This window comes from Pristiophorus japonicus, unplaced genomic scaffold (genome assembly GCF_044704955.1).
Source record: "Pristiophorus japonicus isolate sPriJap1 unplaced genomic scaffold, sPriJap1.hap1 HAP1_SCAFFOLD_61, whole genome shotgun sequence".
NCBI lineage: Eukaryota > Metazoa > Chordata > Chondrichthyes > Pristiophoridae > Pristiophorus > Pristiophorus japonicus.
Window position 1 is genome coordinate 1,359,770 of NW_027254520.1, and position 72,089 is coordinate 1,431,858.

Below are 72,089 nucleotides of genomic sequence, written 5' to 3' on the forward strand. Positions count from 1 at the left end.
ATATTAAGGAAGAACATTAGCTGGGACAATGTGGAATCTTTATGGGTAGAGCTGCGAAACTTGAAAGGGCAGAAAACTTAGTCGGGGTTGTGTACAGAATACCAAACTGTAGTAGGGAGGTTGCGGATGGCATTAAACAGGAAATTAAGGACGCGTGCAATAAGGGTACAGCAGTTATCATGGGTGACTTTATCCTACATATTGATTGGGCTAACCAAAATACTGTGGTGGAAGATTTCCTAGAGTATATAAGTGATTGTTTTCTAGACCAATATGTCGAGGAACCTACAGGAGAGCATGCCATCCTAGACTGGGTTTTATGTAACGAGTGAGGATTCATTAGCAATCTGGTCTTGCATGGCTCCTTGGGGAAGAGTGACCATAACATGGTAGAATTCTTCAAAGATGGAGAGCAACCCAGTTAACTCAGAGACTAGGGTCCGGAACTTAAAGGAAACTTCGATGGTATGAGACATCATTTGGCTGGGACAAACTAGCGAGTGATACTTAAAGGGTTCATGGTGGATAGGCAATGGAAGACATTTAAAGATCACATGGATGAATTACAACTATTGAACATCCCTGTCTGGCGTAAAAATACAACAGGAAAGGTGGCTCAATCGTGGCTAACAAGGGAAATAAGAGACATTGTTAAATCCAAGGAAGAGGCATATAAATTGGCCACAAAAAGAAGCAAACCTGAGGACTGGGAGAAATTTAGAATTCAGCAGAGGAGGACTAAGGGTGTAATTACGAAGGGAAAATAGAATATGAGAGTAAGCTTGCAGTGAACATAAAAACTGACTGCAAAAGCTTCTGTAGATATGTGAAGAGAAAAAGATTGGTGAAGTCTAAAGTAGGCCCCTTGCAGTCAGAATCAGGTGAAATCATAATGGGGAACAAGGAAATGGCAGACCAACTGAACAAATACTTTGGTTCTGTCTTCAATAAGGAAGACACGAATAACCTCCCAAAATATGAGGGGACCGAGGGTCTAGCGGGAAGGAGGAACTGAGGGAAATCCTTATGAGTCAGGAAATGTTGTTAGGGAAACTGAAGGCCGATAAATCCCCAGGGTCTGATAGTCTGCATCCCAGAGTAGTTAAAGAAGAAACCCTAGAAATAGTAGATGCATTGGTGGTCCTTTTTCAAAATTCCTTGGACTCTGGATCATTACCGATGGATTGGAGGGTAGCTAATGAAACCACACATTTTAAATAAGGAGGGAGAGAGAAAACAGGGAATTATAGACCGCTTAGCCAGACATCGGTGGCTGGGAAATTGCTAGGAGCAGGGAGGTCTTACTGCAGTTGTACAGGGCCTTGGTGAGACCACACCTTGAGTATGGTGTGCAGTTTTGGTCTCTTAATCTGAGCAATGACGTGCTTGCTATTGAGGGAGTGCAGTGAAGGTTCACCAGACTGATTCCCGGGATGGCAGGACTGACATATGAAGAAAGACTGGATCGGCTAGGCTTACACTCACTGGAATTTAGAAGAATGAGAGGGAATCTCATAGAAACATACAACATTATGAAAGGACTGGACAGGCTAGATGCAGGAAGCCATATCGGATTGAAATGAGGAGAAACTTTTTCACCCAGAGAGTGGTAAACCTGTGCAATTCTCTACCACAGAAAGTCGTGGAGTCCAGTTCGTTGGATATATTCAAGAGGGAGTTAGATGTGGCCCTTACGGCTAAGGGTATCAAGGGATAGGGAGAGTAGTGTGAGTGGGGTATTGAAGTTGCATGATCAACCATGATCATATTGAATGGCGGTGCAGGCTCGAAGGGCCAAATGGCCTACTCCTGCACCTATTTTGTATGTTTCTTTCCATTCTTGATGTGTGATGTGTATTTTGCGCTGTATCTGTCCATCTTTTATGTGAATGTGAGCCTACTCTCTACCCGTCATTCTCCACTATGTTAGTATTGTTTTACTGTGTACCATCAATTCCTGATTGAGTATTCGTTTTACTTTCTAACTCTCAATTTGTGTTATGGAGGTGAGTGTTTATGCTGACTCGGTCGGTCTCTGGTAAATGAGTCTGAGTTTCACTCTGCATCTATCTGTCTCTGCTATGAGTGTGGGCCTTTCTCTGTATCTCTCCATTTCTGTTAAGGTGTCTAAATTTTATTCTGTACCTGTCACGTTCTGACATGTGATTGTGGGCATTACTCGATACCTGCCAGTTTCTGCTTAATTGTGAGTGGGCTTTCCTTTGTCCCTGTCAGTTTCTGGAATGAAAGAGAGGTCTTTACCCTGTACCTGTCAATTACTGGTTTGTGAGTCTGGGCATGTCACTGTATGTCAATTTATGTTATGGGAATATGGATTGTAATATGTCAGCCTGTGATATGTGAGTGTGGGTTTTATACTGTATCACTCAGTCTATGATAGGCAAGTGTGCGTATCTTTCTGTAACTGTCAGGTTTTGGTGTGTGTTGAGGTTTAATCTGTGCCTCTCAGTTTCTGCTATGTTAGCTTGTACCTATTTGTTCCTGCTACCTGATTGTGTGTTTTAGATTGTACCTGTCAGTTCCTGCTATGCGAGTGTGAAATTTACTCTGTATTTGCCAGTCTCTGCTATGTGAACGTGAGAATCAATTTTACTTTTAACGTGTATTTCTCTGATATGTGAGTGAAGATTTTGCCTTCTCCGTGTAATTTTTTCTGATGTGTGTGTGTGGGTTTTACTCTGCCCCTATCAGTTTCTGCAATGCAAGTAACAATTTTACTTACATTCTTTCAGTTTTCCGATATGTGCACATGGGATTTACCCTTTACCTGTCACTCTCTGGTATGCAAGATAAGATTTTATTCTGTTCCTGTCACTTTCATATCTGTGGGTGTGTGTTGTCTCCTGTATCTATCAGTCTGTGGTACAGGAATGTGGGTTTTATTCTGCACCTGTCATCTTCTGGTATGTTCAGTGGTTAAATACTGAATCCGTCAAATTCTGAAACATGAATATGGCTTTTGCTCTGTAACCATCAGCTTCTGATATGCGAGTGTGGTTGATACGTTCTATTGGACATTTTTTCTGATAGATGATTGCCTTTTATTCTCTACCTGCCAGTTTCTGGCAAGTGAGTGTGGGTGTTTAATGTACCGTCAGTGTGATCTGTTTCAATGGTGAAATAGCATCTGATTCTACTGCTCCATGTGGCTGTAAGATTCACAATATAACACTGCCACTTCGGATCATTGTCGGACTGACAGCTTCTGCTGCCTGTGATAATAGGATTGAGGCCAGTTCTATGTCTCTGCGCTCTGTGAGTGCAAATCTACTTACTGTGTGTGAGTTGGAGCTCTCTGCACTGTTCCTTGTGTTCTGGCTGAAGAATTTTGCTCTGAGAATAATAATAAGAGAACATTATTAGTTCGAAGGGATGGATGCGGGGGAGAATATGAGGGAGCCACAATGTATCTCTCGATCACCAGCAACATGGTTCTGGAGAACTCAGCTCACCGAAACAATATAACTGGTCTTTAAAATATCACACTGCTCGAGAACACTCGAGTCAAAGGCAGAGTCTCCATTGAGGAGATCTTCCAGCGGGCCCTGATTGCCTTGGTGTCCTTGATGAGTGTTTTCCCGTTCTTGGCCAGGAGTCGGGTGGGGCATTAGGAGTTTGGACCATAAGTGACCTTGACTGCAATGAAGGATCCTCGCATATCGTGTTTGTCGGCCAGTTGTTGTATCTGCTGTGCTTTCTCTACCCACCACCTGTTCTTTAGGTGACGGTTTTTTTGTTGGACCTCAGCCTTGATCCGTCTGTAATGGTACTTTGCAACTCCAGAGTTGGGTTGTTGCTTGAGGCTAAGAAATGCTCTGCGCTTACAAGCTATTAGTTCTTGGATCTCCTGATCACTTTCATCAAAGCAGTCCTAGTGGTTTCTGGTTGAGAAATAAAGTATCTCTTCAAAGGCACTGGTTATAGTGACCTGGAGGGCAGAACAAGCGCTGTGGGCATTCAGCATGTCAGGGTCATCCAAGCATGCCAGATTAGCTGTCTGTCGATAGCTGTATAGGGCTCTCTTAGCTGGGTCTTTAAGTGCCCCAGCAATAACTTTTTTGCAGCACTGCTTCTGCTGTCCCCTCTGCTTTGGGGCTATGTTAATATGTTAATATCGATAATGGATCCGATTAGGCAAAGGTCCATCCAACAGTCATCAGCTCCTGTCATGGCGTGGGTGATGTGCACATCCTTGAGATCCCTCGCTCACAGGATGATGTAGTCGAGCCAGTGTTTGGAGTGAGGATATTGCCACGATGCCTTGTGTTTGTCCCTCTGAAAGAACAGAGTGTTGCTGATGAGTTCGTATTTCAGATATTTTGTCAGAAGTAGGGTTCTACCGATGTTGGCTTTCCCAAGGCCCTCTCTGCTAATTGTGCCTCCCCAGACTGCTGTTTCGTTTCCGACCCTGGCAAAAAAGTCAACTCTGAGGATCTATTTGGCCCATGGGGACATGGGGCAGTGAAGTCTCGTGGTTGGATGAAAAACCCTCTTTAGCCTCAACTGTTGCATCGAGTGTTGGGGTTTACACACTGACGACTATGGTGCATTAGTTCTGGGATAGGGTAAGGCGAAGCATTATGAGGTGTTCGTTAACCCCGCAGGGGATGTCTTTGACGCAGTCGACTAGTTCATTTTTGATGGCAAATCCAAATCCATGAAGGCGGTGTTTTCCACTGGATTTCCTTTCCAGAAAAAGCTGTAACCTACACCATGCACTTTGAGCTGGCAGTCCCATGCCCGCCGGCTCTCGCTTAGGTTGGCGATTTCAATGTCAAAACTTCTAAGTTCCCGGGCAATTATGATGGTGCGGCGTTCCGGCCTGTTGCTGTTTGAATTGTCCACGAGAGTCCAGACGGTTTAGGTCCCAAACGTCATAGTAGCGAAGTTAAATTGTCTGTGTGCGAGTTGTTTTCACGTAGGGTGGCAGCTGCACACCGCCAACCGCACAGACTTAGCTGAGCAAGGTTTTCGTCCAGTGGCAAAGGGGTCCAAGACGACTGGAGACCAGGCACTGCTGTATCGGCCTTATTATCCACAGCAAGTTGTTGACCGCAAGCTCGGCGCTGAGAAGCGCCACTGAATGTTTGTGGCCTGAGGATTTGTTGGGTGGCATGCATTGGCAAGTTCAGCTGTCCGCAGGGGTAGTTGTTTAAGAGTTTGAAAGTATTCTATTTTTTTTTTAAGTCACTCAAATTGATTGAAGATTTATTAAATAGATTAATAGTTGATTAAAAGTTATCGAAAAAAATGTTCTCCAAGATGATTAAAATTTAAAAGTATCCAGAATTGTCTAAGAAGTTGAAAAGTTTCAAAATTGAATCTCTTCGGCCGGTTCGATGCCAGCCCTGGAGTCCCTTCAAACGGTTCAGCGCCAAACCCATAGTCAGAATGATGGAGATGGATGGGCAGTGACAATATGAAAAAAGTCAGTGTTGTGTATGGAGGGGTTGTGACAATATGAGTGAGGATAGCGATGTATTTGGATGGGTAGTGATAATATGAGTGAGAAAGTAATGTAACTTGATTGGTAGTGACAGTATGTGTGAGATCAGTGATGTGTCTGGAAGTGTAGTGAAAATATGAGTGAGGACAGAGATGTATCTGGATGGGTAGTGACAGTTTGAGTGAGGTCAGTGATGTATCTGGATGGGTAGTGACAGTATGAGTGAGATCAGTAATGTATCTGGATGGGCAGTGACAGTATGAGTGAGGTCAGTGATGTATCTGGATGGGTAGTCACTGTATGAGTGAGGTCAGTGATGTATCTGGATGGGTGTTGACAGTAACAGTGAGGTCAGTGATGTACCTGGATGGGTAGTGACAGTATGAGTGAGGTCAGTGATGTACCTGGATGGGTAGTGACAGTATGAGTGAGCTCAGTGATGTATCTGGATGGGTAGTGACAGTGAGAGTGAGGTCAGTGATGTATCTGGATGGGTAGTGACAGTATGAGTGAGTTCAGTGATGTATCTGGAAGGGTAGTGACAGTATGAGTGAGGTCAGTGATGTATCTGGATGGGTAGTGATAGTATGAGTTAGTTCAGTGATGTACCTGGGTGGGCAGTGAGAGTATGAGTGAGTTCAGTGATGTACCTGGGTGGGCAGTGAGAGTATGAGTGAGTTCAGTGATGTACCTGGATGGGTAGTGACAGTATGAGTGGGATCCGTGATGTACCTAGATGGGTAGTGAGAGTATGAGTGAGGTAAATGATGTATCTGGATGGATAGTGACAGTATGAGTGAGGTAAGTAACGTAACTGGATTGGTAGTGACAATATGTTTGAGGTCAGTGATGTGTCTGGATGTGTAATGAAATTATGAGTCAGTTCGGTGATGTAGCTGGATGGGTAGTGACGATATGAGTGAGGTCAGTGATGTATCTGGATGGCTAGTGAGTGTTTGAGTGATATCAGTGATATACCTGGATTGTCAGTGAGAGTATGACTGAGATCAGTGATGTATCTGGATGGATAGTGACAGTAGGAGTGAGATCAGTGCTATACATGGATTGGCAGTGAGAGTATGAGTGAGGTCAGTGATGTATCTGGATTGGCAGTGACAGTATCAGTTTGGTCAGTGATGTATCTGGATGTGTAGTGACAGTATGAGTGAGGTCAGTGATGTACCTCAATGGGTAGCGATAGTATGAGTGAGTTCAGTGATGTATCTGGATGGGTAGTGACAGTATGAGTGAGGCCAGTAATGTATCTGGATGTGTAGTGACAGTCTGAGTGAGGAGAGTGATGTATATGGATGGGTATTACCCACTGTTGCACCAACATTGTGCAATTGTGTGTTGATCTCGATGTTTCCTCAGACCAAGATTTGCATGTTGCACAGTCTGCCTGGCACAGGCTTCAACGCGTAGGGACTCGTTACAATCATAATCCAAAGGCTCGTTCCTCAGACCTGCTGGCGTTAACTTAGATGCGAGCGGGCTGTGTCCATTTCGGAGCCTGTTACCTGGAAACTGCAACAGGGCGGATCCCTGAGCCACTGAGTATGTGGAAAGCACCCGAATGCAGATAGTGTGCAGCGAATTGTAGCTTGAAAGATCTCGATCTTATAAAGTGCGTTGTTACACTGAATGCTTTAATTCTTAGAACATCAGGTCCAGAGGTGGAGAGGGAGGATGGGAGAGAGAAAATGCTGGATATTGAGGCTGAGGCAATTCGAGAGAGGGGAGAGAGATAGCGTGGGAGAGAATGATATTGAGGAGCGAAAGTGGGAGAGATTGAGAGAAAATGTCTGGGGAAAGAGAGATACTGGAGTGAGCATGGCTGAGGGAAATCGAGCGAGGGGCTGGAGAGTGTGGGGGAAAGAGGGGAGACAGAGAGAGCGGGGTACAGAGAGATAGTTGTGTGAGTGAGAGAGAGAGACAGAGAGAAACAGTGAGAGAGACACAGACCGACATACAGTGACAGAGAGAGAGAGGGAGATGGACAGACAGAGCGAGGGAGACTGCGAGACAGTGTCAAACGGAATTGGAGAGCGAAAAATAGACATCAAAAGAGGGGGAAAGAGAGAGAGAGAGAATGTTGAGACTGAGGTTTATCTAGTCAATTCCCGGGGACTGCACAGCGGTCGCATTTTGAACCTACAACAAGACCTTATATTTATATAGCGCCTTTAATGCAGCGAAACATCACAAGGTGCTCCATCGGTGTATTATGAGATAAAACAAACTTGACACCGAACTGCACAAGTAGAAATTGAAGCAAGTGATCAAAAAGTTGATGCAACAGGAAGGTTATAAGGAACACCTTTCAGGGGAAAAAAGAGGTAGGGAGATGGAGGGGATTCGGGACAAATTCCAGAGCTTGGGGTCTAGGCAACAGAAGGCATGGCCACCAATGATGGAGCGATTATAATCAGGGATGCTCAATGGGCAGCATTTGCTGATTGCAGACATCTCTAGGGTTGTGTGATGGAGGAGGCTACATAGAGAGCGAGGGGTTAAGGGCAATGGAGGAATTTTAAAACAAGGATGAGGATTTTGAAATCGAGGCGTTGTTTAACCGAGAGGCAATGGAGTTCAACGAGCAGAGGGGAGATGGGTGACAGGAATTTGTTGCGAGTTAGGTCATGGGCAGCTGAGTTTAGGATCACCTCTAGTGTACGTTGGTCAGAATGTGGGATGCAACCAGGAGTGTGTTTGAATAGTACTGTCTAGAAGTAACGGAGGAATGGACGAGAGTTTCAGCAGTGGACGAGCTGAGGCAATGGGCGGAGACAGGCGATGTTATGGAGATCGAAATAGATGGTCTTAGTTATGCTGCAGACATGTGGTGTAAAGCTAATTTCAGGCTCACATGTAACAGGAAGGTTGCGTACAGCCTGGTTCAGTCTCAGACAATAGATGGGTAAAGGTATGGAGTAAGTAGCCAGGGAACGGAGTTTGTGGCGGGGACCGAAAACAATGGCTTTGGCCTTCCCGATATTCAATTGGAGAACATTGCTGCTCATCCGGAACACAGGTGGAGGTGCAGCACATGCTCTGTGGCTGCTGGGAGGAGGCTAAAGACAACGATCGTGAGTCTCCAGTTCAGTCCCGGTTAAATTTTGTGAGGTTTTGTTCTCTTTTTGAAAGTGTTTCTCCGGGTTATTCAATCATGTAATGAGAGTCAGGATAAGGTTCATGGACCCGTTTGTACCTCAGAGTCTGTGAGAGACGGAGGGAACGGCAGCAGACAAAGAGAAAACAACTTCTCCAAAACTGATACGAACTTCTCGTCTATTCTGAGGGTAGATAAACTCACCGCTTTCTTTGGAAGTTCACCACATTATTCACCTTCTTATTTGAGCTCCGTTTGGAATTCGTTTATTGTATTATTCTTGTAGAGTGTTTAACGACATGATTGAAGCGGTTCAGAGAAACTTGGAGAAAATTATTCTCACAGTGCTACAACGAGACGAGAAAAAGTTTAAATATTTTTTATGAACATTTCACAAAAAACGTGCGTTGAAAGCACGTTTCCCCCTAAGTTTCGAAGATGATTTCGGAAGAAATAGGCACAAATCAGTTTTCGCCTCCTCTAAACAAGTCCCAACAGGGTCATGAAATCCAAACGCGTTTAAGGAGGCTCTGAATTGCTGAACATGTTTAAAATTGAAGGTGTTCAATATTTGATGTTGAGCGATTGACTAAAGCCATCAGCTTTACACAAACACGCACCCCATTCTGTTGGGGAGGGGAGGGCAGGGGAGGATGTGTAGGAGTTACACTTTACTATTTATTGACATTAAAAAATATCATTAAGCCGTTTAGGAAGAGAAGCAAAAAGAGGTAAAAACACAAACCATTTTATTTTAAATAACATAAAAACAGAAATTGCAGGAAATACTCAGCAGGTCAGCCAGCAACTGTGGAGAGAGAAAAGGAGTTAATGTTTCAGATCTGTCAACTTTCATCACAACTGGAAAATTATGAAGAAGTAACAGATTTAAACCAGGTGCAGAGGCAGAGAAAGTTGGGAGGGGAGGAATGAATAAAAGGAAAGGTCTGTGTTACGGAGGTAGACAGGAGAAGTTAAATCCTGCCTCTGCACCTGGTTAAATTCTGTTACATCTCTAACTTCTTCCAGTTCTGACCGAAAGTTGACAGACCAAAATGGTTACCTTAGTTTCTCTCTCCAGAGAATCTGCCTGATCTGCTGAGCCGTTCCAGCATATTCTGTTTTTGTTTCAGATTCCAGCAGCCGCTGTTTATTGCTGTTGTGAACTATTTTATTTTGTCTCACGTTCTACAGTCCAAACAAGTCTCAGGAAAAAAGTAAATATAGATTTCCTCCGAAACGTTTTATGGAATGTTAATAGAACAAGTGTTATGTAATGGTGTATAAAATAGCAGGAAGCGATGTTAGAAGAAACCACTATTTGTTTTTTGAGAACGACATAGAAAATACTTTTATTAAAGTGACAATGTACAATGTCCATTTGGTATATATGTGTGAAATTGGTGGAATAAAATTGAGAGTACAATGAAGTTTGTTTCCCACTATTTAATTGGGAAATACCTAAACTAATTCAAGAATTTTGGAAATAAGAGCAGGGATTAATATAGTGCCAAATGTTTGAGAGAAAAACATTGGAAGCAACATTTGTATTTTAATATCTTTTATTCACCATATTAGTAAACATTTCCAAGTCAGACTGATTGGTTCTCCTGTCCAGGAAGAAAGATGAATGTTTATTTATTTTAAATCATAGCTCTTTCTGCATTTGGTTTTTAATTCAGTATTGTGATTAAGTGCCTCATTTCTGACATGTTACATGACGTGGTGATGGTTCAAGAAAGACACCTTTATTAATGGATGTGATTGCAGTTGGAAATTACGGTCCATTTTGTTCATTCTCTTTTATACATTGAACTAAAGAATTGCAGTAATTTTATGTGCTGGTTGTTTGTTTGTATTACGATTCATATTCTAATTACTTATGTGGACGTGCAGGATATCAGCATCCTAGGAAAGTCACTATTCCTGCTGCTTTTGCTGCTATTACTATGGTCACATGAGAGATGCAGCTAAAAGGTTGACAAATTTAAAATTAATACAAATTGCACGAATATATATGGCTCTTTCAGCTCACCTTGGGTTTTTGGATTGTTTGTCGATGTATAACTGTGTAACTGAGTGATGGTTATGTAGTTTTAATGCATTATGATGCAGTTCATTTATATCCCTCCCTTTTGTGATCAGTTATCTTTTTTAATATATTTTCTACATGACGAACTAAAAACTATTAATTAATTCTATCGTAAACAAACGTGCATAATGATGATGTAAGTATCAAACGATTTTCAATAAAGGTAAGTGTGAGTTGGAGCATTTTGGTCGGAGAGATACGGACCGAACCTACCCTTGGAAACAGAGAAAACAAATGGGATAGAAGTGCAAAGGGATCTCTGGGAACAGATAAACAAATCACTAAATGAAGCAATAGAGGATAATAAGGCCACACAAGTGCAAATGAAGCACTTGCGATCATCTATGGAGGATTAAAATTAAACAGCAGATAAGTTGTGTGAACCCTGTATCGAAGCGTGTCTGATTGTCTCATGATCTGAAACGGTGGGCTGCCAATATGACATAACTCTATATATGATTCCAAGTGGTTGCTGCTGCTGTCGTTGTTGTAAAAGTTGTTGCAAATAATGTTGTTGTAAATGTTGCCCAGAGGTGAAAAGGTCGCGCTAAAAGGAATTTCTGGCCAACTCAGTACAAACAATTAGAGGCAACATTGGTGGGGAGGAGAGGATGATATTGGCTTTGGGAGGGAGGCGCGGAGGATATTGGGGGGGTGTGTGGGGTTGGTGAGGATATTGGGGGGGTGTGTGGGGTTGGTGAGGATATTGGGGGGGTGTGTGGGGTTGGTGAGGATATTGGCTGGGGTGGGGAGGAGCTCAGTATATCGGATGGGGTGGGGAGGGTCTGAGGATATTGGGTGGGATGGGGAGGCTCTGAGGATATTTGGTGGACTGGGGAGGAGCTGACGATATCGGGTAAGGTGGCGAGGAGCTGAGAATATTGGGTAGGATGGGGAGGGTCTGACGATATTGGGTGGGTTGTGGAGAATGTGAAGATATTGGATGGATTGTGGATGAGCTGAGGATATTGGGTGGGGTGGGGAGGGACTGAGGACATTGGGTGTAGTGGGGAGGGTCTGAGGACATTGGGTGGCGTGGAGAGGAGCTGACGATATTGGGTGGGGTGGGGAGGAGCTGAGGACATTGCTGCGATGGGGAGCAGCTGAGGATATTGGGTGGTTTGGGGAGAGCGGAGGATATTGTGTGCATAATTAGATATGTAAAGACAAAACGTGAGGTTTATGTAATCACGGCCGTGACTCTGTTTGATGAAATAAGGAACATCTTCATCGAATAGCCATAACCTTATGGATTCCTTATCAATTTTAAAATCTCACACAGTTGTAAATGTTTGCTTTATTGCATTAAATCAGTAAACTGACGCTTTGCTTCAAATATTAAAGAGGCAATTCTCTAAAGATCCGCTCACAATACACATTAGGAAACATGTAGGCTGTGCAGTTAAGTTGGAATTGAATTTAAAGAAGAATTCGAGATGATACAATTTTGTAGGAATCTAGATATATCTAGAAATATTAAGTTTTTGATGATGATAAGGACTGTTGAAAGGCGTTTGACAAATTGGCACTAAATAGACGTGTTGCTAAAATTCTAACGCATGGGATTAAAGGGACAGGGCAATATGGTCATGTCTTTGGCTGAGTGACAAATAACAGACAAAATTGGGTACTGGTTGTTGTTGAGAGTGGAGTGAGCTATACTGTTGTCTCTGCCAGCGGTCGGTATTAGGAGTACTTGTCTGTTTGATATATATTCATGAACGAGAATTGGGTATAAACTGCATCATATTGACCTTTGTAGATGATACGAGACTTGGAAATGTAATACACAATGAGGACGATAGTACTAGACTTCAGGAGGATCAGACTGACCGGTGAACATTAGAAATTATAAAATTGGAGCTGGAGTAGGCCGTTCGGCCCTTCGAGCTTGCTCCGCTATTCACTAAGATCGTGGCTCATCATCGGTAAAAATGGACAATCAAATGATCACTTTCGAACTGACACTCATTCCTGCATATAAAGTTAAGTCGTAACTCTGTTAACTGATATATAATTTGCATTAAAAGAAAACAATATCAGTGTCGCCTAAAACAGGACCTAAATCACCAGCAGATTTGATTGGGTCTTGAATCTCATGAAAATTATTCAGGCTGGAGAGGCAGAGGACTTCAGAGAAGCCTCTGACCTGATCCTACAATTCCCGGATTGAGTTGCAGTCCAGATTGAATCCCAGCGCTTACAGCAATACTCTAATCCTGATTGAAACGAACAGACAGATGGCATGTTAATTTTAACACATAAAATTGTGAAGTGTGGTCGTTGGCAGGAACATAAGAACATAAGCCATTTCGGACCGAGATGAGGAGGAATTTCTTCACCCAGAGAGTGGTGAACCAGTGGAATTCTCTACCACAGAAAGTTGTTGAGGCCAATTCACTAAATATATTCAAAAACGAGTTAGATGAAGTCCTTACTACTAGGGGAATCAAGGGGTATGGTGAGAAAGCATGAATGGGGTACTGAAGATGCGTGTTTAGCCATGAACTCACTGAATGGCGGTGCAGGCTTGAAGGGACGAATGGCCTACTCCTGCACCTATTTTCTATATTTCTATGTTTCTATAAGAAATAGGAGCAGGAGTACGCCACCTTGCCACTCGAGCCTGCTCCAGCATTCAATAAGAGCATGTCTGATCTGGTCATCGACTCAGCTCTACTTTCCTGCCCGCTCTCCATAACCCGTTATTCCCTTATCGCTAAAGAAATCTGTCAATCTCCACGTTAAATAAATTCTATGACCCAACCTCCAGAGCTCTCTGAGGCAGAGAATATCACAGATTTAAAACCCACTGAGAGAAGAACTTCCTCATCATCTCAGTTATAAATGTGTCCCCATTTTTCTGAGACTATGGGCTAGATTTTCTGCTTTTATGCAGATCACCCAAAAATGGGCGTTATTTCCGACGAGGGTGGTAAAAATGTGTTTTCAGATCGCTGGCTTGTCGCCCATTTTCAAAGCCGTAGACTCCATTTAAAAAATTGGTCGTTACTGCGAGCGATATGAAATGGGCCTTAGCGTTAAATCTTTCCGAATTCTGCCATTACGTGTAGCCATCCTGAGCAACAGCATGGCAACGCTAGATTCCCGCGATTCAGGGAGTCAGAGGTCATCATTACATGCGCATCAGAGGAGACAGAGAGAGAGGGAGCTGAGTGCGAGCGAAAGTGTGTGTGGGTGTGGTGTGGCTGCTTTTGGAGGAAGGAGGGATTGTTTCGAGCATTACAACAAATTGGGGAAAAGAATTAGCTGTTACCAGCCAGATATTTGCAAGAATTTCGTGACTATAATGAAGTGAGTGGAGGACGGAAGCCAGCACGCTGTGGAAACTGACAATGGTGAGAGTAGTGAGCTTGGAAAGGAGCACATTGGACGATGCAAAAGAGCGAGGAGGTTCGCAGAAGTGGCAAATGCCTCCCTCATGCAGTAAGTCGAGGGCGCGGGAAACCACCCCAACCAACGACCAGAATAGATTCACCGAGATAGCAGAGGTGGTCTCGTCGGTGATCAATGAGGTGCCTGAGTGCCATCAATGCCGCAAGCAATGGAATGACGTTGGTGGATCAGCAAGAGTAATTATGACATTTATTTACATGTACATATGTGTTTGTATAATTTGATTTGTAAGTGTCATGAGTGACTATCATCAGATGTGGCGTCTTTCAGTTTTACTACGAATGTTATACTCAAAGCTACGGTCATGGTGCATGTCTTTAAGTCAAGAATAATAATTCTCATAATAATGGTGATCACACCTGTCGGTTATGTGTTGTATCAGTCTCTGTGATATTACCTAGCAATGATATCACGCAATGATTTCATGCCATGTCGTTTTACAGAAGATGCTATCGACGGTTAGATCTGAGGAGAAGCAAACGGGTGGGGGCCACCAGTCACCAGCGACTTCACGAAGATAGAGGAGCGGATGCTGAAGGCATCCCCGGACGGCGATGGAAGCAGCTGCACACTATGAAGTGATGCCACGTGATGTAAGATCAATTGATGCCACACCCAATCATATCTGAACAATAATATATGATAGCTGGTATCTAAAATTGTCCTATAAATAATGCAAGCCTCGTGAGAATCATTGCAATGCAGAATGTGTTGATGGGCCTGGAATGTGATGTCTGTGATGAAGTTGATATTATTGGTGGTTTTGTCGTGCACATGCAGTGTGTATCGCTGGAATGACCTTGTGACCCTAGCACCTCCTTCTCCTCTAATAACCGCGTTTGTATTTTGCAGCTCAGCCAGCAGCATGTCCCAGGGCAAGACCACAGAGGCCAGAAGTTGTGGGTGCGGGGCCGGAATAGCCGGACGATCCGACATCGGATGCTGAGGAGCACTGATTCTCGCCTGTCAATCAGCTGGGACTATTCTCCATGGATGAGAGTGCCGAGTTTGTGGAGTCTGCATCGCCACGCTCCAGAAGGCATTCCACCCCATGGCCATCAAGTGCTCCTCTGGCCATTCCTACCTTCACTATGGAGGTTCTGTGCCCAGGCACCTTACCTCAGACCACCCCGGGTGTCCCCAGGACAGCGCCGACTCCGCGGACTTTATTTGGACACGCAGGTCTGCTCCACAATCGCCAGCTTAGAGCGGAGAGATGGTAGTTATTCAGGAAGATTGTGGAGGTAGGTGACCCGATCCTACAGGCATTGTGGGGCATATACCGAAAGCTGGCCAGCATCTACAGCACATTGATGGAGTACGTTCCATGGATGGTGTAGACCCTGGAGGTGGTAGCCAGGAACATTCGTGACATTGGCCTCCCAGTAGCGCAAGAGCATGGCACTCCATCCCTAGCCTCGGTAACCCCAGTGCCATTGACACATGAGTTGCTGGAGCAAGATCCTGCTTCTGGATCCGAGAATATTGTCACCTCTGTACCCCACACTCCCGGATACGTGCGACCACCAGCTCTGCCTTCATCCCCCCAAGTGAGGCACCGTCAGAGGAGTGCTTCGGCCAGGCTGCGTGGATTATGGAGGGGAAGGGGTAGAGGTGGGGAGAATAGTGGGAGGGGGAAATAAAGTGAAGTGCATGTCCACAGTTGATGGCTTTGATATATCTCCATCTCAGTGTATGCAATTCGTTGTAATCTATGCGGGGAGTGGTCCCACCTGTTGGTTTGCATTTGTGTTCTGTGTTGCTGGAGATGTTGACTATTTGATTGATGTCAGTGTTCGAAAAATGGCGGTGTGGTGCGGTGACGTATTTTTGCCAGTGACACTTATGATTTCAGACCAATGGTCGTGTTAAATGTTTTTTATTTTCCAAAACCGTGTTGCACATTGTCTCAGGTAGCTGGACAATTATGCACTAGTGATTCCTTAACCTAAAAGTTTATAATTATACTTATCGTGAATCAACATAAACATTAACTGGCACAAATGTGATCCCCACCATTAATGTCTGAGCTGCACACAGAGCAGTATGTCTGCTTCATCATTAAGAGCATCGTTCTTTCAGGGAAAACCCTCATCTATGAGCTGCTGATGTAAGAATCTTGCAGCTGTGTAGCCACGTGCGGTCTGGAGGGGGACATGGTTGCATAGTCAACCTGATTGTCTGGTCAGAAGTCACCATCCTCTTCCTCGTCCTGCTCTTCCTCACTTTCCTGAAGTGGACCATCGGTCTGTTTTGGCAACTCTTGCTTTCTCCTGATAGTCAGGTTGTGCAGCGTGTAGCACACGAACAGGAATTGAGCTATCTGATCAGGGTTGTAGATAGCTGCTCAAGCACACTAATGATTTTCTGGAACACATTGCGTATGGCTCTGTGGCCGGCTGTATCTATTCTCGGCCTTGGTGTGGGTGTCACGAAGCTGAGTCATCAGCCAGGTGGCTTGGCCACATCGATTGTCACAAGCATCCCGCATTGCCCTTGTGTCTGCCTGGTAAATATGTCAGCGACAGCTGTCTCACGGAGGATATGAGCGACAACGAAGCTGCCCGGATATTTGGCATTCACTGCTATAATTATAGGGTTGTGGTCCACAACTAGTTGCACCTTCAGGGAGTGAAATGTTTTTCTGTTGCGTAAAACCTCTGGGCCGTGAGAAGGTGCTCGCATGGTTATATGCGTACCTTGTATTGTTCACAGAACGTTGGTGAACTTAGCAATGTTGTAGCATGCTCCAGCCCTGTCAATCTGAGCCTCCTTTTTTCTAGTGAAGCTGATAAATTCCATCCTACACACGTACAGGGCTTCTGTGACCGTTCTAACGCAGCAATGTGTGGCACGGTGAGACAGATGGAAAATGTCGACCGTGGAAGCATGAAAGCCACCGGACGTCTAGAACGACATTGCTGTGGTGACATTGACCTCGACGGGCAGTGATGTGATGAAGAAGCTCGCAGGCTTCATATCTGCCCTGATGATATGGCATATTTCAGTGATAACCACCTTGTGGAAGCGCAGTTTCTAAAGGCAGGTGCTTGGTAAGTCGAGGTAAGACCTCCATTCCATGAATGTGCGGGGTGTGTATGGTCTGGACCTCCTCCTCAGTCTGGCACGTCCTACCACATTCAGTTTCTTACTTTCGAGTCTAGTGCTGAGCATACACACCAACAAAGATGAGTTGGGCCGAATAGCCTGATTCTCTGCTCTATGTTCTATATCATATAATCCTCTGAACTGGATCCTAGCCCTGCCTGCCGACCTATTATCGAATCTGTCACTCTGGAAGATGCAATGTATAGCTGCACTAAATAGCTGTAGTGATCCTTTACAGAAGAGCTCAAACTGAATGCAACAATCTGTTGGTGCTGTTCCAAAAGATCATGTGGGGAATATCAATCAGAAATAGTGCTTTGTCCGCAAAACAGTACTTGCCCCGTCGCTCGTTGTATTTTCAGATCACCAGTCTTTCCTGGTGTAGTTCAGTGGATGGAAGTCTGGGGCTAAATATTACATTCCTGTAATGCAAACACTGCGAGCCGCCTCTGGGCTGTGCTCAGTTATTCTGACCATTAAATAATTGTATAATTGAGGTAACCGGATATGTCATCGCGCTCTTCAACTGCTCTCTGAACTTGGACTGGGTCACCCCGTAAATAAATGTGTTTGTGCAGCAACTGAAATTCTGCAGTATATATCCGATTTGTTGAAAGGTGTATAAAGAATCATTATAATCACCGGGATATGTTCCTGTAATGCTATAATATAAGGAATCTATAACATATATCAGCCACAGCAGTATGAAGCTGCCGGATATGGTGAAGAGTAAAATTACAGACTTCCTCCTGCTCTCCATCTCTGGGTCACTGCCATTCTCCCCCTTGCTCTCACTCCTCACTCCCTTCCGGACTCGACTAGCCACTAAAATATGTCTGACTGTCATAGCGTTGAGCAACAAAATTACAGCGAATGGGAGCAGTGGGGTTAAAACCGTATCAAACCAGTTAAATCCCATCCATCCGGGTTCAGTATAATAGGCTGGGATTGGTATACATTCCCACGGCACATTGTCGACTAACTCCGCAGGTCCAAGTGTAAAATAGTGAGGAACGTCTTTTGAACAGTGCAGAATGCAGCTTGTTGCCAGAACCACAGCCGCAGTTCTCCCGGTGCAATATTTGGTTTTCAGCTTCTGGCAACAAACGGCCACAAATCGATCAAAGGTGAAAATTACGGTGAACCAGACAGAACAGTCTGTGGAAACACGGGTCAGGAAAAAAGTAACACTACACACAGGGGTGATATCCAGGAAAGATCCCGTGAAATAATACCAACTGATCCGCCAAAGTATTACCTCAGTGATAACAACCAGTAGATCCGCCGCTGCCATGGCCACCAGGTAACGAGTAGTGCAGTTGGACAGCCCGCACTTTCCCCGGGACAGGATCACAATCGCCACTAAATTCACTGTAATAAGCAGAAGGGAAAAGAGAGGGTCAATTATTGGTCACACATTATCGGTGACTGCGCAATGCCTGTGATTTAGAACAAAAACGGCCGAGTGGACGCCGGGTCAGGGGTTAACACGTAAAGTATATCATCCCAACCCAACCTACCTCCAACTGGCCGCTTCCATGTTTAGCACAGACCGGGCAGTGGGAGGGAAGCCGAGCCATCCCAGCGGGCGTGTTTGCAAGATTAATGTATTAATGCAGCTGGCATCTTCTGGTTTAACCTGTTTTATGGATTTAACTGTGGCCGGCTGTGTTTCCCAGGCCTTGGGATAACCGGCAGATATAGTGAGACGAGGACAACTTCCGGGATAACGCAACTGCCTTCACGGCCCTGCTTGTGGGCCAGGAGTTACAGGTGTACTTCCCCAAGGCCCCACGTGCTCTCCCTCTCTCGCCCTCTGCTAAAACTATCCCCCTTACAAACGGTTATACATCTGATAATATACAGATAAAGCTTCAAACACTCAGTAAAAGGCAGCATCTGTGGAGTGAGAAACTGAGTTAACTTTTCAGGTGATAACCTTTCATCAATACTGGAATCCGTGAGCGATGAACAGTTTTAAGACAATGTTAGAGGCAGAGTAAGTTGTGGTAGGAGGAGGGAAGAACAAAGTTGAAGGTCTTTGATGGGATGGTGGGCAGGAGTGATTCAGCGGCAAAAGGGATGTTGGTGGAGGACAAATGGGACAAGGAAAGGAACAGGACATGTCTCCACAGGAGATGTACCTGGATGGAGCAGGATTACAGAGTGGAGGAGGGGACGGGGGGGTGGGAGAGCTAGGCAAATCTGGCAAAGATCAGAAGGCTCCCATGACCCGGGAATGTGGCGGAGAAAAGTCGCTAGACCCCAGGGGTGCGGACCAGCCCACCTGCCGTGCACTGAGAGGAGGTCCCAATCACCAGCGCACATCTCCTCCACTCCCAGTGGCTCTGCTGAAGACATCCTTCATTACCAGCACATGCTGTCTGAGGAAACGGGAGCGGTAATATTGATCTGAAAAGTTTAAACTCAGTTTTATGTCCGGGTTGCAATCAATGCATAATCGAAACATGTGGTACTGTTCCTCATTGAGTTTCAACGGGGATCATTTTAGAAGGTCTGAAGTAAAGATGTCAGATGGAGAGTGCGATGCAGAATTCGGGCAAGTTACCGGGGGAATGTGAGACAGAGGGAGGGAGAGAGATACGTTTCCAGACATAATGGATAGTTCAGGAATGTAATCACACAATCTCTGTTTAGTCCTCCCCAATCTGCAGGAGACTGCATCATGCACAGCGAATACAGTATACTACGTTGGAAGAAATACAAGCCAATTACGGTTTCACATTGAAGGCCCTGGACAATGGAACGAAAGGAGGTGAAAGGGCAGGTGTTGCATCTCCTAGGTTTTGCATAGGCACGTCCGGTGGAAGGGGAGAAATGTTGGGGGCGATTCAGGACTGGGCCAGGTTGTCATGGAGGGACTGATAAATTTGGAATGCTGAAAGGGGATGTGTTTGGTGGTGGGGATAAGATGGGAGGGACAGGTTGACTACATAATTAGTATTACTAATATTATTATTAATAATATTAATATTAATAATAACTAATGTTATTAATAATAATACGAAAAACTTTTATTTATATCGCGCCTTTAGCGTAATTAAACATCCAAAGGCATTTCAAAGCAGTGTTAGCAGGACAACACAGATACATATGACACCGAGACAGAAAAGATGAAATTAAGACATATGACCAAAAATTTGGTATAATGGGTTGATCTTAAGGAGCGTGGTCAAAATCGAAAGATGATCAGAGACCGGAGAGGTTGAGGGAGGGACGTCCAGAGATTACTGCCCAAACAGCTGCAAGTAAGGCCACCGATGGTTGCGATGTATAATGAGGGATGTTCCAGAGGGCAGACTTTGAAGAGTGGAGATATCTTGAGGGGTTGTGAGACTGAAAATGATTTCAGCGGTAGGAAGGTGCAAGACCATGGAGAGATATGTATACAGGAATGAGAATATTCAAAATGGAGGCGTTCTTTAACCGGGAGCCAATATAGGCCAGAAAGCAGGGGGGTGAGGTGATAGTTGATCATGACTTATTGCGAGTTAGGATATTTTCCAGTTCATGGCTAGAAAAGGAAATTGCGTGACCACAGTCATCAAAGTACCTGATAAATATGTAAAGGAGGGGACAGGAGTAGAATTGGAACATCGAGACTTCTCTATATCCCAAGGAAAGGCAGCATAACTAGGAACTATCCGAGCTGCTATACCGGCACTATTGGAGTGTGGGAATAGAACATAGTTCAGACAAAATGTCCAGCACTGTACTTTAAGCACGGGCTGTGCACTGCGGTCAGAATCAGGATCAGCAACCTGCAAGGGTTTTCATTCCCAGCTCAAAGCCGGTGAGGGCGAGAGGACGTCCAGGGTGAATGGCGAATGAATTAAATTTCAAATGTGGCCCACAGAATATATCAGCGGGGATAGCTGGAGGGAAGCTCGCCATCCGCTGCGAGTTTCAGGGGAGCTTGGGTTTACTGAGCTATACACTGTATAATGTGGACCATTTACCATACCTCTGAAGCCTGTCAACAAGGGCAGACATTGACGGCAAAGACCAGCACTGCCTTCAGTGTGCCAGTGCAAACTTCGGAAGCCTGAGGAAGGAAGTGTTTGAATACCAGGACCTCAAACCCTGGACCGAGCTCATGGTGCATAGGGCAGTAGTGATACACGGCCTCCTATATGCTTCAGAGACATGGAGTATTTACAGAAGGCACCAAAAAACATTACAGAATTCCAAACGCAGCCTCCGCAATTTCCTGCAAATTAATGGCCGGATTGGTGCACCAACGTCAGTATTCTCGGTCAGGCCAATATCCCCAGCATCGAAGCATTGAGCACAGTCGATTACCTCCGATGTGCGGGCCACATCGTCAGCATGCTTGACATGAGATTCAAAAAGCAAACGCTCTAATCGGTGATTCGTTATTGCAAGCGAGCCACAGGTGCGCAGAGGAAACACACCATGACACACTCAAAGCCTCCTTGAAGAATTGTAACGACCCACCTATAGCTGACAAACCCTGGCCCAAATCAGCCCAAAGTGGAGGTAAAGTATCCACACGGTGCAGAGCAACGCGAGACTTATCAGCGAGAGCAAGCCGAAGCGGAAGGAGCAAGTGCAACCCAGGCAACCCCACACTCCCGTTCGTTCAACCAGCGTCTTCCCGACCTGTGACAGAGAATTTAGTACATGCATTGGAATCTTTAGCCCTCTGAGTCCTAATTTTTTTGTGGAATCGCGTCACACTCGATTCCCAGGGTGCGCTTCAGAAGCGGAAGTAGAAGAAATAGTGACCCACACGTAGTACATCCTACAGTGAGACACATTTCCTGTAATACATGATCACGAGGGTACAATGTTCCATAACGGTTAGTGACCCTCACTCAAAATATTCCACAGTGACACCCACTCCCAGTAACACATGGTGGCTGGGGTACGGTGTTTCCCAACGGTTTGTGACCACACTCATTACATCCTACAGTGAAACACACTTCCAGTAATACATGGTGACTGGGGTACTGTGTTCTCCACCGGTTAGTGACCACACTCATTACATCCTACAGTGAGACACACTTCCTGTAATGCATGGTCGCTGGGGTTCGGTGTTCCACACTGGTTAGTTTCCCACACTGAGTACATCCTACAGTGAGACACACTCCCAGTAATACATGCTCACTGGGATACGGTGTTCCACACCGGCTGGTGACCTACACTCAATACTTTCTACAGTATCAGACACTCCCATTAATACATGGTCACTGGGCTACGTTGTACCACACCGGCTAGTGACCCACACTCATTACATCCTGCAGTGAGACACACATCCAGTAATACATGGTCACTGTGGTATGGTGTTCCACAGCGCTAAGTGACCCACACTCGGTATAACCTACAGTGACACACACTCACAGTAATACATGGTCACTGGCGTACGGTGTTCCCCACCGGTTAGTGACCCACACTCATTACATCCTACAGTGAGACACACTTCCTGCAATACATGGTGACTGGGGACTGTGTTCTCCAACGGTTAGTGACCACACTCATTACATCCTACAGTGAGACACACTCCAAGTAATACATGCTCACTAGGGTACGGTGTTCCCAACCGGTTAGTGAAACACACTCAGTACATCCTACAGTGATATCCACTCCCAATAATATATGGTCACTGAGGTACGGTGTTCCACACCGGTTAGTGACACCCACTCAGTATATCCTACAGTGACACACACTCCCAGTAATATATTTTGACTGGGCTACGGTGTTCCACACTGGTTCGTGGCCCACACTGAGTACACCCAACAGTGACACACACTACCAGGAATACAATGTCACTGGGGTAGGGTGTTCCACACCGGTTCGTGACCCACACTGAGTACACCCAACAGTGACACACACTCCCGGTAATACATGGTGACAGGCAGAAGGTGTTCCACACCGTTTAGTGACCCACACTCAGCGCATCCTACTGTGACAGACACTCTCAGTAATACATGGTCACTGTGGTACGGTGTTGCCAACCGCTTAGTGACGCACACTCATGACATCCTACAGTGAGACACACTCCCAGTAATACATTGTTACTGGGATAATGGTGTTCCACACCGGTTAGTGAAACACACTCATTACATCCGACAGTGATATACACTCCCAGTAATACATGGTCACTCGGGTACAGTGTTCCACACCGGTTTGTGACCCCCACTCAGTATTTCCTACAGTGACTCACACTCCCAGTAATACATGATCACAGGGGCACGCTGTTCCACACCGGTTAGTGACCTACATCCAGTGCATCCTACATTGACAGACGCTCCCAGTAATACATGTTCACTGGGGTACGGTGTTCCACACCGGTTCGTGACGCACACTGAGTACATCCGACAGTGAAGCACACTTCGTGTATTACATGATCACTGTGGTATGGTGTTCCTCACCGGTTAGTGACCACGCTCATTACATCCTACAGTGAGACACACTTCCTGTAATATATGGTAACTTGTGTACGGTGTTCCTCACCGGTTCGTGACGCACACTGAGTACATCCGACAGTGAGACACACTTCGTGTATTACATGGTCACTGTGGTTCGGTGTTCCACACCGGTTTCTGACCCACACTCAGTACATTCTACAGTGACAGACAATCTCAGTAATACATGGTCATTGGGGTAATGTGGTTCCACACCGTTTAGTGAAACACACTCACTACATCCTACAGTGTCAGACACTCCCAGTAATACATGGTCACTGGGCTACTCTGTACCCCACCGGTTAGTGACCCACACTCATTACATCCTACAGTGAGACACACTTCCTGCAATACATGATCACTGTGGTACGGTGTTCCACACCGGTTAGTGACCCGCATTCAGTGCATCCTGCAGTGACAGACACTCCCAGCAATACATGGTCATAAGGGACGCTGTTCCACACCGGATCGTGACCCACACTGAGTACACCCGACAGTGACTCACACTGCCAGTAATACAATGTCACTGGGGTAGGGTGTTCCACACCGGTTCGTGACCCACACTGAGTACACCCTACAATGACACACACACCCGGTAATACATTGTGACTGGTCTACGGTGTTCCACACTGGTTAGTTTCCCACACTGAGTTCATCCTACAGTGAAACAGACTTATTGTAATACATGGTCACTGGGGTACATTGTTCCTCACCGGTTAGTGACCCACACTCAGTATATCCTACAGTGACACACATTCCCAGTATACATTGTCACTGGGGTACAGTGTTCCACACCGGTTAATGAATCTCACTCAGTATATCCTACAGTGACAGACACTCGCAGTAATACATGCTCACTAGTGTACGGTGTTCCATACCGGTTGGTGACCCACACTCAATACATAGAAACATAGAAACATAGAAAATAGGTGCAGGAGTAGGCCATTCGGCCCTTCTAGCCTGCACCGCCATTCAATGAGTTCATGGCTGAACATGCAACTTCAGTACCCCATTCCTGCTTTCTCACCATACCCCTTGATTCCCCTAGTAGTAAGGACTTCATGTAACTGCTTTTTGAATATACGTTCTACAGTGAAAGACACTCCCAGTAATACATGGTCAATGGGGTGGTGGTGTTCCAGACCGGTTTGTGAAACGCACTCAGTGCATCCTACAGTGTTAGACACTCCCAGTAATACATGGTCACTGGGCTACGCTATACCCCACCGGTTAGTGGCCCACACTCATTACATCCTACAGTGAGACACACTTACTATAATACAAGGTCACTGCGGTACAGTGTTCCACACCGGTTAGTAACCCACATAGAGTACACACTACAGTGACACACACTCCCAGTAATACATGGTTACTGGGCTACGGTGTCGACACCGGTTAGTGACCACACTGAGTACATCCTACAGTGATAGACACTCCCAGTAATACATGCTCACTGGCATACGGTGTTCCACACCGGCTGGTGACCCACACTCAATATATTAAACAGTATCAGACACTCCCAGTAATAAATGGTCACTGGGCTACGTTGTACCCCAATAGATAGTGACCCACACTCATTACATCCTACAGTGAGACACACTTTCAGTAATACATAGTCACTGTGGTACGGTGTTCCACACTGGTTAGTGACCCACACTCGGTATAACCTACAGTGAGACACACTCCCAGTAATACATGGTCACAGGAGAACGCTGTAGGTTAGTGACCTACAATCAGTGCATCCTACAGTGACACACACCACCAGTAACGCATGGTCACTGGGGTACGGTGTTTCACACCGGTTAGTGTCCCACACTGAGTACATCCTACAGTGAGACACACTTCTTGTAATACATGGTCACTGGCGTATGGTGTTCCACAACGGTTAGTGACCCTTACTCAGTATATCCAGCAGTGACAAACAATCCCAGTAATACATGGTGACTGGGGTAGGTGTTCCCCACCGGTTAGTGACCTACACTGAGTACATACTACAGTGAGACGCACTTCCTGTAATACATGGTCACTGGGGTACGGTGTTCCACACCGGTTGGTGACCCACACTCAATATTATCATCAGTGACAGACACTCCCAGTAATACATGGTCATTGGGCTACCCTGTACCCCACCGGTTAGTGACCCACACTTATTTAATCCTACAGTGAGACACACTTCCTGCAATACATGGTCACTGTGGTACAGTGTTCCACCCCGGTTAGTGACCCACAATCAGTGCATCCTGCAGTGACAGAAACTCCCATCCTTACATGGTCATACGGGACGCTGTTCCACAGCGGTTCTTGACACACACTGAGTACACCCTCCAGTGACACACACGACGAGTAATACAATGTCATTGGGTAGGGTGTTCCACACCGGTTCGTGACCCATACTGAGTACACCCAACAGTGACACACACTCCCAGTAATACATAGTGACAGAGGGAAGTTGTTACACACCGGTTAGTGACCCACACTCAGTGCATCATACTGTGACAGACACTCTCAGTAATACATGGTCACTGTGGTACGGTGTTGCCAACCGCTCAGTGACGCACTCTCATTACATCCTACTGTGACACTCACGTTCCCAGTAATACATGGTCACTGGGGTACAGTGTTCCACACCGGTTAGTGTCCCTCACTCAGTACATCCTACAGTGACACACACTTCCAGTAATACATAGTGACTGTGGTACGGTGTTGCACACCAGTTAGTGACCTACACTCGGTATAACCTACAGTGACACACAGTCCCAGTAATACATGTTCACAGGGGGACGCTGTTCCACACCGGTTAGTGACCTACACTCAGTGAATCCTACAGTGACAGACGCTCCCAGTTATACATGGTCACTGAGGTACGGTGATCCACACCGGTTGGTGATCCACACTGAGTACATCCTACAATGAGACACACTTCCTGTAATACATGGTCACTGGGGTACTTTGTCCCACCTCGGTTAGTGACCCACACTCAATACATTCTACAGTGTCGGACACTCCCAGTAATAAATGGGCACTGTGCTACGTTGTACCCCACCGGATAGTGACCCACACTCATTACATCCTACAGTGAGACACACTTCCAGTAATATATGGTCACTGTGGTACGGTGTTCCACACCAGTTGGTGACCACACTCAATACATTCTACGGTGACAGATATTCCCAGTAATACATGGTCAATGGGATAATGGTGTTCCACACCGGTTAGTGAAACACACTCACTACATCCTACAGTGTCAGACACTCCCAGTAATGCATGGTCACTGGCCTACTCTGTACCCTACCGGTTAGTGGTCCAAACTCATTACATCCGACAGTGAGACACGCTTCCTGCAATACATGGTCACTGTGGTACGGTGTTTCACACCGGTTAGTGACCCTCACTCAGTGCATCCTGCAGTGACAGACACTCCCAGCAATACATGGTCATACGGGACGTTGTTCCACACCGGTTCGTGACCCACACTGAGTACACCCTACAGTGACTCACACTACCAGTAATACAATGTCACTCGGGTAGGGTGTTCCACACTGGTTCGTGACCCAAACTGAGTACACCCTACATTGATACACACTCCCGTTAATACATGGTGACAGGGAGAATGTGTTCCAAACCGGTTAGTGACCCACAGTCAGTATATCCTACAGTGACACACGCTCCCAGTAATACATGGTTACTGGGATAATGGCGTTCCACACCGGTTAGTGAAACACACTCAGTATATCCTACAGTGATATACACTCCCAGTAATATATGGTCACTAATGTACGGTGTTCCACACCGGTTAGTGACACCCACTCAGTATATCCTACAGTGACACACACTCCCAGTAATATATTGTGACTGGGCTACGGTGTTCCACACTGGTTAGTGTCCCACACTGAGTACATCGTACAGTGAAACACACTTCTTAGAATACATGGTCACTGGGGTACGGTGTTCCACACTGGTTAATGACCGACATTCAGTGTATCCTGCAGTGAAAGACACTCCCAGCAATACATTGTCATACGGGACGCTGTCCCACACCGGATCGTGACCCACACTGAGTACATCCTACAGTGACACACACTTGCTGTAATACAATGTCACTGTGCTACAGTGTTCCACACCGGTTAGTGACCCACACAGAGTACACCCTACAGTGACAGACACTCCCAGTAATACATGATCACTGGGGGTATGATCTTCCACGTGAGGTAGTGACTCACACTCAGTATATCCTACAGTACAGACACTGCTACTAATACCTTCTCTCAGATTGTTGCGCGGATTAAGGTCTGATTCAAAAGTACACTATATTCCACTAAAGACAATAGCTGAATAATTCAAGCAGCCTGGTAATTTCAAACACAAGTTTATTTTCAGAAGGTAATGGATCAAACTGCAATGATTATTCAGGAAATTTTACTGAACGGAATGATCTCACCGTTCAGGTTTCTATACCCGTGGCGAATAGTCCAGGATGTAAAATTATCAGTCACAGAGCAAAACCAGAGATCAGCTCACATACAGATTTGCACAACTTCAATGGTTATAGTCACTTACCAGGAACACCAATGACTGCAATGATCATGTAGCATATTCGCTGGGCATATTCAATTGGAAGCATTTTCTGCGTGAAACGATGTGCCCCTTCGTGCTGCAGGAAATCTCCCTGAATTATGCTCTGAGGCGGTACAATTGCAGCGCCTTTAAGTTATACCCTGCGGGCTCTCCACGGGGACATTGAGGTTGCAACATCGCTCAAAATAGTTATTGTTAAAACTTGAACAAACAGATTAGGACAGCCAATTTATGTCCCTGTCGTGAACGAATATGTTTTCTGCAGTGATTCAAATTTGAAACCGCAAAGACTGGACAATTCTGCTCATATTAATTCACTCATGAACTTTTCCAGCGGTATTCTCCCAGCAATTGGGTTGTTGTTTCAAAAACCATCAGGTCAAACTGGAGATCGCAGATTGTTTCTGGTGATGTCCTTTCCTCTGCTGTGGCCATTCAGTAATTACATTCCCAATGTTGGAGTTTCCCTCTCAGGCCTGCTGTACTACAATGGGCGTCGTGGCTGCCCTTTTAAATGCAGGCATTCAGTCCTTCAATTACAAATGTTAGAATGTCCTTCTCAAGGCTGTTCTACTGCGGGCTAGGAAGTGGCTGATCTCTTTAACTACGGAAACCCAGTTAAGCAATTAACGTGGGAAATTTATATGATAGTCCTCAAACTAATACAGACCCTCATATTAATTACGCCATCATACCCATACAGCACCTCATACAGAGGCGTTACCAAATACTCGTAGATTACCTAAAAATAATACAGCACCACAAAGTCATCCAGCAAAAACAATGCAAACTAATACAGCACTTCTCATCATACAGGCACATAATACAGTATATCAAATTAATAGAGTACCTCAAACAAGTACAGCCCCTCGAAACAAGAGAACCGCAAACTAAACAACGCTTTAATATTACAAGGTATCTCAAACTAACACTAAAACTAATACATCCCCTCAAACTAAAAATAACATGAAACTAAAAGAGAACCTCGAAGTAATAGAGAACCTTAAACCAGTAAAGAATATCAAACTAATTTTGAATAAATCTATAGCGAACGTCAAAATAACACGGACACTCAACATAATAAAGAAACTAAAACTAATACAGACACTCAAACGAACAGAGACACTAAACTATTAGCGAAACTCACACTAATATTGAAATTCAAACTACGAGAGAAGTTAAAACTAATCTTTACAAAATAATAGGGGCCATCAAAATAATCCACTCAAACTAATAGAGAAACTTAAACGAATAGGGATGCTCAAAATAATCCAAATATTCAAACAAATAGAGAAACTCAAACGAATACAGCCCCTCAAAGTAATAAAGAACATGAAACTAATAGCAAACGTCAAAATAAGACAGCACAATCAAAGACAGCACGTCACACTAACAGAGAAACTTAACCGAACACAGCCCATCAATTTAATACACTCCCTAAAACTATGAGAGAAACTCAAACTAATAGAGAAACTAAAAATAATAAAGTAACCCAAACTAATAGAGAAACTCATAATAATACAGAAACTCAACTAATATAGAACCTGAAACTAATACAGATGCTCAAACTAATGCAGCCCCTCACACTAATACAGACCCTCAAACTAATACTGCCCCTCAAACTAATCAAGATCCTCAATCTAATACAGCCTCTCAAACTAATACAGCCCCTCAAACTAATACAGTCCATCAAACTAATATCGACTCTCAATCTAATACAGTCCCTCAAACTATTACAGACCCTCAAGATAATACAGTCCCTCAAATTACTACAGCCCTCCACCTAAAACAGACACTCAAACTAATACATTCCCTTTAATTAATACAGTCCATCAAACTAATACAAACACTCAAACTAATACAGACCCTCAAACTAATACATTCCCTCAAACTAATACAGTCCATCATACTAATACAGCCCCTCAAACTAATACAGTCCATCAACCTAATACAGAACCTCAATCTAATGCAGCCCCTCAAACTAATACAGTCCCTCAAACTAATACAGACTCTCAATCTAATAGTGTCCCTCAAACTAATACAGACCCTTAATCTAATATATTTCTAAAACTAATACAGCCCCTCAAACCAATACAGTCCCTCAAACTAATAAAGACCCTGAAAATAATACAGCCCCTTCAACTAATACATTCCCTCCAACTAATACAGACCCTCAAACTAAAGCAAACTTTCAAACTAACACTGCCCCTCAAACTAATACAGGTCCTCAATCGAATACAGTCTCTCAAACTAATAGAGCACCTCAACTAATACAGTCCATCAACCTAATGTCTACCCTCAATCTAACACAGTCCCTCAAACTATTACAGACGCTATGGCTAATACAGCCACTCAAATTAATACAGCCCCTCCAACTAAAACAGACCCTCAAACTGATACATTCCCTCAAACTAATACAGTCTATCAAACTAATACAAACACTCAAACTAATGCAGACCCTCAAACTAATACATTCCCTCAAACTAATACAGTCCCTCAAACTAATACAGCTCCTCAAACTAATACAGTCCCTCAAAATAATACACCCCCTAAAAGTAATACAGTCCCTCAACCTAATATAGTCCCTCAACCTAATACAGACCCTCAATCTAATACAGTCCCTAAAACTAACACAGTCACTCAAACTAATGCAGCCCCTCAAACTAATACAGTTCCTCAAACTAATAGAGTACCTCAAACTAATACAGTCCCTCAAATTAATACAACCTCTCAAACGAATACAGTCCTTCAAACTAATATATTCTCTCAAATTAATACAGTCCCTCAAAATAATACAACCCCTAAAAGTAATACAGTCCCTCAACCTAATATAGTCCCTCCAACTAATACAGACCCTCAAACTAATACATTCCCTCAATCTAATACAGTACCTCAAACTATACAAATCCTCAAACTAATACAGACCCTCAAACTAATTCTTTCCCTCAACCTAATACAGTCCTTCAAACTAATACAGCCCCACAAACGAATACAATCCCTCAAACTAATACAGCCCCTGAAATTAATACAGTCCCTCAAACTAATAAAGTCCCTCAAACTAATACAGACACTTAAACTAATACAGCCCCCCAAATAATATAGTCCCATAACCTAATACAGTGCCTCAAACTAATACAGACCCTCAACCTAATACAGTCCCTAAAACTAATACAGTACCTCAAACTATTACAGCCCCTCAAACTAATACAGTCCCTCAAACTAATACAGTCCCTTAAACTAATAGAGCCCCTCAAATTAATACAGTCCCTCAAACGAGTACAGACCCTCAAAATAATACATTCCCTCAATTTAATACAGTACCTCAAACTAATACAACTCCTCAAACTAATACAGATCCTCAAACTAATTCATTCCCTCAAACTAATACAGCCTCTCAAACTAATACAATCCCTCAAACTAATACAGTCCCTGAAACTTATATAGTCCCTCAAACTAATAAAGTCCCTCAAACTAATACAGACATTTATTTTAATACAGCCCCCCAAATAATACAGTCCCTCAACCTAATACAGTCCCTCAAACTAATACAGACCCTGAAACTAATACAGCCCCTCCAACTAATACAGACCCTCAAACTAATACATTCCATCAAATTAAACAGTCCCTCAAACTAATACATTCCCACAAACTAATACAGTTCCTCAAACTAATAGATTCCCACAAACTAATACAGTTCCTCAAACTAATACAACCCATCGAACTAATACAGTCCCTCAAACTAATACAGCCCCTGAAACTTATACAGTCTCTCAAACTAATAAAGTCCCTCAAACTAATACGGACACTTAAAATAATACAGCCCCCCAAATAATACAGTCCCTCAAGCTAATACAGACGCTCAATCTAATACAGTCCCTCAAACTAATAGAGCCCAGCAAACTAATAACAGTCCCGAAAACTAACACAAACCCTGAAACTAATACAGCCCCTCCAACTAAAACAGACCCTCAAACTAATACATTCCCTCAAATTAATATGGTTCCTCAAACTAATACAACTCCTCCAACTAATACAGACCCTCAACTAATATTTTCCCACAAACTAATACAGTTCCTCCAACTAATACAGCCCCTAAAATTAATACAGTCCCTCAAACTAATAAAGTCCCTCAAACTGATACAGATCCTTAATCTAATATAGCCCCTCAAACTAATACAGAACATCAATCCAATACAGTGCCTAAAACTAATACAGTCACTCAAACTAATGCAGACCCTCCATCTAATTCAGCCCCTAAAACTAATACAGTCCCTCAAACTATTACAGTCCCTCAAACTAATACAATCCCTCAAACTAATACAGACTCTTAATCTAATACAGTTCCTGAAACTAATACTGCCCCCCAAACAAATAGAGTCCCTCAAACTAATAAAGACCCTGAAACTAATACAGCCCCTCCAACTAATACAGTCCCTCAAACTAAAACAGACCCTCAAACTAATGCGGCCCCTCAAACTAATAGGGCCCCTCAAACTAATACAGATCTCATTCAAATACAGTCCCTCAAACTAATACAGCCCCACAAACTAATACAGTCCCTCAAACTAATACAGTCCCTCAATCTAATACAGTTCCTAAGCTAATACAGACCCTCAAACTATTACAGTCCCTCAAGCTAATACAGACCCTCAAACTAATACAGTCGCTCAAACTAATAGAGACCCTGAATCTAATACAGTTCCTCAAACTAATACAGCCCCTCAACCTAATACAATCCCTCTAACTAATACAGTCCCTCAAACTATTGCAGTCCTTCAATCTAATACAGCCCCTCAAACTAATACAATCACTCAAACGAATACAGATACTCAAGCTAATAGAGCCACTCAAATTAATACAGCATCTCATTTTAATAGATGTTTTAATGCCCATTGCGGACCGAGAACAAATACAGCTGCTTAAAATAAGAAAAGAATAAAAACTTTTCAACAACCTCAAATTAATATATTTCCTCAAATAGAGAATCTCAAACTAATAGAGAATCTCAGACTAATACTGCCCTCAAACTAATACAGCCCCTCAAAGTAATGCATTCCCTCAAACTAATACAAAACCTCCAACTAATACAGCTTCTCAAACTAATAGAAAATCTCTAATTAATGCCGACCTTAAAACTAATAGACTACCTCAAAATAATACAATAAATAGAGTACATCAAACTAACAGAGAACCTCAAGCTAATAGACGACATACAACTAATACAGCAACTCCACCGCACACAGCAAGTTATATTGATACAGCCTTTGAAACTAAAACAGCATTTCCGATAAAACAGCCTATCAAACTAATACACCACTAGAACTAATAGTGAACGTGAAACAAATACAGCCCCTAAGACAATAAAGATCCTCAAACTAATAGGTACCCGCAAATTACTAGAGAACCTCAAAATACTACAGCCCCTCAAACTGAAAAATACCCTCAAATTAATTTAGATTCTCAAATAATTACAGCAGCGTCAAACAATATAACATTTTCACCATTTAGAGAAACTCAAGCTAAAATAGAACCTCAAACTATGAGAGAAACTCAAACCAATATGATAACCTCAAACAAATACAGCCACATAAAACAATACACCTCAAACCATTAGAGAAACTCAACCTAATACAGCCCTTCAAAGTAATACTGCCCCTCAATCTACTTTCGAACCTCAGACTAATAGAGAACGCGAATGTAATAAAGATCTCCAAACAATAAATATTTAATAGTGCAGGAGATCTCGCATCGAGCCGACAAACACGACGTGGGTGGATATTTCAGTGCGTTGAACCGATGGTCCAAGGGCTTATTCCATGGAAAGCCGAGAACGGAGAGGTGCTCATCAAGGACAGTGAAGCTGCCAGTGCCCACTGGAAAGAACACTTCGAGGATTTCGCAACAAATAATCTGTCATCGACGTGAGTGTCCTTGACTGCATACCACAGCATGCTACCCATCACCTCCTTGGCACGATCACAGCTCAGTACGAGTCTGAAAAGGCCATCCGACAACTAAAAATAACAATGCCTCTGGAGCAGATGGAATCCCCATGTAAGTACTAAAGCTTGGTGGCGAAGCACTACTGGCACGTATTCATTACCTTATCTGGAAGGAGGAGATCATGCCAGGAGATCTCAAGTCGCTTTAATTGCGACGATCTTCAAGAAAGGTGACGAGTCTGACTGCGGTAACGACAGAGGAACCGCGCTACTCTAAACCAAAGACAAATTCGGCATAAGAGTTCTCCACAATCACCTTCTACCTGTGGCTGAAGAACTCCTCCCACAGTCGCAATGCGGATTCCGCCCACTAATTGGCACAATGGATATGATCTTCACCAGGATGCAGGTACAAGAGAAATGCAGGGAGCACCAATACTTGTACATGGCCTTCTTTGACGTCACGAAAGCCTCCAACGCTGTCAATGATGAGGGATTAAGGAACGTCCTCCTCAGATTCGGCAGCACTTATAGGTTTGTCACCATGCTCCACCTCTGCAGGATGAAATGCAAGCCGTGCTCCCGATCAAGGCATCCATCACAGAACCATTCCACATCCGTACCGGGGTCAAGCAAGGCTGTGTCGTCGCACCACGAGCGGAAGGAAGCAGCAGCCAAGTTCATGGCACCGTGGGTGGCTCTGCTGCACAGGAGGACAGGACAAAGAGTGGGAGAGCGATCGCGATTGGGGATTTTATTGTAAGGTGGATAGATATGAGTTTCTGCGGCTGCAACCGAGACTCCAGGATTGTATGTTGCCTCCCTGGTGCAAGGGTCAAGGATGCCTCGGAGCGGATGCAGCGCATTCTGAAGAGGGAGGGTGAACAGCCAGTTGTCGTGGTGCATATTGCTACCAAAGATATAGCTAACAAAACGGGATCAGGTCCGACAAGAAGAATTTAGGGAGCTAGGAGACAAATTAAAAAGAAGACCTCAAAGATAATAACCTCAGGATTGCTAGATGTGCCACGTGCTATTCAGAGACGGAATCGCAGAATAGCTCAGATGAGTACGTGGCTTGAGATGTGGTGCAAGAGGGAGCGATTCAACATCCTGGGACATTGGAACCGGTTCTGGAGAGGTGGGACCAGTACAAACCGGACGGTCTGCACCTGGGCAGGACCAGCACCAATGCCATGGGAGAGTGTTTGCTCGTGCTTTTGGGGAGGGGTTAAACTAATATGGCAGGTGAATGGGAACCCAAGCAGAGATTCAGAGGGAAGTAAAATGGGGGCAGAAGCAAAAGATAGAAAGGAGAATAGCAAAAGTGGAGGGCAGACAAACCCAAGGCAAAAATATAAAGGGCCACATTACAGAAAAATTCTAAATGGAAAAAGAGGGTTAAAAGAACAGGCCTGAAGGCTCTTTGCCTCAATGCAAAGAGTATTAGGAATAAGGTGGATGAATTAATTGCGCAGGCAGCTATTTATGACTTTGATATAATTGGGATTACGGAGACATGGCTCCAGGGTGACCAAGGCTGGGAACTCAACATCCACGGGTATTCAACATTCAGGAAGCATAGACAGAAATGAAAGGGAGGTGGTTTGGCGTTGCTAGTTAAATAGGAAATTAGCGCAACAGTAAGAAAGGACATTAGCTTGAATGATGTCGAATCTCTATTGCTATAGCTACGGAATACCAAAGGACAGAAAACGCTAGAGAGAGTTGTGTCCAGACAACCAAACAGTAGTAACGAGGTTGGTGATGGCATCAAACAAGAAATTTGAGATGTGTGCACTACAGGTACAGCAGTCATCATGGGCGACTTTAATGTACATATCGATTGGCGGAATCAAATTGGTAGCAATGCGGTGCAGGAGGATTTCCTGGAGTGCATTTGTGATGGCTTTCTAGACCGATATATCGAGGAATCAACTATAGATTTGGCCAATCAAGACTGGGTGCTGTGTAATGAGAGAGGACTAATTATCAATCATGTTGTGCGAGGCCCCCTGGGGAAGAGTGACGATAATATGGTAGAATTCTTTTTAAGATGGAGAATGAAATGTTAATTCAGAGACTGGGGTCCTGAATTTAAGGAAAGGTAACTTCGATGGTATGAGAAGTGAATTGGCTAGGATAGATTGGCAAATGATACTTAAAGGGTTGACAGTGGATAGGCCATGGCAGACATTAATAGTTTACATGGATGAACTTCAACAATTGTACATCACTGTCTGGTGTAAAAATAAAAAGAGGAAGGTAGATCAACCGTGGCAAACAAGTGAAATTAGTGATTGCGTTAAATCCAAGGAAGAGGCAGATAAATTGGCGAGAATAACCAGCGCACCTGAGGACTGGGAGAAATTTAGAATTCATCAGAGGAGGACAAAGGGTTTAATTAGGCGCAGTACAATAGTGCATGAGAGGAAGCTTGCTGGGATCATAAAAACTGACTGCAAAAGCTTCTATAGATATGTGAAGAGAAAAGGATTAATGAAGATCAACGTAGGTCTTTTGCAGACAGAATCAGAAGAATTCATAATGCGGAATAAAGTAATGACAGAGCAATTGAATAAATACTTTCGATCTATCTCCAATAACGAAGATACAAATAACCTTCCAGAAATACGAGTGTTTCGAGGGTCTAGTGAAAAGGAGGAACTGAGGGAAATCCTTATTGTTCAGCAAATTGTGCTCCGGAATTTGATGGTATTGAAGGCCGATAAATCACCAGAGCCTGATAGGTTGCATCCCAGAATATAAATGAAGTGGCACTCGAAATATTGGATGCATTGGTGATCATGTTCCAATATTCCATTGACTCTGGATCAGTTGCTATTAATTGGAGGGTAGCTAAAGTAAAACAACTTTTAAAAAAAGGAGGGATAGAGAAAACGTGAAATTATAGACCGGTTTGCCTAACATCGGTGCTGGGGAAAATGTTGGATTCAATTATTAAAGATGAAATAGCAACCGTTTTGGAAACAGTGACAGAGTCAGCTCAGATTTATGAAAGGGAAATCATGCTTGACAAATCTTCTAGAATTATTTTAGGATGTAACTAGTCGAGTGGAAAAGTGAGAAGCAGTGGATGTGGTGTATTTGGACTTTCAATAGGCTTTTGACAAGGACCCACACAAGAAACTAGTTTGCAGAAATAAAGCACATGGTTTTGGGGGTAATGTATTGACGTGGATAGAGAACTAGTTGGCAGACAGGAAGGAGCGAGTTGGAATAAACGGGTCTTTTTCAGAAATGTAGGCAGTGCCCAGTGGGGTGCCGGTGGGTTCAGTGCTAGGACACCTACCTTTTTACAATCTACATCAATGATTGAGATGAAGGAATTAAATGTAATATCTCCAAGTTTGCAGATGACTCTCAGCTGGGTGGCGGTGTGAGCTGTGTGGATGATGCTAAGTGACTACAGGGTGACCGAGACAGGTTAATTAAGTGGGTAAATGCATGGCAGATGCAATATAATGTGGATGATTGTGAGGATATCCACTTCGGTGGCAAAAACAGGAAGACGGAATATTATCTGAATGGTGACAGATTAGGAAAAGGGGAGGTGCAACGAGACCTGGGTGTCATGATACAGCAGTCATTGAAGTTTGGCATGCAGGTACAGCAGGTGGTGAAGAGGCAAATGGCATGCTGGCCTTCATAGCGTGGAGATTTGAGTATAGGAGCAGGGAGGTCTTACTGCAGTTGTACAGGGCCTTGGTGAGGACACACCTGGAATATTACTTCAGTTTTGGTCTCCTATCTCAGCAAGGATGGTCTTGCGTTTGAGGAAGTACAGCGAAGGTTCACCAGATTGATTCCTGGGATTGCAGGACGGAGATATGAGGATCAACTGGGGTTGTATCCACTGTAGTTCAGAAGAATGACAGGGGATCTCATTGAAACATATACAATTCTGACTGGATTGGACAGGTTAGAGGCAGGAAGAATGTTCCCGTTGCTGGGGAGTTCCAGAACCAGGGGTCAAAAACTAAGAATAAGGGGTCAGCCATTTAGGACCGAGTTAGCGATGCCAAGAATGATTCACTGCAGGCGACGATCCTGCGGAGGCTGGTTCGGCGCAATCGGACTGCTCCACGAAGGAGAGATATTAGCGAGAACATGGTCCAGGTGGAGCGTTGAGATTGTTCAACGGTCCTCTCGATAATAGGTGGAATATCTCAGCAGTTGGTCACGCTATCCGCCAGCATGAACGAGAAAATGAAGCAGATAGGTGTGGCAATGGAGAGAATAGCCAGGAACACTGGTGCCAGAGGGCTATTCGTGGTCCCGGAATCCGACAATGCTCCCCAAGGTGCCGCACCACCATTGCCCGAGACACATGCGAGCCAGGAGGAATCTGATGCATCTGGCTCGGAGAATGTTTCAACAGAAATGTCCTCTTCACCATCGTCACCCCAATCGTAAGATCTACCGACACGCCCTCTGCCACACCCCTCCCCCCGGCCCCCGCCCATCGAATCAATGCTTGAGGAACATTGTGGCAAAGCGACTTGGTTTTGAGAGGGGAAAGGGAAGGGGTGGTTTTCAGACCCGTGTAGCGAAAGGGAAGGAGTCGCGTTGGCGAAGGGAGGGAGAGAGTGGTGTTTGTTTTACATTAATATTGTTGCCTGTGGGCTGGGTATGCGTTTCGGTTTAGTGTTAGTTGATTAAATTGTGGCTGTTTTTAAATGTTTCGTTGTTAGAATGGTTTGGGGGAGAGTGGGGTATGCAGGCTTTTAAATTAAAATATCTTGTTATTGTTTTGTTAAAATGTTAAAATGTACAATGTTTGCGTTGGGATGGGGAGGGGTTAGTATTTTGTTGTATTGTATTGTGTTATGTTCGATTCTGATTTTTTTTAAATTGTTAAACATATTTTTTAAAAATTTAACTTAAGTTTGTTGTGCATTGTATTCAGCTAGTTGTAACTTGAAACACTGGCGAGTCCATACAATTAAAGGTTAAACTCAAACGTACCAGTACTTGTCAGCAACGTAACCTAAACCTTTAATTTATGAGCTGCAGACACCACAATTGCAATTGAGTAAATACCATCAACATTATTTCAAGCAAAGCTTTCATTTCTGAGCTGCTGACGCAACGTCCTTGCAGCTCTGTAGCCACCATGGGCATTTTCCTGCGGTGCAGAGCAGGGTAGGGGGCATGGTTTCAACTTCAGCATGAATGTGTTCCCCGAGGTCATCGTCCACCTTATCTTCATCCTTTACTCCTCTCTCGGGCAATTCTTGTCCCTTCCCGATCGCTAATTTATGCAACATGCAGCACACCACAATGAACTGAGCTCAGGATGTTATTGCAATTTGCCTCCTGACTGGTCCAGGCACCTGAAGTGCTTCTTAAGCAATCCAATTGTATTTTCGACGACATTGTGTGTGGCTATGTCACTTTCATTGCATTGCTTCTCGGCTTCAGTATGCGGCTTACGCAGGGGGCGTCATCAGTCAGGTCGTGAGGCCATATCCTTCATCACCCATTCCAAACCGTGTCCTTGTGGCTTACTCATAATCAGCTGAGACAAATCGCTCTCACGCAAGATATGCACATCAAGGCTGCTGCCTGGAAATGCTGCATTGACTGCCATGATTATTTGCTTGTTGTCAACAAGGAGCTGCATATTAAGGGAGTGGAATCGCTTTCGGTTCAGAAACACATCGACATCCTGAAAGGGTTTTCGCGGGCGATGTGCGTACAGTCTATTGCTCCCTGCACTTTGGGGAAGTTAGCTATTCTGGAGAACATAAAACATAAGAACATAAGAAGTAGGAACAGGAGTAGGTCATTTAGCCCCTCGAGCCTGCTCAACCATTCAACAAGATCATTGCTGATCTGTCCGTGGACTCAGCTCCACCAACCCGCACGCTACCCGTAACCCTTAAGTCCCTTATTGGTTAAAAATCTATCTATCTGCGACTTGAATACATTGAATGAGCTGGCCTCAACTGCTTCCTTGGGCAGAGAATTCCACAGATTCACAACCCTCTTGGAGAAGAAATTCCTTCTCAACTGGGTTTTCAATTGGCTACCCCGTATTTTGAGGCTGTGCCCCCTAGTTCTAGTCTCCCCGACCAGTGGAAACAACCTCTCTGCCTCTATCTTGTCTTTCACTTTCTTTATTTTAAATATTTCTATAAGATCACCACTCATCCTTCTGAGCTCCAACGAGTAAAGACCCAGTCTACTCAATCTATCATCATAAGGTAACCCCCTCATCTCTGGAATCAGCGTAGTGAATCGTCTCTGTACCCCGTCCAAAGCTAGTATATACTTCCTTAAGAAAGGTGAACAAAACTGCACGCAGTACTCTAGGTGCGGCCTCACCAATGCCCTGTACAGTTGCAGCAGGACCTCCCTACTTTTGTACTCCATCCCTATCGCAATGAAGGCCAACATTCCTTTGCCTTCCTGATTACCTGCTGCACCTGTAAACTAACTTTTTGGGATTGATGCAGAAGGACTCCCAGGTCCATCTGCACTGCAGCATGTTATAATTTCTCCTCATTCAAATAATATTCCCTTTTACTGCTTTGTTTCCCAAGGTGGAGAACCTCACATTTTCCGACATTGTATTCCATCTGCCAAACCATAGCACATTCGCTTAACGTATCTAAATCCCTTTGCAGCCTCTCTGTGTCCTCTACACAACCCGCATTCCCACTAATCTTTGTGTCATCTGCAAATCTTGTTACACTACACTCTGTTCCCTCTTCCAGGTCATCTATGTATATTGTAAACATTTGTGGTCCCAGCACCGAAGCCTGTGGCATACCACTAACCATCGATTTCCAACCCGAAAAGGGACACATTTACTCCGACTCTCTGCTTTCTGTTAGCTAGCCATTTCTCTATCCATGCTCATACATTTCCTCTGATTCTGCGTGCCTTTATCTTCTGCTGCAAACTTTTGTGTGGCACCTTATGGAATGCCTTTTGGAAATGTAAATGCACTACATCCATCTATCCTCTATGCTCGTTATATCCTCAAAGATTTCTAGTAAATTAGTAAAACATGATTTCCCCTTCGTGAATCCATGTTGCGTTTGCTTGATTGCACTATTCCTATCTCGATGTCCCGCTATTTCTTCCATAATGACAGCTTCAAGCATTTTCCAGACTATAGTTGTTAAACTAACCGGCCTATAGTTACATGCCTTTTGTATGTCCCCTTTTTTAAACAGAGGCGTTACATTATCTGCTTTCCAATCCGCTGGTACCTCCCCAGAGTCCTGAGAATTTTGGTAGATTATAACGAATGCATCTGCTATAACTTCTGCCATCTCTTTATTACCCGAGGATGCATTTCATCAGCACCAGGGGACTTGTCTACCTTGAGTCCCATTAGCCTGTCCAGCACTACTCCCCTGGTGATAGTGATGATCTCAAGGTCCTTCCTTCCCACATTCCCTTGACCAGCAATTTTTGGTATGGTTTTTGTGTCTTCCACTGTGAAGACCAAAGCAAAATAATTGTTTAAGATCTCAACCATTTCCACATTTCCCATTATTATATCCCCCTTCTCATCTTCTAAGGGACCAACATTTACTTTAGTCACTCTTTTCCGTTTTATATATCGGAAAAACCCAACGCCCTCTCAGTCTGCGTCTCCCTGATCAAAGGGATGTTTATAAAGTCCATCCTCCGAGCGTAAAGGCCTTCTGTCACCTATCGAAAGCAGCAATGTGTGGCATGCTGAGAGATATCACACATTTCGCCTGCTGAGGACTGAGAGGAGCCAGATGCATGGAAGGAAAGTGGTGCAGTAAATTATGAGCAGTGCGGTCATGGTGGTGCTGTTAGGCTGCAGATCTCCTTGAAGAGCTGGTATATCTCAGCGATGACCTTCTTTTGCAATCGCACTCTCCCAAGGCACGTATTCTCGGATACGTTCAGGTAAAACACCGTTTCTCCCTGTCAGTGCGTTGGGTGTATGTTCTCCTCATTCTCCTCAGTCTGCCACGTCCTTGATTGGACACATAATACTCTTCAACATACCTTCTTCCATCTCTAGTCTGCAGCATGTGAGTAGTCATCAATAAAGGATGAAAAATTGCAGGCCACATTACAATGACTATTCGATGTATTTTTCAGAAATAATACATTTTCATTCGAAATCTCACAAAATAATGTAAATTCGTCCAAAAAACAATAAGACGTTTCTTCAGATTTTATATTCACCTTAAAATAACTCACAGATTAAATCAAAACAACTCAGAACTTGAAGATGCCTTTTCTAATGAAAGTCCTTCCATTTACAAAATAGATTGCGTGCTGCTGGGTTAAGGTCAGGTGAGTGCAGCTTTTTTTCAGCGTGTTCTTGGGCGAGCGATAGTCTTGGTGGTTTCTGGGCATTAGTTTGTTTCAAAAACTGTATTCTGTGCATTGGTGTCATAAAAATGTGGCAGACAGTTAAATTAATTCTCGGCATTAACTTAATGCCTAATTAAATGCTGGTGGTAAATGGGTAATAAATGGGCGATAAATGGATGTAAATTTACGTTTTTGGCGTAAATGGGAGATAAACAGGCGATGAAGCAGCAGAGCCTTTAAATGGGTTGTAAGTGGTAGGTAACGGGCTGAAACTAATGGAAAGTCTAGCCCTAAATCATTGATATTTTAAACAAAACGCAAGGGACCAATACTGAGCGCAGCCGAACTCCACTGGATACAGCCTTCCAGTCACAAACACCTGTGAACCATTACCCTTTGCTTCCAGCAACTGGGATAGTTATGGCTCCAACTTGACACTTTCCCTTGGATCCATGGTTTTTATTTTTCTTCCATGTGGGAGTTTGTTGCAAGCAATGGTTAAAATCCATGCAGACTACATGAAACGCACTGCCCTCATAGACTCTCCTTGTTACCGCCTCAAAAACTTCAATCAATTTAATTCGGCATAACTTTCCCTTACTAAATCCATGCAGACTGGCATTGATTAATTTGTGCCTTTACAAATGATGATAAATACTGTATGTCAGATTCTTTTCCAATAATTTTCCCACTGTCGACGTTTGGTTCACACAGCTTTAATTACTTGGTGAATCCCTTTCTCCATTTTAAACAATGGTGCAACGTTAGCAATCCGCCAATCCTCCGGCACAACATCTTTAACCACAGCGGATTGGAAATTGATGGTCAGAGCCTCCGCTATTTCTTCCATTGATTACCTTAACAGCCTGGGAAACATTTCTTCTGAGACTAGTGAAGTATCTTCTTTCAAATATGCTAAACTCCTTAACATTTCCTCTCTCACTACTTTCATATTATCTAATATTTCACACATCAACCACTTCACTAAAATGTCTGCATTTCGTCCCTTGTGAAGAAAGGTACAAATTAGTCATTGAGGAACATTCCCACGTCTTCCAAACTAATACGTATGTAACTTTTTTGGTTTCTGATAGGTCATACACTATCTTTAGCTATGTTTTTACACTTTATGTATTTATCGTTGATTTCACTTGCCAACATTTTTTCATGCTTTCTTAATTTCCTTTTTATTCCACTTTCTGCAATCCGCTTGGTTTTCTGTAGTATTCAGATTTCTGTATCTGACTTAATCTTCCCTTTTTCGCATTATCTTATTAATTAACATGCAGGAGGCCCTAGATACTGAGGCCCACACTTTTTCGTTATAGGAAGATATTTGCTCTGATCACTCACTATTTCCACATTGAATGCCTCACACTACTCCGACACTGATTTACCTTCAGTAGTTTCCAGTACACGTTCCATAAATCACATCCCACCTCAGTAAAATTGGCCTTTCTCCAATTGAAAAATGTATCTCCTAGTCTATCTTTCTCCTTTTATATAACTACTTACTATAAATCTTACTCAATTATGATCAATACCACCAAAATACTCTCACACACGCACCCAACTACATTCACTTAAACTCAGTTCAGAACTTCTCCCTGTCTTCTTTGTCTTGCGAAGTACTGGCTAAAAATGCTCACCTCAATATAGATTATGAATACTGCGCCCTCTATGCTTTTTACACGAATTATGTGCCAATTATTACACCGGAATGTGAGGTTGCTGGCAAAGCAAAGCCTTCACGACTGGCCACAATTATGCTCTGCACAAGTCTCTAGCGACCTCTTTGTCGAGAATTTCGAGTCCTCGACGTGTAATAGAAATCAGCGGATATCAGTGAGTCCCTAGGTTTTTTTTCATTCTGGGATGTGGTCATCGCTGTCAAAGCCAGCATTTATTGGCCATCGTCTAATTACCCATGTGGAGGCGGTGGTGAACCGCCTTCTTGAACTGCTGCTGTCCTTGTGATAAAAGTAATGTTAGGTAGAGATTTCCAGTATGTTGAATCCGCGATGATGGAGGAATGGCAAAATATTACAATGTCAGGATGAGTGTAGCTTGGAGTGGGACTTCCAAGTGATCATGTTCCCATGCACCTACTGCATTTGTCCTTCTAGCTGGAAGAGTTTGCTGCTTTGGGTGGTGCTGCCGAAGAACCCTTGGCCAGCTTCTGCAGTGCATCTTGTCGATGGTACAGAGTGCAGCCACGGTGCACTGCTTATGGAGGGAGTGAATCTTTACGGTGGTGGATACATTTCCAATCAAGCGGGCTGCTTTTTCTTCAATGGGGTTGAGCTGCTTGAGTGTTGTTGGAGCTGCACTCATCCAGGCAAGTGAATTGTATTCCATCACACTCCTGTCATGTGGCTTGTAGATTGTAGAAAATCTGAGTGAGGAGTTGAGACACATTCCTAGAGTATCCATCCTCCTACGTGCTCTTCTTGCCACCTTATTTATGTAGCTGGCCAAGTTAAGTTTCCCTCAATGGTGACCCCCAGTATTTGTTAGGCGGGGATCAGCGAAGGTAATGCTGTTGAATGTCAAGGGAAGGTGGTTAGACTCTCAATTGTTGGAGGTTGACATTGCCTGCCACTTTCGTGTTCCGAAAGCTTAGTCTGGCATCTGTGATCTTCAAGAATCGTGCAGCACGGTCAATAATGGTGCTACGGAGCCACTCTTGGTGATGGTCATTGAAGTCCCGTAACCAGATTACATTCTGTGCCTATGCTATGCTCAGTGCTTGTTCAACATGATTAAGAATTCATTCCTCTGCTGAGGGAGGGCGGTAATTGGTAATCAGCAGAAGGTTTTCTCGCCATTATTTGACCTGATGTAGTTGATTTTGCATCTATGGACATTGCGAATATATTCGACAAAGTGACACACCAGAGGTCATTAAGAAATGGAAGCCCAGGGAATTAATAGGAAAGTGGTGTATGCATACAACATTAGCTCAGTAACAGCAGCGAAGTATGCTGGTGGGTGGATGTTTTTCAGATTGTGAGGAGGTTTGCTGTGGTGTTCCTGGGTGTACATTTTGGCTCCATTGCTCTTTGCAACATTTATAGACAACCTCGAATCGGGTGTAATGAGCGAAATTCTAAACTTTAGAGATAAAACAAAATTTGCATAGTCGTAGTAGTGAAGAGGATTGTTATAGGATTCAGGATGATTGAGTCAGGATTTTGAAAGGCGCAGCATCATTGTAGATGGTGTTCAATGTGGTGAAGTATGAAGTAATACCGCTTGATAGCACTAATATGTTAAGTCAGTATAGTATAAATGGCACGACTTAGAAAATTCTAGACGAGCAGAGAGACATTGGTGTGCATATCCACACGTTGCTTAAAAGGCAGAGAAAGCTATGAATTCGCTTAAAATAGATATCGGTTACTTTGGTTTATAAATACAATATAAAGGCAAACAGATCTTGTTTTCAAGGATATATCCAATATCCTTTTGGAAGTTACTATTATATCTGCTTCCTTACCTTCTCAGGTATAGTGTTCCAGATTATAACAAGTCGATGCATAAAAGCAATCCTCCTCATGTCTTTCCTGGATTTTGTGGGGGAAATGTTATCAGCTGTACCATCTTGCTACCGTCCCTCCTTCCACTGGAAGCTGTTTCTCCCGATCTAATCAATCAAAACCCTTCATGATTGTGACCGTCTTTATTAAATCACCGCTTAAACTTCTCTGCCGAAGGAGATCATTTCCAGTTCCTCTAATCTCTCCACTTCACTGTCATGCCTGGTAAAGATTCATGGTTAGATCTGATGAGGATCCCCGGTAATGTGTGTTTTTTTTTACTCTGTCCCAGGAAGTAGGAACATAACTGCAACATGCTCCTGGCAGTGAGTTCTTTGCAGTGGTTCTGTGAAACAGTTTGTATTTCGGATGGGTTCACAGGAATTGTGCCATAAATCCAGTAAGTCTATTGAAAAATTGTAAATCTTTATTCTGTTAACAATGATGGCATCACCATTTACAGGTATAGGGCGCTTAGACACTTGTCAGACAGGCTCCTGGATGTGTATCAACATTGGTGGGAAGCCCTCAGGGATGTTTCAATATTTAGAGCAGTTTCATGGTCCTTTCTGACATTGTAAAAGGTCAATGGTTGTAAATTCCTGGGAACAATTCATCGGCTTGACTACACTTTCGTCATCTAGGAGGGTGTCAACATTTTAAGGGCTGTCAAAACGATATAAATATATTAACGGGTGCTCACCCACATAATTTGGTTTCATTGGATGAATTTAATGTACACACTGAGAATTGGAGAGAGATTTTCTGAAATAACGGAACCATAGAATTAATCATAAACCTGAACCAAACCTGTTCTCGATCACCCAATGCTGCCTGACTGAAGATTTCACATAATCTGTTCTTCCCTGGCTTTTTGGGAGATGCACTTTCCATCTGTGCAATATCTGACTAAATGTAAATGTGATATTGCAACACGTTTCTTAAAAAGTGATTAGCTGAATCTGTTTGTTTCGTCGCTGGAACTAATATCATTCTCCTTACGCACCATTAATACAGAGGAGATTTCTCCCATCTTACATAAGAATATTCGCTCAATGTGTTAACCCAAATTGTCTGTCGGAGTTTGATCTGCAGAATAAACCGAAGCAGCGTTCTGCAGATGTGGAACAAATGGATCGGAGTCAGTCAGTTGAATATACGGTATGGAGGATAATTAAACGTACACAGAAATTGTGTTTTCCTGCTTTCGCTTTTACTGGCGTTCCTATTAAGTTTCCATTTCCAGATATTAATTCTGTAAGCATTTTAATTGTATTCCAGATTCTAACGTTCAAATCCCATTTTCTGTCGATTTTCCTTGTAAATGACCATATCCCTATGTCATTATGTAAACGATATTTAACTGTAAACACTGTGCTCATTACAGAAGTCCCCTTATCCAACAATTCATTGCAATCAGTTTATTCCTTTTAATATGTGAATGAAGGTATATTGTTGCCGCGAAATTGTCACTGGGAGATTTATTTAATGAACAGTTTATAGTCTGCTGTCTATTGTCAGCCTTGGAAGCACATTTGAATCGTTATCATCTTGGCGTTAAACAAAAACTGATGAGGTCAGTGGTTTCAAATGTGAGTGGAGAATGATCGACATAACCAGCCAAAGTCATTGCATTGAATTTGAAGGAAGGTGAACGGAGGGGTTTTATTATTGCCGAGCAGTCTGTTCCCCGTCGGATTATAATTGTGTGCTCCGGAAAGGGGGTGTTAATTGTTAGACATTGAAAACCATATCACATCAAATCAGACAGATATGAATTGCTTTAAGGATATTGTTTTTATATCTGCTGGATAAACTGAATGATACAGATCTGCAATTTGCCAAAAATCATTCCAATTGATTTTCCTTCCAATTGATTGTAAATGGAGTAATGTGTAGAGTAAATTCCATTATGATTTAATCGCTTTATATTTCCTCGATCAAATTGTAACCTATTCAGTTCTCACTCACAGATGGCAAACAGCAGAATAGCATCGATATGCTTCCATTCAGATACCTACTCAACGTCAAGGTGGAAGGTCACATTATTAGTTAAACCATCAGCCCATTAATAGTGACTGGCGTGGAGAGATTTGAGATGTAACTGCAAATTCGCCTATTACAGGAATTATTAGAAAGAGATAAGTAGAGATAAAGGATGGATAAAGAGATAGATAGGCATTCAGACAGAGAGACAGACAGTGAGATACGGAGGGAGAGGCAGCTATATATAAATATATATAAATATATATAGATAGATATATATCGATAGATAGATAGATACTTTTAGGGCGATAGAGACATGGAGATATAGAGAGATAGATATAGATGGATAGATGGACAAACATTTAGACATACAGACAGACATATTGTGCACAGCTCAGTAATTTGATTTTCATTGATTTAAATGGGTAGCAAAACCGAGTAGGATTTTAGAAACATGCGCCCATTCGACAGCATCCGGTTTACCACTTCGTAAAAGTTGAAAGGTTGCCCCCGTGATCAATGAATGAAATGGGACAGAGTAGAAGACCTCCGTCAATCCGCTACTGCATTACAATTCCGGGAGCAAAAGAGAAAACGCCGCTAATATTGCCAATACCGATTTTTTAAAATATGTCTCCCTCTTCCTGTCCCAAAGGGGTTGTGTCATTTTGGAGTTTTCACAATAGATGTACCTCATGTGCCACAGGCGATTTCACAACATTCTCCTTTGGTGCATTTTCTGGTGTCGTTTCACACCACAGATGTTTCTTGCCCAGATGGAGACCATTCAGCCTTACTCTGTCTGTGCTGTTTGCTGGAGTTTGACACTCAAACAGACCACTCCCTTCTCATGGCCCAGAGTCCACCTCTGCTCCTTGTGCTGATCTCTTAATTTGAAGTATATCCTCTGCGAGTGATTATCGCTCTCTCCTGTACCGACCCATCTCATGGCTGATGTTTATTTTCAAATGTCTAATTGATGTTTTTAATTCATTCGTGTTCTCTGCTTCTGCATCTAAATTCAGGTAAAACTTGAACCACATCCGCCAAGCGCGAACAAGGCGAATCCTGGACAGACATTTTATACATGCCGGCCGGTTTGCTTCCCATTGAATTCAATGTTGCGTGCAATTGGACAGGGAATAAAGCCAGTGTCAGACATGAAGCCGTCCCATTCGCGCTGTCCGGGTGAGTTTAAATCGGGATTTCAACAGGTCCTTGCTTAGTTCCAGTTACTCGGCCCAATCTGAAATTACCATTCTTAAAGTTTGAACCGAGGCACCCGCAATAACAGGTCCTTCTTCCAGGCACTTAACCTGGCTGAACAAACATTTAGCTGCTCGAACATTCAAACACTTTCCAGCAGAATGCATTGCACACTGATCTGCATTGTGGAGTGCCCCAATATATACGAGCATCACTGATCAAAAACAGGACCCAGAGGATTGCCCCAATATATACCAGCATCACTGATCAGGAGCAGGACATAGCCAACAGAGAGTTTCGTTGGCACAAACAAATTAAAATTCTTGCACCCTCTAACGGCGGTTTGTTAAATTTGAAATTTGAGATTCGTAACAGACAGCACATCCCTTTTAAACAGACACAGAATGATCCGGTTCTGCAAAGACGCCATTTTAAACAGATAGAAATTGTTCCCAGACAGACAGAACAGCCCCTTAAATTTCTGGACATTATTCCCCTCTTTCTGGAGCTACAAATTCCGGAGTTTACAGTGATTATTCCTGTGTTCCTGGAGCTCGCTTCCCCTGTTTCTGCAGCCCCCCATTGCCCTGTTTCTGAAGCGAAATCCATTGCTTCTGGAGCTGCTAATTTACCAGTTTGTGTATCTCCTACTTTCCATCTTTCAAGACCTAATTCCCCTGTTCCTGGCGCTAATTCCCTTGTTTCTGCGCTGATTCCCGTGTTCCTGGAGCTCCTACTTCCCCTCTTTCTGCGACCTAATTTCACTTTTGTTGGAGGGAATTCCCCTGTTTCCGTAGCTAATTTCAATCTTCTTGGAGCTACTAAATCGCATCTTATGAGAGCTACCAATGTGGTTGTTTCTGGAGCTCCGACTACCCCAGGTAATGCAGGTCCTAGTTTCATGTTTCTGGAGCTATTTCAGTTGTTTGTGGAGATCGTAATTCCCCTGTTTCTGGAGCTTCAAATTGTGCTGCATATGAATCAACTAATTCGGCTTTTTACGTGGCTACCATATCCTTGATATAGTTAGCTCTGAATTAATCTGCTTATGGTGCGCTCTCCTAATTCCACTGCTACAAGAATAGCTAGTTTACCTGTTTCATGACCGAATCTTCACTTCATAAATGTAACTCATTTGTTTTCTGGATCTACTTCTGCTGTACTGAACAAATCCCCCTTTTTCTGGAACTCCTAATTCACCAATTTCTCCAGTGCCCAATTCGACAGTTGTGTAGATCCTAATTGTCATCATCCTAAACCTAAATTCCCAGATTGTTCAGCTAATACCTTTATTTCACAGCTAATTCCAATAATACCCGTCTCTGCAGGTCCCAATTCCCCTGTTCCTGGAGATAATTCCCCTGTTTCTGGAGCTATTGTTTTTTTGGAGTTCCTAATATCCCAGAAGGCTTCTGTTTCTGGACGTAACTCCCCTGCCTCTGTTGTTAATTCCACAATTTCTGGAGCTAATACCTTTATTTCTGGGGAAAATTCCTGTTATTTTCCTTTATCTGGAGCTGCAAATATTGCTGTTTCTGAACCACATAATCGTGCTTTTTGCATGTCTCGTAGACGATGCTTTACATGGGTCCGATTTGTCCTATTTATGGTGCATCTCCTAATTAACCTGCAACATTATCAGAAAATTCACCATTTCTGGAGGTAACTCTGCTTTTTCGACACATAATTTCCCTATTTCTAGAGCTAATTCCAATGTACTGTGATTATTCCTGTGTTCCTCGAACTTCATAGGTCTATTAGGTGCTTCTTCAACATCGCAATTTGGAGCAGCAGAAAAAAGCCCATTAGGACCTCCATAAACAACTCAGAATCTCCAGAAAGGTAGCAACTAGGACTTCAGGAAACTATGGAATTTGTTCCGGAAATATAGGTATTATCCCCAGGAACAGTTGAATTAGCTACAGTAACAGGGGAATGCCCTCCAAGAACGAGGAAATTAGGAGTCGCAGAAAGAGGGGAAGTAGCATCACCAGAAACACGGGAATTAGTCCATCGAGATTGGAATTCCTAGAACTCTCTTTCTATTGATTCTGAATTGTTTATGGAGCTCCTAATTATCTTTTACTGGAGCTCTAAATTGCGCTGTTGATGAAGCACCTAATTGTCATATTTAAGTGTCTACCAGTTATATATATATCTCCCAATTGTCCTGTTTATGGTGCGCTCTCCTAAATCCTCTGCTGCAGGGACAGCTAAGTCACCTCTTTATAGAGCTCACTCTGCTCTTTCTAACCCCAATTACCGTTTCTGGAGCTAATTGCTCTGTTTCTGGTGCTAATTCCATTGTTCGTGTGGCTGCTATTTTCCCAGTCTGTGGAGCTCCTAATTGCTCTGTTACTGAAGCAAATTCCCCTGTTCAAGCTTTCACTCACCTTGCAAATGTAGCTGAAATGTCCTTTGTTTCTGGAGCATGTAATTCTCTCTCTTTCTGTATATAATCGCGATATTTCTGGACATAATTCCTCTCTTTCTGGAACTACTAGTTCTGGTGTTCTGGAGCACTTAATTCCATAGTTTGTGGAGTTTATCACAATATTTCTGGAGCTAATTCCCCGGTTTAAGGAATTAATTCCTGTAATTAAGGATATCGCATTCGCCCTGTTCATGGAGCTATTTCCCTTGTTCCGGGGTTAGTTTCAATGTTATTGGAGATGCTATATCCCATCTTATGGGAGGTCGCAAAGCCGTTGTTGCTGGTGCTCCTACTACCCCAGGTTAAGCACGTCCTAGTACCACTGTTTATGGAGCTACTTCAATTGTTTGTGGAGATCCTAATTCCACTGTTCTGGAGATCATAATCGTGCTGTTTGTGAAGCACCTAATTGTGCTTTTTATGTGGCTACTATTTCCCCGATATATTTCGCTCCGAATTATTCTGCTTACGGTGCACTCTCCTAATTCCCGTGCTGCAGGAATAGCTAGTTTACCTGTTTCTTGAGCCAACTCTTCTCTATCTAAATGTAATTCCTTTGTTTCTGGAGCTACTTCCACTGTAATGAACAAATTCCAGTTTTTCTGGAGCTCCTAATTCACCAATTTCTCCAATGCCCAATTCGGCAGTTTCTGTAACTCCTAATTCCCATTTTTCTAGACCTAATTCCCCGGTTTCTGAAGCTAATACCCTTGTTTCTGAACTAATTCCGATAATCCTGGAACTCCTAATACCCCTCTCTGCAGCTCGTAATTCCCCTGTTCCTGGAGCTAATTCCTCTGTTTTTTGGCGATCATGTTTTTTCTGGAGTTCCTTACCTCCCAGATTGTGGATCTCCTAATGCATCTGTTTCTGTAGGTAACTCCATGTTTCTGTTGCTAATGTATCTATTTCTGGACATAACGTTCTTTTCTACGGGAAATTCATGCGGAGCTCCTAATTTCCCTTTTTTATGCAGTCCAAATTTTGCAGTTTATGAAGCACGTAATTTTCTTTTTGATATGTCTAGTAGATGACGATATATATGACTCCGAATTATCCTGAGCATGGTGCGTTGTCCAAATTATCATGCAACATGAACAGAAAATTCACCTTTACTGGAGGTAACTCTCCTCTTTCTTAACCTAATTCTCCTGTTTCTGGCGCTAATTGCTATGTACTGTGATTATTCCACTGTTCCTGGAGCTCGCTTCCCCTGTTTCTGCAGATCCACATTGCCCTGTTTCCAGAGCTAATTCCATGGTTTCTGTAGCCTCTAATTTACCAGTTTCTGTAACTCCTACTTTTCAACTTTCAAGATTATCCACAGTTTCGAGATTTAAGTACCCTGTTTCTAGCGCTAGTTCCCCTGTTTCTGGCGCTAATTCCCATGTTCCAGGAGCTCCTACTCCCCCTCTTTCTGAAACTCCTAATTTCCCTGTTTCCGGATGGAAATTTCATGTTTCGGTAGCTAATTCAGCTGTTTGTGGAGCTAATACCTTTGTTTCAGGAGAAAGATCCATCGTTTCTGGAAGTTCAAGTTCCCCTCTTTCTGGAGATTCTGAGTTGTTTGTGGAGCTCCTAATTGTCCTTTTTCTGGAGCTCCAAATTGCGCTCTTTATGAAGCACCTAATTGTCATATTTAAGTATCTACTAGTTATATATATATATCCGAAATGTCCTGTTTATGGTGCGCTCTCATAAATCGCCTGCTGCAGGGACAGCCATGTCACCAGTTTCTAGAGCTAACTCTGCTCTTTCTAACCCAAATTCCTCTGGTTCTGGAGCTAATTGCGCTGTTTCTTGAGCTAATTCCATTATTCCTGGGGCTGCTAATTTTCCAGTCTGTAGAGCTCCTAATTACACTGTTATTGGAGCAAATTCCCCTGTTCCTGGAGCTGATCACCTTGTATATGTAGCTGAAATGTACTCTGTTTCTGCAGCACATAATTCTCTATATTTCTCTATATAATCGCAATATTTCTGGACATAATTCCCCTCTTTCTGGAGATCCTAGTTCGGGTATTTCTGGAGCACTTAGTTCCACAGTTTGTGTAGTTTATCCCAATATTTATGGAGCTAATTCCCCGGTTTATGGTATTAATCCTGTAATTAAGGATATTCCATTCGCCCTGTTCCTGGAGCTATTTCCCTTGTTCCGGGGTTATTTTCAATGATATTGGAGCTGCTATATCCCATCTTATGGGAGCTCCCAAAACCGCTGTTGCTGGAGCTCCAAATACCCCAGGTTAAGCACGTCCTAGTTCCCCTGTTTTTGGAGCTATTTCAGTTGTTTGTGGAGATCCTAATTCCCTTGTTTCTGGTCATACTAATCGTGCTGTTTGTGAAGCACCTAATTGTGCTTTTTATATGGCTACTATTTCCCCGATATATTTAGCAACGGATTATTCTGCTTATGGTGCGCTCTCCTAATTCCCCTGCTGCAGGAATAGCTAGCTTATCTGTTTCTTGAGCCAACTATTCTCTTTCTAAATGTAATTGCCCTTTGTTTCTGGAGCTACTTCCACTATACTGAACACATTCCCATCTCTCTGGAGATCCTAATTCACCAGTTTCTCCAGTGCCCAATTCGGCAGTTTCTGTAACTGCTAGTTCTCAACTTTCTAATTCTAATTCCCCTGTTTCAGAAGCTAATACCAATGTTCCTAAACTAATTCCAGTATTCCTGTAATTTATACTTCCCCTATCTGCAGATCCTAATTTCCCTGTTACTGGAGCTAATACCCCTGTTTCTGCAGCTCATGTTTTTCGATGTTCCTAATATCCCAGAAAATGGATCTCCTAATACATCATTTTCTGATCGTACCTCCATGTTTCTGTTGCTAATTTATCTATTTCTGGAGCTAACCTTTTCTTCTGAGGAAACTTCCTGCGGAGCTCCTAATTTCCCTTTTTTCTGGAGCTCCAAATTGTGCAGTTTATGAAGCACATAATTGTCCTGTTCTTGTTAATGTCTAGTCGACGACCATATATATGGCTCCGAATTATCCTGTTTAATGTGCACTCTCCTAATTACCCTGCAACAGGAAGAGAAAATTCACCTTTTCTGGAGGTAACTTTCATCTTCCTAAAGTTAGTTCCGATTTCTGGAGGTAATTGCTCCGTACTGTATTATTCCTGTGTTCCTGGAGCTTGCTTACCGTTTTTCTGAAGATCCACATTGTCCTGTTTCTGGAGCGAATTTCACTGTTTCTGGAGCTGCTAATTTACCAGTTTCTATAACTCCTACTTTTCTTCTTTCCAGATATATTTACATAGTTTTTAGACCCAATTCCAATGTTTCTGGCGCTAATTCCCTTGTTTCTGAGCTAATTCCCGTGATCTTTCAGCTCCTACTTCCCTTTTCACTGTTCCTGGAGGGAAGTCCCCTGTTTCTGGAGCTAATTCAGCTGTTACTGGAGCTAATACTTTGATTCTGGAGAAGTTTGCATAGTTTCTGGAGCTCCTCTTTGTGGAGATATTTCAGTTCTTTGTGGAGCTCCGAATTCCCCTGTTTCTGGAGCTCCAATTCGCACTGTTTATGAAGCAACTAATTTTCCTTATTTACCAGTGTACTCGTTTGCCGACATATATAGCTCCGAATGGTCCTGTTTATAGTGCGCTCTACTAATTCTCCTGCTACAGGAAGATCTAATGAAACAGTTTCCAGATGTAACACTCCTATTTATAAACACAACTCCATGTTTCTGGATCTAATTGCTCTGCATTGTGATTATTCCCGTGCTCCTGGAGCTCCTTCTTCTCCTTTGTCTGCCGCTCCGCAGTGCACTGTTTCTGAAGCGAATTCCATTGTTTCTGGAGCTGATAATTCACAAATTTCTGTAACTCTTATTTTCATCTTCCTAGAGCTAATTCCAATGTTTCTGGAGTCAATGGCCCTATTGCGAGAGCTAAGTCCGTTGTTTCTGCGCTAATTCCCGTGTTCCGGGGGCTCCAACTCCCCCTCTTTCTGCGGCTCAAAATTCATCTGTTGCAAAGTTAATTCTCCTGTTTCTGTAGCTAATTCAACTGTTTCTGGGGCTAATTCAAAATTTTCTGGAACTAATACCTATGTTTCTGGATCTAATTTCCCAATCTCTGACGATCCTAATTCTCCTGTTCCTGAAGCTCCTTATTCCTCTCCTTCTGGGCTCTAAATTGAGCTGTAACTATTGCCCTTTTCATGTGCCCTCCAATTCCCCGATATCGAGAGCTCCCAATTGTATTGTTTATGGTGCGCTCTCCTAATTAACCTACTACAGGATCAGCTAATTCACTTGTTTCTGGAGCTGGCTCCAAATTTCCCAGTTTCTAAAGCTCGCTCCAAAGTACTACGTTGATACTGCCCTCTCCTAATTACCATGTATCGGGATCTCCTAAACCACCTGTTTCTTTTGCTCCTAATTAAATTGTTTATGGATCCATACTTCTCTCGTTTCTGGATCGTATACCTCCCCTGTTTGTGAGCTAATTCCTCTGATTCTGCATATGTTTCTGGAGTTGAGCCCCTGTTTGTGGAGCTAATTTCCGTGTTTATGAGCTAATTCCCATCTTCCTGGTGCTAATTCCCATGTTTCCGGATCTAATTCATCTTTTTTCTGCAGATCCTATTATTCCAATTTGTGAAGCTCTGAAGTCCTCAGTTTCTGGAGGGAACCACCCTGTTTCTGTAGCAATTTCAACTGTTTCTGGAGCTAATAATTCTGCCTCTTGAGATAAATCCTCGACTCTGCAGGTGCTAGTTCCCCTATTGCTGCAGACGTTTCAGTTGTTAGTGAATCTCCGAAAACCCGCCTTTCTGGAGCTCCAAATTGTGCTGGCTATGGAGATTACTAGTTCCCCTATTTGTATATAGCTCCGAATGTTCCTATTTATAGTGCATACTCCAAATTCCCTGATTCAGGAACAGCGAATACACCTCTTTCTGGAGCAGTGTCCAAATGTCCCACTTTCTGGAGTCTGCTCCTATATACCACGTTGATGGAGCCCTCCCCGAATCACCCTGTATCTCGATCTCCAAAATCTCCTGTATCATTCTATCCAACTTACTTTGTTCATGGAACCATACTTCCCTTGTTTCTGCATCTTATATTTCCCCAGTTTTAGGGTATAATTCCACTTTTTCAGCTGTTAATTCCTCTGTTTCTCAAGCTAATGCCTTTATTACTGAGATAATTCCCGTGTTCCTGGAGCTCCTCGATCTGCAGCTCGCAATTCCCCTGATTCTGAATCTAATACCCCTGGTTGTGGACGTAATTCATATTTTTCTGGAGCTCCTAATAACCCAGTTTGAGGAGATCCTAATTCCTCTGTTTCTGGAGTTAACTCCTCTGTTTCTGTAGCTCATTCAACTATTTCAGTAGGTAATACTTCTGTTTTTGATGCTAATTCCCCAGTTTCTGGAGGTCCTAGTCCCTCTGGTTCTGGAAATGTTTCAATTGTTTGTGGACTTCCTAATATCCCCGACACTGGAGCTCCAAAATGCGCAGTTTATGGAGTATCCCCGCTAGCTCCCAATTGTCCTGTTAAGAGTGCGCTCTGCTACTTCCCCTGCTGCAGGAACAACTAATTCGCCTTTTTTCGAATTTCCCACTTTCTTGTGCCCTCTCCTATGTTCCATGTGATGCTGCCCTCTCCTAATTCCCCTCCATATCGATCTCGAAAATATCCTGTTTATTTTGCTCCACATTTCTTTCTTGTGGAATCAAACTTCCCTTGTCTCTGGTCACACGATTCCTCTGCTTCTGGAGTCGAAATGTCCTCTGTTTCTGGCGCACCCTATTGTCCCTCTTTCTGGAGTTAATTACCTTATTTCAGGATATAACTCCTCTCTTTCCCCCAACGTCTCTTCCACCCACGAAGCTCTCTTACATAGAAATATAGGAAAGAGGTGCAGGAGTAGGCCATTCGGCCATTCTAGCCTGCACCGCCATTCAATGAGTTCATGGCTGAACATGCAACTTCAGTACCCCATTCCTGCTTTCTCGCCATACCCCTCGATTGCCGTACTAGTAAGGACTTCATCTAACTCCTTTTTGAATATATTTAGTGAATTGGCCTCAACAACTTTCTGTGGTAGAGAATTGCACAGGTTCACCACTCTCTGGGTGAAGAAGTTTCTCATCATCTCGGTCCTAAATGGCTTACTCCTTATCCTTAGACTGTGACCCCTGGTTCTGGACTTCCCCAACATTGGGAACATTCTTCCTCCATCTAACCTGTCTGAACCCATCAGAATTTTAAACGTTTCTGTGAGGTCTCCTCTCATTCTTCTGAACTCCAATGAATACAAGCCCAGTTGATCCAGTCTTTCTTGATAGGTCAGTCCTGCCATCCCGGGAATCAGTCTGCTGAACTTTCGCTGCACTCCCTCAATAGCAAGAATGTCCTTCCTCAATTTAGGAGACCAAAACTGTACACAATGCTCCAGGTGTGGCCTCACCAAGGCCTGTACAATTGTAGCAACACCTCCCTGCCCCTGTTCTCAAATCCCCTCGCTATGAAGGCCAACATGCCATTTGCTTTCTTAATCTCCAGCTGTACCTGCATGCCAACCTTCAATGGCTGATGTACCATGACACCCAGCTCTCGTTGCACCTCCCCATTTCCTAATCTGTCACCATTCAGATAATAGTCTGTCTCTCTGTTTTTACCACCAAAGTGGATAACCTCACATTTATCCACATTATACTTCATCTGCCATGCATTTTCCCACTCACCTAACCTATCCACGTCACTCTGCAGCCTCATAGCATGCTCCTCGCAGCTCACACTGCCAACCAACTTAGTGTCATCCGCAAATTTGGAGATACTACATTTTATCCCCTCGTCTAAATCATTAATGTACAGTGTAAACAGCTGGGGCCGCAGCACAGAACCTTGCGCTATAGCACTAGTTACTGCCTGCTATTCTGAAAAGTACCCATTTATTCCTACTCTTTGCTTCCTGTTTGACAACCAGTTCTCAATCCATGTCAGCACACTACCCCCTATCCCATGTGCTTTAACATGGCACATTACATCTTATGTGGGACCTTGTCGAAAGCCTTCTGAAAGTCCAAATATACCACATCAACAGGTTCTCCGTTGTCCACTCTACTGGAAACTAATTCAAAAAATTCCAGAAAATTTGTCAAGCAGATTTCCCTTTCACAAATCCATGCTGACTTGGATCTATCATATCACCTCTTTCCAAATTCGCTGCTATGACATCCTTAATAATTGATTCAATCATTTTACCCACTACTGAGGTCTGCCTGACCGGTCTACAATTCCCTGTTTTCTCTCTCCCTCCTTTTTTAAAAAGTGGGTTTACATTGGCTACCCTGCATTCGATAGGAACTGATCCAGAGTGAATGGAATGTTGGAAAATGACTTTCAATGCATCCGCTATTTCCAAGGCCACCTCCTTAAGTACTCTGGGATGCAGTCCATCAGGCCCTGGGGATTTATCGGCCTTTAATCCCATCAATTTCCCCAACACACTTTACCGACTAATAAGGATTTCCCTCAGTTCCTCCTCCTTACTAGACATTCTGACTCCTTTTATATCCGGAAGGTCGTTTGTGTCCCCCTGAGTGAAAACCGAACCAAAGTACTTGTTCAATTGGTCTGCCATTTATTTGTTCCCCGTTATGACTTCCGCTGATTCTGAATGCAGGGGACCTACGTTTGTCTTTATTAACCTTTTTCTCTTTACATATCGACAGAAACTTTTGCAATCCGTCTTATTGTTCCCTGCAAGCTTCTTCTCGTCCTCCATTTTCCCTGCCCTGATCAAACCCTTTGTCCTCCTCTGCTGAGTTCTAATTTTCTCCCAGTCTCCGGGTTCGCTGCTATTTCTGGCCAATTTGTATGCCACTTCCATGACGAACACTATCCCTGATTTCCCTTGATAGCCACGGTTGAGCCACCTTCCCTTTTTTATTTTTACGACAGACAGGAATGTACAATTGTTGTAGTTCATCCATGCGATCTCTAAATGTCTGCCATTGCCCATCCACAGTCAACCCTTTAAGTAACATTCGCCAATCTATCCTAGCCAATTCACGCCTCATACCATCAAAGTTACCCTTCTTTAAGTTCTGGACCATGGTCTCTGAATTAATTGTTTCCTTCTCCATCCTAATGCAGAATTCCACCATATTATGGTCACTCTTACCCAAGGGGCCACGCACAACAAGATTGCTAATTAATCCTCTCTCATTGCACAACACCCAGTCTAAGATGGCCTCCTGCCTAGTGGTTCCTCGACATATTGGTCTAGAATACCATCCCTTATGCACTCCAGGAAATTCTCCTCCACCTTATTGCTTCCAGTTTGGTGAGCCCAATCTATGTGCATATTAAAGTCACCATTATAATTGCTGCACATTTATTGCATGCACCCCTAATTTCCTGTTTGATGCCCTCCCCAACATCAACCCTGTGTTTGGAGGTCTGTACACAACTCCCACTAACGTTTTTTGCCGTTTGGTGTTCTGCAGCTCTACCCATATAGATTCCACATCATCCAAGCTAATGTCCTTCCTAACGATTGCATTAATCTCCTCTTTAACCAGCAATGCTACCCCAACTCCTTTTCCTTTTATTCTATCCTTTCTGAATGTTGAATACCCCTGGATGTTGAGTAACCAGCCCTGATCACCTTGGAGCCAGGTCTCTGTCATCCCAATCACATCATATCTGTTACCATCTATTTGCACAGTTGATTCATCCATCTTGTTACGGATACTCCTTGCATTCAGACACAAAGCCTTCAGGCTTGTTTTTTTAATACCCTTTGTCGTTTTAGAATTTTTCTGTACAGTGGCCCTTTTTTGTTCTTTGCCTTGGGTTTCTCTGCCCTCCACTTTTCCTCATCTCCATTCTGTCTTTTGCTTTTGTCTCCTTTTTGTTTCCCTCAGTCTCCCTGCATTGGTCCCCATCCCCCTGCCACATTAGTTTAACTCCTCACCAACAGCACAAGCAAACACTCCCCCTCGTACATTGGTTCCAGTCCTACCCAGATGCAAACCGTCCGTTTTGTACTGGTCCCACCTCCCCCAGGACCGGTTCCAAGGCCCCAGGAATTTGAATCCCTCCCTGCTGCACCACTGCTCAAGCTGCGTTATCCTGCGCTTCCTACTCTGAATAGCACGTGGCACTGGTAGCAATCCAGAGATGACAACTTTTGAGGTCCTACTTTTTAATTTAGCTCCTAGCTCCTGAAATTAGTTTCGTCGGACCTCATCCCTTTTTTTACCTATGTCGTTGGTACCAATGTGCACCACGACAACTGGCTGTTCTCCCTCCTTTTTTAGAATGTCCTGCACCCGCGCCGAGACATCCTTGACCCTTGCACCAGGGAGGCAACATATCATCCTGGAGCCTCGGTTGCGGCCGCAGAAACGCCTGCCTATTCCCCTCGCAATTGAATCCCCAATCAATGTCGCTCTCCCACTTTTTGTCCTGCCGTCCTCTGCAAAAAAGCCAGCCACGATGCCATGAACTTGGCTGCTGCTGCCCTCCCCTGATGATTCATCCCCTTCAACAGTCCTCAAAGCAGTGTATCTGTTTTGCAGGGGGATGACCACAGGGACCTCTGCACTACCTTCCTTGCACTACTCTTCCTGCTGGTCTTCAATTTCCTAGCTGGCTGTGCACCCTTCTCCTGCGGTAAGACCAACTCGCTACATGTGCTACTCACGTCATTCTCAGCTTCGTGGAGGCTCCAGAGTGAATCCACCCTCAGCTCCAATTCCGCAATGCGGTCCGTCAGTATCGGGAGGCGGATACACTTCCCGCACACGTAATCGTTAGGGACACCGGAAGTGTCCCTGAGTTCCCACATGGTACAGGAGGAGCATATCACGTGACCGAGCTCTCCTGCCATGACTAGATACACTTAAATTGGTGCCAACACTGTTAAAAGGTTACTAATTGATATAAAAAAGAAAAAGAAAAACAACTTACCAATCACCAGCCAATCACTTACCCCTTTGGCTGTGACGTCACCTTTTTTATTCATTTCTACTCCATTTCTGCTTATTCTCCCGGCTGGAGCTGCACAAGCACGCCTTTTTTAGGCATCAACACGCACCTCGAGCTCCCGCCTCCGATCTGCCGCCGCGTCCCGTAGCCGCTGGGCCTTTTATAGGCCTCACCATGCACCTCGAGCTCCGGCCTCTGATCTGCCGCCACCTATCGCAGCCGATGGGCCTTTTATAGGCCTCACCACGCACCTCGAGCACCCGCCTCCGCTCTGCCGCCGCCTCTCGCAGCCGCTGGCTGGGCCTTTTAACGGCCTCACCACGCACCTCGAGCTCCTGCCTCTCCTACCATGCAATCTGTGTTATCTGCACCCAAACTCTCTCATAGTCCGCAAGCTATCTTAACCCACAACCTCTCCAAACCCCCACCCACAAGCTCTCTTACCTCCAAAGTTCTCCGAGCCCCCAAGAAGTCCTACCCTCCAGGTTCTTCCCTAAATTCTGCTTCCACTCCAACGCTCCTACCCTCATGCTCTCCGACCACAAACTCTTCTACCATCCCCACCCCCACACAAAGGTCTCCTACTCAACAAGCTCTAACTTCACCGCCACCCACGCTCTCCCTTCCCCCAAGCTATCGCCACCCCCCAAGATCTCTCTTCCCTCAACACGCTCCCTCTTCCACCTGCACCCCCGAGCTTTCTTCTACCTCGAACATGCTCTCTTCTTGCCCCCAAAACACTCCTACCCCCCATGATCTCCTCCCTCCACAAGCTCTCCTAACACCCGTGAGCTCTCCTACAAACCAAGGTCTCCTTCCCCCGCAAGATCTCCTAACCTCATGCTCTCCTTCCCCACAAAGCGCTCCTACACCCACAGCTCACCTACCTCACAATCTCTCCTACACCCTAAGCTTGCCTAGCACCCAAGCTATCTTACTCCCCCTAAACTCTCCTAATCCAAAGCTCTCCCACCGCCCCTAAGCATCCTACCCCCAAGTTTTTCTACCACCCCCAAGTTCTTCTATCACCTTCCAAGCACTTCTATCGCCCCAATATCTCCTACACCCCATTCTCTAATATCTCCCCAAGCTCTCTTACACTCCCAGGCTCCACTAACCCAAAGCTCTCCCACAACCCGCCAAGCTCTCCTAACCACCAAGCGCTTCTATCACCCAAGTTCTCCTAACGCGCCCAAGCTCTCCTACCCACTGAAGCACTAATACCGTCCCACAAGCTCTCCTACACCAAAGCTCTCCTACCCCCTCCAGGCTCTCCTATCCCCCAATTTCTATCCCCGCAAGCTCTCGCTCACACCCAATCTCTCTCTCCCTGGCCAAGCTCTTTCTCTCCCCCTCAAAGCTGTATCTTGCCCCCTCCGCAAGCTCCCTCTTCCCCCCAAGCCCTATCACCCCCATCAAGCTCTCTCTTCCCCCCCATGCTCTCTGTGCCCCCCAAGCTCTCCTTTCTCTCCAAAGCTCTCCAACCCACAAGCTCTCCTACCCCCCGCCAAAGTTTCCCGAGACTTTCCAAATCTCTATTTCCCGCTAAAAGCTCTGCTACCACCGCAAGCTCTCCTAGCACCTCAAGCTCTCATACCCACCCACCTTTCGTACCCCCAAGCACTCCTAACACCCCAAGCTCTCCTACCCCCGCAATCTCTCCTAAACCCGCAAAATCTACCACAACAAAAGATCTCCTACCCACTCAAGCTCTGCTGCCCCCAAGCTCTCCTAATCCTCCCTCAAGAGCTCCTACCCGCCCAAGCTCTACTACCTCCCAAGCCCTCCCGCACCAATCTCTCTCCCTCCCAGCGCTCTCTCCCAAAAGCTCTCCCCCGACAAGCACTCCACCACACCACCCAAGTTCACTTCTCACCCCTCAAGCTCTCTTAACCCACAAGCTTCTACCCCATCCCAAGCTCTCATACTCCCCAAGCCCTCTTCCACCCACCAAGCTCCCTTCTACCCCGAAGCTTCCTTCTACCCGCGAAGCTCTCTTCCACCCCAAAGCTCTCTTCTACCCACCGAAGTACCAATCTACCCCTCCAAGCTCACCAACCCCCAAGCTCTCCTACGCCCCTAGCTCTTCGATCCCCCAAATACTCGTACCCGCAAATGCTCTCCTAAACTCCCCTAGTCTCTCCTAACCCAAGCTCTCCATCCCCACCAAGCTCTCCTACCCCCTAAACACTCCTACCTCCCAAGCTCTCCTTCGCCCCAAACACTCTTACCCTACAAGCCCACCTTCCTCACCAAGCTCTCCTAATCTCCCAAATTCTCCTAAACCCCTAGCTCTCCTAACTCCCGAAGCTCTCCTTTCCCACCAAGCTCTCCTACCCACTTAGCCACCCACCACCCCCCCCGGCCCAAGCTCTCCTAACGATGTGTGCAGGAGCTGTCTCGAGCTCCAACTGCTTGAACTCCACGATCAGCGGGCAGAGACAATAAGATGCTATCACAATGATAAGAACTACGTCGATAGCACGTTTTAGGAGGTTATCTCCCTTGGAGCTTAAATACGTGCAGGTGGAGGAGATGTGGGTGACCACCAAACATAGTAATTGTGCTAGGCAGGTAGCAGAGGAGTCCATCTCGCTTTCCAACCGATATTCAATTCCCAGTATCGGGAAGGATGATGGTGCCTCTGGGGACTGCAGTCAGAGCCAATTCCAAGGCAGCACGAGTGGCTCACCCGCACAGGTAAAAGGGACAAAGAACAAAAGCGCCCTAATGATAGGTGATTCTATAGTGAGAGGAACAGACAGGCGTTTCTGCGGCGGTAGACGTGACTCCCGAATACTTTTGTGCCTCCCTCATGCCTTGGTCAAGGACGTCACAGAGCGGATGCAGGGCATCCTGGGGTGGAGAAAGTAAACAGCTCGAGGTCGTGGTCCATATCGGGTCCAACAACATAGGTAAAATGTGGGATGAGGTCCGAGAGAAGAATTTAGGGAGGGAGGAAGAAAATTAAAGTTTAGGACATCAAAGGTAGTAATCTCCGGGATAATACTGGTGCCACGTGCTAATGAGTACAAGAATAGAAGGATAGAGAGGATGAACACGTGGATGGAAAATTGGTGTAGGAGGGTGTTCTTTAAATTCTTGAGACACACTGGTTGGGATGGGACCTGTACAGATCGGACGGGTTGCACCTTAACAGCGCCTGGGAGCAATATCCTCGCGGGGAGTGTTACTAGTGCTGTTGGGGAGAGTTTAAACTAGTTTGGCAGCGGGATAGGAACCTGACACGAATTCAAAAAGGAAGGAAGTAACGCAGAGATTGGACAGCAAGAATCCAGAAGTCGAATCTGTAATACAGAGGAAACAGGGCTTTATATGCAGGGAGCAAGCAGGTCTTCCTGTGCTGAATGAGATATACTTTAATGCAAGGAATAGACCGAATAAGACGGATGAGCTAAGAGTACAGGTAGACACTTGGGAGTATGATATTATAGCCTTTACAGAAACATGGCTGAAAGAGGGGCAGGTTTGCCAGCTCAATATTCCTGGTTATAGGATTTTTAGACAAGACAGAAACGGGGGTTAAAAAGGGCGGGGGGCAGGGGGCTGTGGGACTAATTAAAGAAAATTTGACTGTGGTGAGGACGGATGATATGTTAGAGGGATCATTAACTGAGGCCATGTGGGTCAATGGAACAATAAAAAGGGGCGATCACACTGCTGGGAGTGTATTATAGGACCACAAATATTGTGAGGGATATAGAGGAGCAAATATGTAGGCAAATTGTTGTGAAACTAAAAATCATCGGGTCGCAATAGTAGGGGATTTTAACTGTGCAAATATTGATTGGCACATCGTAAGTGTGAAGGGTGAAGAGGGTGCAGAATTCTTGAAATGTATTCAAGAGAACTTCTTTAGTCAGTTTGTAGCAAGCCCAACACGAGAGGGAGGAGTCTTGGATTTAGTCTTAGGGAATGAAGCTGGGAATGTTGAAGGGTGGGAGCTCACCGTCACGTACTGTGCATAAAATAACACCTTCAGCAGTCGTGAACTGTAGATGGCAGAGCCTACACGCCTGCAGAGATTCGACGAGGATGAGAGAGTCCGCTTTGGGGCGTGAATGCGAATCCATTTATATTATATTGGCATTGCGGTGATAGTCAGCGAGCCCGTCAATATCGATTCAAGCACTGCATGTGCAAAGGCAAGATACAATGGGGCACCTCCAGCGAATATGCAAACGCTGCGCGACTCCACACGTGGCAGATTCGGCAAGGAGATGAGCTATCCGGCGCGGATCACGCTGAACGAGTAAGAGATGCAACTCGACCCGAGGATAAAATGGAAGTGTATGGGATACAAACCTTCACCACCAAAATACTCCGATAATGTTGAAAGTCAAATTAAACAGCATTCCAGTTTCCATTGAATTGGACACGGGGGCGAGTCAGTCAATTATGAGCCAGAAGGCTTTTGAGAAACTGTGGCAACAAGGCGCAAAGGCCAAAACTTACCTCTTTTCACAAAAAGCTGCGCACTTACACCAAAGAGCTCATACATCATTGGCAGTACGGCAGTGCAGTCATCGTACGATGGAACTGTGCAAATTTATCACTGTGGATTGTACCAGGCGATGGCCCAACGCTTTGCAGCAGAAGCTGGTTAGGAAAGATCAAATGGAACTGGGGCGCCATCAAAGCACTTTCTTCGGTGTATGACGCCTCGTGCGCCCAAGTGCAAAACAAATTCCCGTAGTTATATGAGCCCGGCATCGGCAACTTCACATGCGCAAAAGTGCGGATCCATCTCGTCCCTGATGCACAGCCTGTTCATCACAAATCACGAGCGGTCCCATATATGATGCGAGAGAATGTCGAGATCGGGCTGGACAGACTTCAATGAGTGGGATCATATCGGCAGTCGAGTGCAACGATTGAGAGAGTCTAATGTCTTCAGTGTTGAAAAGCGATGCGATGGTCAGAATCTGTGGTGAATACAACGGAACGATCAATCGAGTCTCGTTACAGAACCACTACCCAAAGCGGATGACCTGTTCGTAATATTAGCAAGGGGTATGTCTTTCACCAAGTTATATATAACCTCTGCTTACATGACACAGGAGGTGCCATAATCTTTGACAACATTGACGTGCATCAACACGCACAAAGGACTGTTTTCATAAACCACAAGTGCCTTTTTGGGATTCGCTTGGCTGCGGCCACCTTCCACAAAAAGCTGGAGAGTTCCGCACACCATGGTGTTTCAAGACGACATACTGATCTTCGGTCGCATCACAGCTGAACACTTGCACAACCAGGAAGATGTTCCAATGTGACTGGGCAGAGTAGGACTCAGGCTGAAATGCTCCAAGTGTGTTCTCTTGGTGCCAGAGGTGGCATTTTGGGGGAGATGGTATCAGACCCACAGACTCAAAGACAGAGGCCGTCAAGAATGCATCCAGACCAAAGAATGTGACGGAACTGTGTTCGTTCCTGGGATTTCTCAACTATTTTGTTGACTTTCTACTTGGGTTGAGCACTTTGCTGGAATCTTTACATTTATTGCTAGGCAAGAGTGATGACTGGGTCTGGGGTAAATCTAAAGTGACAGCATTTACTAAGGCCAGAAACCTGCTGATTTCTAACAAAGTGAACTGGATCTGGCGCATGTTGTTCCAAATCACGTGGATGTCCGTCAGGTCGAAGCTGTTTACTACCCCATCGAAATACCTGGAGTGTAAAGTCAGCACTTCAATGTGGGGGTTGTACATGTGCACTGTGATAGTGCATTTCCTCTGTGGTAGAATGGTGAACAGTGGTTCCAAAGTCAGCATTGACCATAGTGGTTCACTCGCCTCCTTCAATCCATTCAGCAATTTCAGGCATTCGGTGACGTTTTTGAAGGTTACATCTAAGGTTACTTGCAGTTGCGTAACCCACATTTGAAGACATCGCAAGGGTCAGCACTCCCGAAATGAAACGGGCTGGCAGGTCCTCGAAGAACAACCTTCTTGATCATGGTTACACCACTGCCAGATAATTATGCTTTGCTTTCGCCCACACTGCCCCCCGACATCATCCGCTGGCTCGTCACGTCACAATGACTCATGCCTACAATTTACCATGTCCCTTCATTAACAAAGTGCTGCTGCTTTGACAAGTCAATTCTGTTAAATTATAGCAAAAGAGAATGATATCTCCTTGGGAAAACACTGCAGCAACATGGAAGATGCCCTCCTTATTTGCATATTACCCTTAAAAGGAAATCGAAAATTCCTCACCAACATGCATTCATGCGTAGTTAAGTTTTCCACAAATAAATCCCAAGATATATATATTGCATGTGAGGTAAATATTTGTCATATCATTAGAAGAAAAGTAATTCAAAATCTGATGTGTTTGAAAAAGCAACGTTCACGTTTTGATAATAGGAAGACCAATCGGGACATCGTGAGCTTGGGGCCGATCGCGTCTTCGTCACAACAACATCAATAACAAAAAACAATATTTATATAGCGCCTTAATCCCAATGCATTTCCCAGAAATAACACCTGTGAGATTTAGCCCCTGTAGAGGAACCATTCATGCAATCTCTTAGCATTCCTAATATCATTTTTAATTTTGTCTCTTAAGTTTCTATAATTCTCCAATCATTCATTAGTATTTAACCGTTAATCCTCCCCTGTAAGTCCGTAGACATCCAAGGGACTCTGGACTTACTTTCCCAGCCTTTTACTTGATGTGCACATGTTTGGCATTAGCCTTCACGATATCCTCCCAGAATGGCTCCCACTGTTCCGACAATGATTTACCTACAAGTAGCTGTTTCCTGCCCACTGTGGCCTAAACACTCCTCAACTTGGCAAAATTAGCTTTTCCCCAATTTGGGATTTTATTACAGCCCTTCATTTTCATTATCCACAGCTAACTTGAGTCTGACTGAATTATGGTCACTAGCACCCAATTGCTCTCCCACTGATACCCCTTCAACCTGCCCAGCTTCATTTCCCCCCAAAAAGTCAAAACGGCCACATCTCGTAATGGACTTGTTACATAGTGACTAAAATAAGTTCTATTGAATACATTTTAAGAATTTTACACTCTCTCCGCTTCACACTATATATGTCCCAATATTTAGATAGTTAAAATCCCATACAATTACGACCCTATGGTTTATGCACCGCAACAATTTGCCTAGAGATTTTAACCGTCATCTCCCTCCCTCAGTTTGGGGGTCTATAATACACGCGCAGCAGTGCGATAACCACTTTTTTATTGTTCAATTCGTCGCATATGACCACATTTGATGATCATTCTAACATATCATCACTCTTGTATTCTATGGCTCGGCAAAATAACGAAATCATTCCGTATGCCTTCTGAACAATCTTTACTGCCTCTTCGGCTACATTCACGGATCTGTGGACATGCATTCAAAGTTCGCTTTGTTCCACTACATTTCTCAGTGTCCTGCCATTTAACGTTCGTTCCATTGCCTGGTTCGCCCTCTACAAATTCATTACCTCACGATTCTACGGATTGGTTTGCATAAGCCACGATTCTGCTCAGCTGACCAGTTCATTGACATCTTCCTGCATTCAACAACTTTATTTTTCATTATCAACCACATAGCCGATCTTTGTATCATCTACATCCGTTTTGATCATATGCCCTTCATTCAAGTCTAATTCATTGATAGATACTACAAGGAAAAGGAAACTCCGATGGATCCTCACTCGATCAGCCTTCCAGTTGCAAATGCACCTATTGCTCTTTGCTTCCTGACTCCGAGACAATTTCGGATTCAATTTGCCACTTTGCCTTAGATCCCATGGGATTTTACTTTCCTGAGCTGTCTGTCATATGGGACCTTGTCATAAGCCTTGCTACAATCCACATGCACTAAAAAAATGCACGATCCTCATCGGCACTCCTTGTTACCTCCTCGGAAAATAAAATCAAGTTACTCAGACACGACCTTCCCTTAACAAATCCATGCTGACTGTCCTTTATTAATCTGTGTCTTTCCAAATGAATATTTATCCTGTTCCTGAGAATCTTTTCAAATAATGTTCCGACAACCGAGGTAAGGCTGTCTGGTCTTTAATTGGTCATCTATCCATTTTTAAACAAACGTACGACATTAGCAGTCCTCCAGTCCTTTGGCACCACACCTGCAGCCAGCTAGTATTTTGATGGTCAGATCATGGCCTATTTCCTCTTTTGCTTCTGTCGGCCCTGTTGGGTTATTCACTTTTAAAGCTGTTAAATCGCTTTATACGACCTCTCTCACTATGTTTATTTCAGTCAATATTTCACACTTCGTCCTCTTCCATCGTCTGCATTGCCTCTCACTTTTGTGAAAACAGTTGCAAAGTATTCATTAAAAGCATACCCAACTATCCTGCCTCCACACACAGATTACCTTTAGGGTCTCAAATGATCCCTACACTTTCTTTAGATATTCTTTGCTCTTAAAGTATTTGTAAATCTTTGCATTTTCCTTGATTTACGTGGCAATATATTTTCATTCACTCTTTCCTTTCCCAATTGCCTTTAAAATTTCAACTTTGCACTTTCTTTAGTTCTCTAGAGTTTCTGAACTGTTGAGCTATGGCATATGTACCCCTACTTTCTTTATTCTGTGCTGCAAGCGCCTTGACATCCAATGGGGCTTTAGTTTTTTTAGTCTCACCCTTTTCCTTTGAGGAAATATACTTGTGCTGAACCCTGAGGATCTGCACCTTGAATGTCACTCAATGTTATAACACAGTTTTTGCTTCAAGTAGCTGTTTCCAGTCTACTTTGGCTAAATCCGATTTCAGTTTAGCAAAATTGTCTTTTCCCGAATTGAGATTTTGTATTCCTGGTCTAACTTTGTCAATTTCAATAACTACACTAAATCTAACCAAGTTATGATCACAAGCCCCACAATGCTTCCCATTGATGCACCTTCCATCTGATCAGCATCATTCGCTCAAGCTAAGGACAGAACCATCACCTATCATATTGATCTTGCTACATATTGGCTAACAATGATCTCCTGAATAAATTTCTTGAATTCTACACCGGCTATAAATTTCACACCAACTCTATTGTAGTCAATATTAGGGTAGTTGAAATCGCCTACTATTACTGCCCTCAAATGTTTGCATTTCTCAGACATTTGCCTACATATTTGCTCATCAATCTCCCTCTGGGCGTCTATAGTACACTCGCAGCCCAATTTATGTTCTTCAATTTATCTCATATAGCCTGAATTGAAGACCCTTCGAACACATTATCTCTCCTCACAGCTGCAATTATATACTTAATCAATACTGCGATCCCCCCTCCCCTCGGTTTTATTCCCCTCTCTCACCCGGCTGACAAACGTGTAACCAGGAATGTTGATACGACATACCTGCCCTTCTTTCAGTCATGTCACAGTAACAGCTCCAATATCACTCACCTCGCAGGCACATGGCACCAGGAGTAAGCCGAAATTACAAACTTTAAGGTGCTGTTTTTATCGTCATCTTAGATGTTCTGTCGAACGAGGATGATGTGTTTCCTCATGACTTCACAGATGTTTCAATGAAGGACCCGATAATTCAATCCTGAACTCCAAGTGAAGTGGTGGAAGATGCCTGCACCTGTATGTTTTTAACGTGTGTTGATCGTTGCACATCAGGCACCATCGGGACTTGACAGAGCAAGGATTTTATCTAGTGCCATGGGTTAAGCAGGACGACTGGAGAACTGCTCTGCTGCATGGACCTAGTGCACGCACATTTCGCAGTGTGGGCTGATCCGTGTTACCCCTGGGCCCTCGGCTATTCTTGGCCCCGTACCCTCATTTTTCGCACCTCCGCCACGTACTGTCAGCACTCCTCCACCACAATCATTCACTCCACTTCCACCGCGATCTCTCAACTTTTCTCCACCACGATCTCTTGCCGTTCCTCTGCATCAAAAGCATTCAGTGCCATCCGCCACGATTTCTCACTGATCCTCCACCAAAATATCTGGCCGCTTCTCCGCCACAAACATTCGGCGCATCTTCGCCATGATTTCTCGCCGCTCCTCCACCACAAAGAAAATTGCTGCACCTCATGCTTTTTAATCTCTCTCCTAGATCCCCAAAGTCTGCCTGCAGTGCTTCATCTCACTTACGACCTGTGTCATTGGTATCATAATGGATCAAGTCCTCTGGCTATTCACCTTATTCCCCCAGCATCCCCTGCAACCGCTCAGTTATACTCTTATTCCTGCACCATTGAGGCAACATATCATCCTGGAGTGATGCCTGCGGCATGTCTACATGGCTAACTATTGAATCTTTTACCAATATTGCTCCCACTCTTCTTCCTACCCCCTGTGCAGCTGAGCTGGCAGTGGTATCGTGGACTGGACTCTGGCTGCATTCCCGGAAGAACCATCGCCACCCCCCCACACCCAACCAGCATTCAGAACAGAAAGCTGGTTGGAGAGTGAGATGCACTCAGGTGAATCC

General features: G+C 44.1%; 1 protein-coding gene across 1 annotated transcript; it reads right to left on the reverse strand.

Moving 5' to 3' along the window:
* Positions 1–17,656: 17,656 nt before the first annotated feature.
* On the reverse strand, positions 17,657–28,266 carry LOC139255450 (probable G-protein coupled receptor 139). Its single transcript, XM_070873930.1, has 2 exons — positions 28,203–28,266; positions 17,657–18,567 (listed from the first exon to the last, which is right to left on the reverse strand). Exons 1-2 carry the CDS (start codon positions 28,264–28,266, stop codon positions 17,657–17,659), a joined length of 975 nt encoding a protein of 324 aa, XP_070730031.1.
* Between the last annotated feature and the right edge of the window lie 43,823 nt (positions 28,267–72,089).

Excerpts from the sequence above, each read along its gene's own strand:
- LOC139255450 (XM_070873930.1), bottom strand. The coding sequence starts at position 28,266 with ATGCTTCCAATTGAATATGCCCAGCGAATATGCTACATGATCATTGCA. Across the intron at positions 18,568-28,202 it reads TGCAGTCATTGGTGTTCCTG|TGAATTTAGTGGCGATTGTG; the intron begins GTAAGTGACTAT and ends TGCTTATTACAG.